Source organism: Neomonachus schauinslandi, chromosome 10 (assembly GCF_002201575.2).
Source record: "Neomonachus schauinslandi chromosome 10, ASM220157v2, whole genome shotgun sequence".
Classification (NCBI taxonomy): Eukaryota; Metazoa; Chordata; class Mammalia; order Carnivora; family Phocidae; genus Neomonachus; species Neomonachus schauinslandi.
Genome location: NC_058412.1, coordinates 4,629,964 through 4,700,981, shown reverse-complemented (window position 1 = coordinate 4,700,981; position 71,018 = coordinate 4,629,964). Strand labels below are relative to the sequence as shown.

The following is a 71,018-nucleotide window of genomic DNA, read 5'->3' as shown; positions in this document are numbered from 1 at the left end:
ATACAGGAAAAAAGCTTTCTTTCTTTTTTTTTTTTAAAGATTTTATTTATTTATTTGAGAGAGAGAGAATGAGAGAGAGCACATGAGAGTGGGGAGGGTCAGAGGGAGAAGCAGACTCCCTGCTGAGCAGGGAGCCCGACACGGGACTCGATCCTGGGACTCCAGGATCATGACCCGAGCCGAAAGCAGTTGCTTAACCAACTGAGCCACCCAGGCGCCCAGGAAAAAAGCTTTCTAATTCATTTTTCCCTTAAAATATAAAACAAAATAAAATGGAAAATGCATGATAACCCATCCTTTTAAAAAAAATTAATTAGTTAATTAATTTTTAAATTTTATTTATATATTTATTTTACCCATTTATGTTAACCCTGTTTGAGATGGGACCCAAAAACATTTCAGTTGAATCATAGTGACTTAAAATCTGAAGTATAAGTATCTTTTCTGAGGAAAAAAAAATTACAAAAACCAAACTTTCAAAACCACCAAGTCTGGAAACTGGATGAAGTGGTATTTCGGTATGGCTGCTTAATGGACTCAGGCAACATTTACTGCCACCTAGTGACCAACACTGGCATGGCGGCTGGATTAAAATTTTTCTATGCTTGGGCAAAAAAACTTTCCATGATTTTGTTTTCTGAAACAATGATATGAAATTATTGTTTTCCAGGCAATGAGATACCGTCTAAATTACATAAACAAGCTGCATGTGATATTTCCACAAGGAGGGGGACTTTGTTCTCTGACCCAGTTTCGGTGACATTTTCCCAAAGAAGCTGTGAAAGGAAGGCACAGGATCTTCTCCTATTGACCCAGATTATATCCTTAGATCAAGTGATTCAGAATTAGTTGAGATATATTATATTGTGCCATGGCTTCCTTTATGTAAAATCCAGGTACATTCTAGATATTTCCACACATTCTTTCCCACACACTAGCCCACTGCTTTTTCCTAACACATGAGGCCGATCTAGTAAGGTGTCATTTCTTTTTTTTAAGATTTTTTTTTTTTTAATTCATTTGAAAGCGAGAGAAAGAGAGAGAGACAGAGAGACAGAGAGAGCACAAGCAGGGGGAGCAGCAGAGGGAGGGGGAGAAGCAAACTCCCTGCTGAGCAGGGAGCCCGATATGGGGCTCGATCCCAGGACCTGGAGATCATGACCTGAGCTGAAGGCTTAACCATCTGAGCCATATGGTGTCATCTCTCAGAGATGTGGGGACAACTGTGTTCAAATGAATTCATGCATTGTTGCTAGGCAGACTCAGGTGGCAGGAGTAACAGGTTCATAGGCAACCCAAACACCGACCCCGTGTCAACTTTGGCACAAGATGTAAAGGGTTTGTTGGTTTTGCTGAGACTCTTGGAAGAAGAAGGAGAGCAGCAGAGATAGCTCACGTTCATGGAGTAGTCAACATGGGCCAGGGGTCGCGCAGAGCGCAGGCAGACGAACGATCTCCTTCTAGGTACTTACTGAAAACTGATGAGATGATCATTTCCTACTCTTTGAAACATCTGCTGACTATTTCTAGACTTCTGGGTAAAAAGTCCAAGACTTCAGTGGTAGAAAGACAGAAAGGAAAGAGCGTTGCAACAAGCAGAATAATTGGGGGAGAGCGTTTGTAATTGCTCTGGGTATGAAAATTGGCATCTCAATATTTAGCAGAAAATAACCCTGAGTCTATCAAATGAAAGGACTGGAAAAAATAACATCAAAATTGGGGAACATAGGAGTCACAGAAAACACTGCTCAAAGAACTAAATCCTAAATAAGCGAATTAACTAAAGTTAATGGTTTTGCATTATCATGGATTTCAATTACCCAAGTGATTTGTGTGTTCAGTTACCACAGATAATCGGAGAGCCTGTGCAACAGAAAATCACATCTGGGGTCACTGCAAAATGCCTACAGGAAGCGCCACTGCCGGAAGTTGCCACACCTTGAGTCTGAGCAAGAGTCCCCAGGGGTGGGTTGAAGCTTGCTGCGCTTTCGGCTCTACCAGTCCAGCTTCAGATCTGCCTTGCTCCATACATATTTTCCTCCTCGCTTCAGAAACATCTTTTCATCAAATCCACTGAATTTGATAGCTTCTTCTACCCCGACATCCAGGATCGACTTGGAAGGGTCCTTCCGCCCATTCCTACAATTCAAGAAGCGCATCTAGGAAATTCAAGACAGAAAGGGGATAATTTTACATAATTTATCCCGTGAAACTCAATTTTGAGGATTAATCCAGACTGATTTTTGATAGTGCAGTCAGTTCAACAAATATTTATTGAAGGCTGTGGGCCAGACACCATACTGAGGATGCTGACCTCCTTGAAGACCCTTTCTCTATTCAAGTAGCTCACCTTAACTAACATAAACACATTAGACCAATTAAGTGCACGACAGACCGAATTATACACATGCTGCAGCAGGTGCATGTCCCTCCATGGGGGAGGGGTGACGTTCAGAAATTGTAAGCTGGAGAGAACAGCGTTATAAAAGCACAGATGCATGGAGCAGGGTGGTGTCTTTGGGAAATTGCAGATAGATGATATTGTGGAGTGAAAACGGTTCATGCATAAATATATAGGCATAAACTTAATAAAAACTTCTTTTGAGAAAGGGAGAAAGAGGGATAAGGAAGGAAGTACAAAGGCAGGCAGGCACCAGGTCAAGAAGGGTCGAATATGCCCTGTCAAGGGTCCCAGTTTTCACCCTAAACTAAACACCTTATAGGCAGGAATGAGGTCTTCACACTTCTTCTGAGCTATGTCACTAAGTATCTTGTAGGAATACTTGTTGAATCAAAATGTTAAATTACCAAAAGCAAATTTTGCTTCCACTATGTTTGTGGCAACTGTGTGGAGACCAGAGAGTTTGTGGAGGAATCCCCAGCCAATCATGATACTCCAAAAATAAAAAATGGGGTGCGGAAGGGGGGCTTAGTCAATCAAGCATCCAACTCTTGATTTCGGTTCAGGTCATGATCTCAGGGTCATGAGATTAAGCCCCGCTTAAGATTCTCTCTCTCCCTCTTCCATTGACCCTCCCCCTCAGCCTCCCTCCTTGCACACACACACTCTCTCTCTAAAAATAAAAAATTAAAAAGACAAAAATAAAAATAAATTCTGACTTTTCATTTCTAACTCGAGCCCACATGCTGAACATTAGTGCTTTCCCCTTACGCTCCATAAAGGAAGCTCATGTTGAGAAACAATGAAATGGTTGTGAAGCATCATTGATTAATTTAAAAATAGGAAAATACCAAAAGTCAAAATAAATATTTCTCAAAACACCAAATTCCATGTATACATTAAAGCCATTGTTCTTGTTGGAGCTCATTTCTTTGTTTTATTAAAAAAGATTTTATTTATTTATTTGAGAGAGAGAGAGAGAGCATGCACGCACACACAGAGGGAGAGGGAGAGGGAGAAGCAGGCTCCACCGCTGAGCAGGGAGCCTGCCGTGGGGCCCAACACCCAGGACTCCAAGATCATGACCTGAGCTGAAGGCGGGCGCTTAACAGACGGAGCCACCCAGGCGCTCCTGGAGCTCATTTCTTAGAAACAGGTCTTCGAATGGACTTGTTCGTCCTATACTAGAACTATTGGCAAAGATTTACGAATCTAGCCCCCTTCCCCCAAAAAAAGACAAAGGAAAGAAAAAAGTGATTTGTTTTTCAAATCTGAGAAGGGGTAGGTTTTCTTTTTTCTTCGTAAGGCAGAGGTGTAACAATGCTATCAGCGGTTTGGAGAGAGGAGCTGTAACCAACCGCTTCTCACCAAAGCCAAGACTTATCAGTCAGAGACGAGCTGGCAGCATCCGAGGTGTTAAAGGTAATGTGAAGTGGGAGAGGACCTCCCTCCAAAGCACCCTGGGATCCCACTGCCGGGGAACTCCCAGCCCAAGACGGCACGACAGAGGACTCTGCTTTCTTTGCAATGTCAGATTCAAGGGGATATCCACAGATCCATCGCCGGGGGTTGGTGCAAATACAGGGCCCAGGTTCAAGCAAAGTCCTGCCCACGTGCTTAGCTCGGAACCCACCCAGTGCGGGAAAGGCTCTATAATATGAACGCTAATTGGTGACGATAAAAACATGAAATGCTGGGTCAGAAGATAAATTGGGACCGGTTATGCTCATTATAGCTCAACTCTGGCATTGCGGCTTAATTAATTTTTTCTAATTTTTAAAATTCTTCTTATTTTAAAAGTTTTCAAATTTTATAATTCATTACAAATACTTACATACTCATCCAGAATAAGGTAGGAATCTTTCATCTGCAAAAGAGAAATTAAATACAAATGTAGTTTCAAGTGTATTTTTCAGTACGCGCGCTCAAGGGTCTGTCTCACAGCGTTGGTATATTTGTGCTTTATTACTTCGGGATTCTACGCTTCTTATATCCCTTGAGTGGCTTTGGGTATGTCCCTTTCAAGGCGATCGATCCGCTGGCGCCCCCATCCCCACCTAACATACATCTGCAGGGGCATCTGTCTGTGTCTGTTCAGATTCTGGAAGCTGCCAGCAGGCCGGGTTCTCTGCCCCACTCTGACAGCTTCCCTGACAATGAAATCCCCAGGCTAATTTCCCCATTTGCTCAAGCTGTGGGAGACCCTTGTTCTGTATTCAATATTCCCAATGGCTGTTCCTACCCTACACAGAATTTCCCCCTTTTTCAATGTGTAAAGCCTTAATGCTATTCCCTAGGAGCTTACCTGAAGATTTTAATGTGACTTTCATTCCTTGTAACTAGCTATACCTTCTATAGGTATATGGGAGGTGTACCTATCCTCCTATAGGAAGCTGTCCCCGCTCAAGGCTGTGTCCTTGGAACAGCTCCCATTGTGGGAACAATGGGTAGACGCATGGTCCAAGGGCAGGGGAGGGAGAAGGGCCTCTGAAGCTCCTTCAGAGGTCCCACAGCTGGAAGGTGACTGCACCCCTCCCATCCTGCCCGCTGAACCCTCTAAAGGAACAGTGTGTGGACCCCTCTGGGCTAGAACTCCCTGTTTGGAGTCAGTCTCAAGGTGTGATGATGAACCAAGCAATGTTTGCTTCATACAACCTTCTGGTTAGACTCGGGCACCAAACAGGACACCTCTTTGTGGCGGTCTAAGAATCCTTCAAATTCCTCATCACTGATAACGAATTGCTGCGCTTCCCTCAGAGCATCCTCTCCAGAATTCTCCCCCTCAATCAGGAGACACTGGAAGACCTGGAAGATAAGGACGGTGTTTGCTTTGCAAAGAGCCTCCCACCATTTTTACCCCAAACTTCATTCCCCTAGACCCAGCGTCATCTCTTCTAAGCAAAGAAGACTGCTCTGACTCAGGAACAGTCTAGAAAGACATTGCTCTGGGGCCCTCAAAGTGGGGAAGTGCCAACCATCCAAAAATACAAAACTGGTCTAGTGTTTGTTTGATCCAGTCTGATAATCTAATTTTGCAGAACACCAAGTAACAGGTGTTCATTGCAGGGAATATGGACTACACAAAAGCATCAAGAAAATAAATCATTTGTGATCCCCAAACCAAGAAACAAGTATTTTCAAAATGTTGTTTCTGCTGACTTCAATATATCCTTATTAAGGCCTCTCGACTATGTAGTTTATTTTGCAGTTAATATACCAGGACAGTTTCCCAAAGCCAATAAGAGTCTTCCAACATTCTTTTAAGTAAATAATTGTGTATGTGTGAATGTATTATTCCCTCATAAGGAATACCATCATCTGAGAAGGAAAAACCCTGTCCCAGGGACCCGCTCAAGGTGGTACGAGATGGCAGCTGATCAAACACACAGCCAGCACAGAGCCCGGGTCTGTGGGGTTTTCAAGGAAGGGGGTGATTATACATAGTGTTTAATTAACATTTTTGTCAGCTTAGAATTAATTGTAAAATTCCCTAACCCTTGCCTTCTTTGCTCACTCTATTCTCAGCCCCTTCCTCTGTGCTCCCCAGTCCCTGCAGACCCTGGTCACACAGTGGTTTTACTATTTGCTTTCATGACTGTCTTGCTCAGTAGGCTGTGAGCTTCTAGGGAGGGGACACCCCTCATCTTTGTCCCCACAGCACCCAAGCCCAGTCCAGGCACAGGGTGGCGAGAGAGGACTAGCAGGGAGGTCAGAGGAGGTATCCACACGGGTTGGAAGCCCAGGCTGACTTGAATATCAGGTGGGTGAAGACACACGTGGGCTTTTCTCCCGGTGACTTTGGTTCCAGAATCTACCAGCTTGAAAGGAGCATGAGAAGCAGAATGGGAGGAGGGTGGTGGGATTGTTTGGGCAAGGTTAGGTGGGGCCAGCTCTGTTGTGGCTACAGCAAGCCTCCAGGTGACAACCAAGCCCTCTGTTTAGGAATACTATGAGGGCCCTTCCCGCCAATGCGTGTTCAGTGCTGGTGTACTGTTGACGGGCCCGGGAGCCCCGGCCCTCCCATGGAGGACGCGGCCTGGGCCGCCCAGGCACCTGACCCGAGGGCACTGATTTTCATCGGTTTGCAGTCTGCAGACACCCGTGATCTGAGGCGAAAACTGCTCTCCAAACAGGCAGTAGCTAATCTGCTCCCTCCAGAAAACCCAGGATTTTGAACAGGCAGTTCTGGAGTGAATCAGCAAGTGGGAGCCACAGTAGGAGTTATAAGACTGGAGAAGAAAGCTCTGAGATCAAGAAGCTACGAGGAGCTCCTCGCAAACCAAAGCCAGGAGGAAAAACGTATATACATATAGAGAGAAGCTGAAAAGAGAATAGGGAGGAAAACAGTAACAGCAGAAGAAGTGGGACAGAGATGGGGGATCAGGGAAGAGGAGAGTGATGGGCAGGTGGTTCTAGAAGGGAAGTCTAAGAACCTGGAGCCTAGCCTCTGGCCCTCGTCCATCCCCCCTCCTGGACCACAGCCTCTGTTCCTCTCAGCACTCCTCTTTCTTTAGCTTCTCTCCAGTTCTTCTCGGTAGGGCTTGCAGGTCCAGGAAGCTGCTTATTTTAAAAACAGTTCCCTGAGTTGATTCTGAAGAACAGCCAGGGGTAGGAAACTTTAATGAAACTTTAATTTACTGTTATTTGTAAGTGTCTGTACATTGTGGGTGCTATAAATATACCTTGAGTTTGAACTTCAGACTTTTTAGTAGCTGATAGAGGGGTTAGTCCTAAAGCACAGATCTTGGCGAATTCACTTCGCCACAACTTGGGGATAGTGTTATTTAATATCTTCTTTTTTCTTTTTTTAAGATTTTATTTATTTATTTCAGAGAGAGAGAAAGAGTGGCGGAGGGAGAAGCAGACTCCCGCTGAGCAGGGAGCCCGATGTGGGGCTCGATCCCAGGACCCTGGGATCATGACCTGAGCCGAAGGCAGACGCTTAACCGACTCAGCCACCCAGGCGACCCTGCCCCAATATCTTCTAATAATTCAATGAAAAATGTATTAATAGAATTTATGAAGGACATTTATCCATTTATGAATAAGCCAAGAGTTTTAAGAAGAAATCTAGTCTTATTAGATATATATACATATATTTATTTTTTTAAAGATGTTATCATATTTAATAAATACATACAGATTAGGTTTTCTAGGTTTTCATATTCTTCAGAACACCTCCAAGCACTGACTGTATCTTTTTTTTTTTTAATTCTATTTTTAAGTAATCTCCACACCCAACATGGGACTCGAACTCACAACCCCAATAATCAAGAATCTCATGTTCCACCGACTGACCCAGCCAGGTACCCCCTGACTATATATTTTGACCTTTATCCTCCCAACATTCCAGAAGGGAATCAGTTCCAGTTTTTAGAGGGGAGATTGAGACAAAGGGAGTGTAAGTAGTTTAAAGTTTAAGAGAGCTGGAAGAAGGACCAAGGACCCGGTCTCCCGGCTGGCTCGGTCAATCCAGAGTCCTCTCTCACTTGAACATTTCGGGTTTCAGTCACAAGTTTTTTGCCCGAACATTTTCTGAATTAACTCAGCAAAAGGGACACGGTACTTACTTTCCAGCGGACAGGGTTCAGGGCTTGAATCTGTTCCCTCATATCCTCGTCCACATTGAATCGATTGATGACAGAATTTATTTTGAAGGCCACTCTATAATCTCGACACCACGCCCTCAGTTTCTGAAGATTTTCCACGTGGTTCTTCTTTCCTTGACCACGGCCGATGAGGACATTGACTTGCTCATCAAAGCTATCACAGGAGATGGCAAGGATGTCCAGATACTCACCTGAGGGAAAGTGAGCACCTTTAAGCCTTTCCATTCAAGGACCAAAGCTTTTAGGCCATTTATATCTCTTTATGATAAAACACATCTTGCTTGTATCTAAGTTTTAATGTTTAAAAAGACTTTTCCTCATACCTGCAACACTCACAGAAATGTGAATTATACTTGGTATTTGTTTAAATAATCTTGAAAAACAATAAATATACACATCATGAGGTGATGGAGATACTCCCATTTGACCAACCTAAAATGGCACTTGTATGTGTCTGAGTGTTTATTGGCACATTTAAATGAGGTCCTTCATTAATTGCTACATCTGAATTATATCCCCTCCTCCTGCTCTCAGACTGTCTTGTAGGAGCCCTTGTGAAGAGAGAGTTAGCACAGCAGATCTGTTTGCTGAGTCCTCACCAGTCTCTAGAAGAACATGGAACTATGATGGAGTTTTGGCCAATCCCTGCATGTATGGCCACCAGAATGTTCTCTATGTTTCCCATTGATGATGTGTCTATGTCTGGAGCAATGCGGCATGTTTAATCAGCTCGTCAAGAGCTTTTGGGATTGGTGAACAAGGTTCACGGTGTACCTGGTTTTGTTGTCGGGAGTCCTGAGTTGCAGCTGCCATGGAAGGGTACCCAGCAGTATGAGCCTAAGTGACCAGCACTCTATAAAAGCCTCGGACCCTAAGACTCACATGAGCATTCCTAGGCAAAAACATTCCAGACATGTCCCTATGGTTCACTGTGCACGTGAGAAAGCACATCTTGTACGTCCTGGAAGGGAAGGACTCAGAAGCCCGTGTCTGACCTCTCTGGACCCCTGTGACGCCCATTCCCTACTGGTTCTGCACCGCATCCTTTGCTCTGATGAACCTTAGCCATGAGTCTAATTGGCTACTGAGTCTTGTGAGCACTCCTAGAAAACCGCCAAACTTAGAGAGATGGCAGTTGATCCAAACGGCTCTCTTGGTCCACTCAAGCTCACTGACTCACCCTTGGTCCTTTAAACTGGAGGTGGAAGACTGGAGGCTTACACACCACATGGTTACACATAAACACTGCTGTTGTTTTTCCCTCATGACATCTAACGATATTTCAAATTATTTGCAAATATTTAATTGGGAGATTGAAGATAGAACGTAGATTTCAGAATATGACAACACTAAGCCTACACTCCCACAGAGGATAAATGTCAATGGAAGCTCATGACTCACTGGCTGTCCGTCTGTCCACTATGAACAGAGCATGGTGCTTCTTATTCTTCATGGCCTCCCACTTGCTTATTATCTCCCTACTGAAGGGACTGAAGTGGGTTTTTCTTCTGCACCTCCAAATTCACTCATTCACATGGCCTCTCCCATGCCAGCATGTGAGCTTCTGACCCTGGATGCAGTGATGCCGCAGGACCTGTTCTTCATACCACACTGGGCATGAGAGCCAGGGTTGGAGGGAGAGCGCGGCTTGGGGACACTGCCAACAAGCCTGACCGATTCTCCCCTGCTCACACCGTTCCCTAAGCCTTTCTTGCCTTTCTGAATCTGGTTCCCAGAGTTTACTTGGAAGCTTCTGACCCCATTTCACTTAGTGACTCCCTTCACAGACGTTTTGGTTCTCACACGTCATCTTGTAGTCTTCCCTGGTTTACCTTTCCCAGAGACTTCTGAATTTGTCTTCTTGCTTCACTTTCATCAGATGGGCTGCCCCGCCCTCATCCACAGTCTCCCCTCCCCACTCCCATCTCTCCGTCATCTTGGGAGGGGTCAGAGACTTCCTGTGAGCAGCCTCAGTAGAGAGTAAATGCAACCCCTCTTTCAGTGATGTCAAGGCTCCAATAGCTCATACAAATTAGAACAGAAAACTGTGCTCTAAGAGTTATCACTGTCTCCTAAAAGGACAGTAGTAATAACAGCTAATATTTTCCACTGCTCCCTAAGTTCTGGGTACTGCTCCAGGGATATCTATCGCATCTATGGAAACTCAGCTGTAAGGGAACTCCACGGTCTTAGGATCCATGGTTCGCCATCCTGGCCGCAGAATAGAATCCCTTGGAGCCCCCCAAGTTGGTTCTGATATAATTAGCCTGGGATTCAGTCCCCACACAGATACTTTATTTAACTTTCTTCAGCAGCCAAATATGTAGCCAAAGGTGGGAAAGATTGTTTTAGTCCAATTGCTTCATTTATGAGACTAATAAAGTGATAGTTCCTTTAATATTTAAAAATTAAACATTAGTAGCAAGCCATAAGGTAGGGGTTGTGGAACTGTGTCAATGTTCCTTGCTAGCAGCTAAGCTAAAGCCATAGGGCTCAGCACCTGCTGAATTGGGACGCATAACATAGTTGTGCTAACATTTTGTTACCTGTCTTGCCAACAAGTTAGTCAACAAGTATAGGGCTCTAAGTATAGAGCCCCGCAGAAGGAAGCCTCCTAACTGCATGCATGGCTTGCAAAGGGATTTGAGTTTGGTGTCTCCTCCCTGCCCCACACCCTGCTCCCCGTGCCCCCTGCTCCCCCAGCATGCCTGGCCTAAGGCCCCGGATGCCCGGAACCAACAATCATAGCAGTGGCAACTGCAGCGTGATGCCAGGAAGCTCACCGTAGTTCTGGAACCAGCGCTCCCGGATCAGGCTCCCGTTGCTCACGATGCTCACGCTGGGCAGCCGCAGCTCCTCTTTACAGAACTGCACCAGCTTGCCCAGGTACTCGCCCCGGTCATGAATAAACGGCTCTCCGCCTGAAAAGTTTATCTTCTCCATCCCTGTGAGAGGTAGAACATGGATCTTTCCTTCTGTTCTTTTTTTATCCCACTGCACAAACACCCCTTATTGTTTTAATGACAAAAGTAATGTTTTCTCAAAGTAACAAAAAATGAAATGAAAGCTGCCCATTATCCCCAGCCCCCACCCCCCCACCCATGGCTCCCCATGCTCCCCACAGGGTTTGGCAGGGGGGAACAAACCATGTCCATAACCCAGGGCCTAACCTTCTCCCCTGCTTTAAAATAGATGCACTTTAGGGGCGCCTGGGTGGCTCAGTTGGTTAAGCGTCTGCCTTTGGCTCAGGTCATGATCTCAGGGTCCTGGGATCGAGCATCGGGCTCCCTGATCAGCGGGGAGCCTGCTTCTCTCTCTATCCCTTGCCCCTGCTTGGGCTCCCTTTCTCTCTAATAAATAAATAAAATCTTTTAAAAAATAAGAAAATAAAATAGATGCACTTCAATGTAGGGAATCAGTTACATGGATGGATGAGACAACACAGAGATGTGCAGGAACCCCCCTCTGCCCCATCCAGAATGTTCTTGCTTGGGGACTCTCAGCCTGAGACACCTCGGCACGCTGCGCTGAGGGGGACCCCGCCCTCTCCCACATGCTGGATGCCTCTTGGCCTGGAATTCTTGCCCTTTGGAAAAGCCCTTAGCAGTTTCCTGAAAAAATGCAAAATATGAATCAAGATGAGAACTTACATGTTTCCAAATGCATCCCTAAACATTAGTTTGGCCAGGTATAGTACTCTGGGTGAAGTCACTTTGCCCTCAGTATTTTAAGGGCATTATTTGCTGTCTTCGAGGTTTTAATATTATTGTTCAGAAGCCTGATAACACCTTGATTTATAATCCCTTTTAAGTGCATGGCTTTTTCCCTTCTAGAAGCTTTCTTTCCAATGTCCCCAAATTTCAAGGTGATGTGCCTTAGCAGAATCTGTCTCTATTCATTGTTCTGGCCACTTGACAGGTCCTCGGTCCAAAAATACAGCTCCTTCTGGTATGGGAAGTTTCTCATACTCTTTGAGAACTCCTACCTCTTCTCCAACGTGCTTGTTTCTCTGGAGGTCCTATCACTGGTCTGCTGGTGCTCCGGCTTGTAACCACCAGACCTTCCTGCTGTGTCTCCTGCGTCCCATTTTTCCAAGACCTTGTCTTTTAGTCTTTCTATTACAATTCTAATTTTAGAAATCCCAGTTTCCGTTCCCCAGACTCTCCCATATCCTCTTTACTTACCATCGCATTGCTATTTCTCATACGTAAATTTTCTCTCATCTCTCTGGGATTATCAGTTACAGATGTTCTGAAGTTTTCCTATATTCTCTTTGCTTATTTGTTTTGGCGTCTGCCTTCTATTTCGGTGTTTCTATTCATCCTTTCTTATTTGAGTGACGCATAAAAGAGCGGAAGGGAATTTCTGTGATTGAGGAAGAAACCCCTCGATGGAGGGTTTTGCTATAGAGTGACAGAGAGAGAAACTGACTTATTCACTGGATTTTGCCCCACATGCTGGGAGCCTTGGTCTTTTCTCTGGGCCATTCTGTTCTGCTGGAGAAGACTCTTAATCTCCTGCTATGCCATACCCCCTGGCTGCCTGCACCCCAGAACGTGGGCTCTCACACCCAGCAGGCAGACTCTCACTCCCCGGTCTTCAGTATGGTGCTTTTCTTCTCCCTGCTCCCCCCGGGGTGGCTGAGCACAGCCTGGTGGTCCAGATTCTTCTGAAAATATGCCCTCTGCCATCTGCAGGACTTGGGGAGGGCTCTCCTCGTGGTGGGGGCAGCAGCGGATCTGCCTTCGGCCTGTTGTCTCGCTCCTGCCTCACCCCCTCCTTCTTGATCAGTGCTGTACTTCTGCATGATCAGAAGGTTCTCGTCTCTGAAATGCTCTGCATTCCACGGGCAGTCTGGTGAACCTCTGGCAGCCACCGCCCTGCCGACCCGTGCTGAAGGGGTCCAAGTGCCATCAGTCAATTCCAACAACTCCATGTTGATTTCTTTGTGGGTTTGTTACCCTGCTTTCAATGATTCTACTGGAATTTTAGTGGAGCGAATGAAAGATTGGAGGGAATGGGGAAATTAACTCGAAGGTCCACAAGAGTGTGAAATTTGGAATTTATACAGTGATATTATCATAGTGGGATTCATTTTTAATTCAGTTCAGTTCAACTCAGTTGAGCAAGTCTTTATTAGATGCTCTGTACTAGTGGCCACATCAGAGTGGGTCATTTCCAGAATGAACGCGGGATCAGTAGGCAACTGGCTCTGCTAAGTGAAGTTTGAAACCCCTGCTTCACTGGACGTTGAGGATGCGGAGGGCACAGGCACCAGACAGCATGCTCAGATTAGAGACAGAAGCCAGAGCATGGCAAGAAAAGGACCCAGGGTGCCAAGCCGCAGAAACACAAGCCCATGTGAGATCCAAGGAGGAAGCCTGGGACCCGTGAGAGCAGCAAACAGATTTGGTCACAGGAGCGAAATAATTAGAAGCACTGACCAGACTAGCAGAGAGGCCTGGGGGAACTTACTAAGGGCCAAACAGCACATCATGCCATAAAATTCCCCGAGAATGTTATTTGTTAACATCCGTTCAACAAACTTTGTACCTACTAAGTAACGAATACTGTGCTTAGAAATTTAATTTGTGCAAATTCACTGTAGCATAGCTTTTAAAATGCTGTCCTGACTCAGTTTCGAGGTCCTGGCTGACGGCTGGTCAGGTCCTCTTCTTGAGCAACCAAGGATGTCAGCACCCCAGGCACCTCATCTACGAGGCTCTCTCTCGGGGCCACTGTCCTCCGCCCTCTGCCTCCCAGGGTCAGGTCTTGGACAACCGGGACAGCCCTTGTGACCACAGCTTGCTGAGATTGTTCAAACTAGCCCGTGCTAAGCTGACTTTGCCTCCCTATGTGTTCCTTCCTCGAAAACCACGCCGATGGGTCACGTTCACAGTCCCCTCCCTTCCTCACCCAGGACTTCCCGTGTGGCGACTGGCGCCCTGACCAAGGAACTGTGAGTAACAAATTACACATCTCTTTCCAATTTTTCTCTCTTGATCTGCATCTGGCCTCCCCATACCTCACCCAAGGTAACATGGTTCAGGCAAGCATTTCATCCTGAAACTCATTCAGCAAGGAAGGAATTACTATCCTGGTTTTTGGCTGCAGGAACTGAAGCTCAGGAAGGTTCAGTGATTTATTCAAGATTGTAAGACTAGGGGAAAAAAATGGAGCTAGGATGGATGCCGAAGCTCCACAGCCTTCTATCTTTGTCAGTGGGGTTGCCCTTCATCCCAGCTCACCCAGAACAGCCCTGTTTTATAGCAGACCAAATGACATCTGCTATTCTTTTCAACACTGGCTTTCTCACTCAGATGTGTCTATGACCGGACAGGGATCAATTCCATCATCTCACTACTGAAATCCAACATGCTGGGAGCCTGCCTGTGTGACTGATGGTGATCATCATTCAGTAGAAACATCATTATCACCGAAAGTGTGGTGGAATAGGGTCAGATGAGCTGGAGAAGGTGATACGGTGTATGGGCCTGCAGCCCTTGATGGGTTTGAGGGGAAGGTATAGAGGGGGTGCAAGGCATAGAGCATCGAAGGAACAGGATGTAGGTGCGTAGTAAAGATCTTAGACAAGCAACAATTACTTCACAATGATGTTAACTTACAAGGAGCAATCGTATTACAGCACGGATCAATATCTGATGCTCACAGTGGCTAAATCCTATTCCGTCTTCTTCGTGTAAAAGCAAGAGAAGTAAATAATATATTGTAGAAGCATCGTCTGCCTGAGTAGTACGTTTTAAATATAATTCACATTTAACTTTACATTTTTAATCATCACCGAAATAGATTTTCCTCTATTAGCCAGAAATCTCACTTACGGGGCATATGACTTATGTTATACCTCGATCATTTTAATTGACTTTATTTACTTAAACCTGAGAAATCATTATATTAGTGATAAATGTATTAATTATAACCATTATAGTTTATTCTCTATTTAAAAACACCTGAGCATTCACTTATTTGTGCCATGTCGTAACTTTTTGAGGTTGTATAGGCATTATCTGTTTTTTTTTTTTAAGATTTTATTTATTTATTTGAGATAGAGCAAGAGTGAGAGAGAGAGAGAGAGAGAGAGAGAAAGCGTGCACAAGCAGGGGGAGTGGCAGGCAGGGGGAGAAGCAGTCTCCCTGCTGAGCAGGGAGCCCAACGTAGGGCTTGATCCCAGGGTCCTGAGATCGTGACCTGAGCCCAAGGCGACGCTCAACCCACTGAGCCACTCAGGCGACCGGTATAGGTGTTATCTTGATTATCTACATTTTAAGGATTGTTAAACTGCTATTCAGAAAAGTTAAATGTCTTGATAAGTCTCACAAGTTTTAGGGCAAGAGCTCAAACCCTGGCCTTGTGAGTCAAGAGTCTAAGTTCTTTCCACGACACCAGACTTCCCTTCATTCATTTGTTCATCTATTAATCCATCTCTCCAAAAACATTTACCAAATCTAGAATTTACATTCTAGATATCCTGCTAGGCACAAAGATACATAGAATGCTAAAATTCCACCTTGGAACTCAAACTTTTTGGGGACCCAGATGTTAAAAACAAAAAAACAAAACATAATGGTATAATTTAAAAAGTGCTCTAATAGGGGGCGCCTGGGTGGCTCAGTCAGTTGAGCGTCTGCCTTCAGCTCAGGTCATCATCCCAGGGTCCTGGGATTGAGCCCCATGTTGGGCTCCCTGCTCTGTGGGGAGTCTGCTTCTCCCTCTCCCCCTCCCTCCCCACTCGTGCTTTCTCTCTCTCTCTCTCTCAAATAAATAAATACAATCTTTAAAAAAAAAGGTGTTATAATACATATTTGTAACAGGCGCCAAGGGATCACACATGAGGGAGAGAGGACATTCCAGAAGGAGAAGACAGCATGATCACAGGCTTGACTTATGCAGGTGTTGGGGGAGAATGGGTGTAATATGATGTGCCTATAGCATTGGGCACTTGAAGCATTGGGGTGGAGGAACTTGATGTCCCAGTGGGGGTAGCAGAGACAATTATATGAATTGCAGCAATCCAGGTGAGAAATGGGGAGACCCTGAGCTAGAGCCCACTGGGAACAGTGAGGTGGGTCTATACTTGGAGGAACAGCTGTGGATGATGGAACAAATGTAATGGAGAACAAGATAAGTCAGACCCAATGCAGTGCAAATGGTATAATTTCATTATATAAAGTACGAAATCAGGCAAAAAGTATTGTCTGTTAGAAGACAAACTCATGGTTACCCTGGCAGGGGCAGGGCAGTGGCTGGAAGAGAGATACTTCTGGATGCTGTGATGTTCTCTTTCAAGATCTCAGTGCTGTTTATGTGGATGTGATTACTTTGTGAAATTTGTCTAGCTAAACCCTCAGGATGTGTGCAACTTTGGGCATGCATGTTATACTTCTGTAAAAAAAAAAAAAAGCTTAAGCAAATTGAGAAAAAGTCGGTCAGGTTGCTGTTACTAGTTTAGCTGGAGCTAAACAGCATGATTCAAAGTAAAAGACTCAAACATTGCAGTTCTTTTTTTTTTTTTTTAAGATGTATTTATTTTAGACAGAGAGAGGGAGGGACAGAGTGAGAGAGAGAATCTCAAGCAGACTCCCCCCACTGAGCGTGGAGCCTGACGTGGGGCTTGATCTCATAACCCTGAGATCATGACCTGGGCTACAACCAAGAGTCAGACGCTTAACCGACTGAGCCCCCCAGGTGCCCTTCAAATATTGTAGTTCTTAAGTCAAAGTTTTTGTTTGTTTTCAACTTTCCTCATTAACAATTTCTGGAAAGCCCCAATCTATCAGTGCTTTGGACAAATTCAGAAAATAGCACAACTTCCCAACCTGTCTCCTGGCACAAGCTGGGTGCACTGGGAGCCCGGCAGGTGCACAGACTTCTGCTCACTTGGAGGCTACAGGAGGGATGGGTCTGCCTCCCTGCTGTCTGCGCCAGCCAACTCTGGTTCCGAAGGCCTAGGCATCCACCCAAATTCACCCTAATACTCCGTCGCAAGAGGGGCTGGGGAGCATCTCAAATTCTGCAGGAGCTCTCCCACCTGTGCCCGCCCCCAGCCAGTGGCTGCACGCTGATTCCCTCCCAGGGGGGGACTCACCGGCTTCCTGCAGCAGCCGCAGCCCTCGCTTGGCCTCGGCCAGGGGCAGCACAAACGATGTCTTGGCCGTGTGGAAGCAGAAGCCACACTTATAGTTGCACTGGCGGATGAAGTGGTAGTTGACGCTGGTGGGCGTGGTGGGCTGGTCCGGGCCCTCCTCCTCCTCCCCTCTGCCCTCCTGCAGTTCACCCTGGCCCAGCTGCAGCGGCCAGGTGCTCTTGCCCCTTGCCAGCCAGAGAGCTGGCCTGAGCCAGAAGAACCAGGGGACCACGCTGCCCCATAGAGAGCTCAGAGGCTTCCTGAAGGCGCTCAGCAGCTTTCCAGCAAAAGCGATGGGCACGAGCATCCACATGGTGGCCAGGTGCCCTGAAGCTGCACTGAAGCTCGGGACTCAGTTTATATATGTGCTGGGGCAGGTTATCACAAGGGCAGGATGAACACATCTCTGACTCACTCTCCACTGAGCTCAAGTTTCGATTTTCCTGTTCATGAAAATGAAAGTTGGAACAGGGCCAAGACCCAAGGCTCAGGATCAGGGCTGGGCATCTGCCTCTCTCTGCCTCACCTTTTTTTAATTTTTTTATTCTTATGTTAATCCCCATACATGACATCATTAGTTTTAGATGTAGTGTTCCATGATTCATTGTTTGTGCATAACACCCAGTGCTCCATGCAGAATGTGCCCTCCTCAATACCCACCCCCCTCCCCTCTAGAACCCTGTTTGTTTTTCAGAGTCCATCGTCTCTCATGGTTCGTCTACCCCTCCGATTTCCCCCGCTTCATTCTTCCCCTCCCGCTACCTTCTTCTTCTTCTTCTTCTTCTTTTTTTTTCTTAACATATATTTCTCTGCCTCACCTTTCACCTATCTCCTGGGTCAACAGTAGCCTTCTAATTGGACACAGATCAAGACCTTGCTCTCTGTCTGTATCTCCATCTAGAGCAGCAACTTGGAGAGAGATACAGGCACCTCTTCAGATGTATTACTCACACATGATACAGCATGCAGGGGCTCTCCCCTGGCACCTTACCCGAGGGGGGCCGCCCTGACAGTTCGTTATGGAAGTCAAGGAATGCAAAGCATGACTGACCTGTGCAGGCTGAGGACAGAACCCATTCGCTTTGGGGCCCCTTCCAGATCACAGTCAGAATGCACAGGCACATAATAACATTTACACTTAATCTGCCTTTAGTTATTCATCTTATGTATTTTCATAGTGTTGAAATGTAGACATTTATGTTTTCCTGCATATCTATTTATTTAGTTTATTTTTTAATAATCTCTATACCCAGCATAAGGCTCAAACTCATGACCCTGAGATCAAGAGTCGCTCCCTCCTCCGACTGAGTCAGCCAGGTGCCCCATTTCTATTTTATTTTATTTTATTTTTTTAAGATTTTTTATTTGACAGAGAGAGAGCACAAGTAGGCAGAGGGGCAGGCAGAGGGAGAGGGAGAAGCAGACTCCCCGCGGAGCAGGGAGCCCGATGCGGGGCTCGATCCCAGGACCCTGAGATCATGACCTGAGCAGAAGGCAGATGCGTAACCGACTGAGCCACCCAGGTGCCCCTCTATTTTATTTTTAAAAGACCATGGGAAGGGGCACCTGGGTGGCTCAGTCAGTTAAGTGTCTGCTTTTGGCTCAGGTCCTGATCCCAAGGTCCTGGGATAGAGCCCCGCATTGGGCTCCCTGCTTGGCGGGGAGTCTGCCTCTCCTTCTCCATCTGCCTCTCCCCCAGCTCATGCTCTCTCTTGTTCTCTCTCTCAAATAAATAAAAGACCACAGGAAAATCAGATGCTTTTCTAAGATGGATCTTTTTTTTTTTTAAGATTTTGTTTATTTGACACAGAGAGAGACACAGCGAGAGAGGGAACACAAACAGGGGGAGTGGGCGAGGGAGAAGCAGGCTTCCCGTGGAGCAGGGAGCCCAATGTGGGGCTCTATCCCAGGACCCTGGGATCATGACCTGAGCAGAAAGCAGACGTAACAACTGAGCCACCCAGGCGCCCCCCTAAGATGGTTCTTAATTGTCAAGAGTTACAGTGGCTTCTTCCTTATTTTTACCGTTTCTTAGAAAGCACTGTCAAATTTTGTGCTGAACTTTTTTTCCTTCAGCTGTCTTTAATCAGAGTTGTGTTTGAACAGGTAGTCTTAAGTTCTCCTGAGACCTGTGGAAAGTTGCAACAGTCCTAGTGGGGAAGCTTCTGAAGCCGTGAACCCAGCTCATCCTTTACTATGTGATTTTGGTAACTTATATTATTTCTCTGGGTCTCCATTGCCTCGTCTGTAAATCCAGCTGTCTTGTGGGATTTTTTGGGAAGACTGAAAATTCTAATGCATGTGAATCACATAAATTGGGACAGTGTATGGAAGACTCTAAGTGTCCAGTTAGGGTTAGCTATTGTTTTTCTAGTAGTGTTATGTTCTGAATGGAAACAAAGATGATTTTCATTTTACTTAGAAAGGAAACTGAAAGCAAATTCACCAAAATAGCAAGGCTACATGTAATGATTTCCAATTATGCACTGGTGGATAGAATCCAAGTGCTTGAAATCATCTTAGCCAAAAACATTTCGAAATAACACCATGGTACGATAATCAAGAAACACTTTTTTTTTTTCTTTGCTAGATCACATGTATATGAAGAAACAAAAACCAAGTCAGTTTTCATTTCAAGTCAAAGCAGCATGGGACAGAGGAGAGCCAATGTAGGCTTTTCAAGCTAAATATTTTAAGATTTCAATCCTAGTTCAGCCAGGAATGTTTAATTTTGGGTAAACTTCTTTACCTGCCTGATCTTGTTAACACATCTGGGAAACATGGGTATTAATATCACACTCACAGAGGGCATTGTCAGAATTAAATGACCTAACGTATATTAAGTACAGAGAGGGCTGCTTGTATAATAAATTAGCAATAGCTAGCCCACAATCCAGCACTGGGTACCAGGCATTGCTCTGCACTTTGCATGTACTAACTTCTTTTATAGCTGGGGAAACTCACGTCACACAGGGAGTAAGTGTCTGAACTGGGATTTAAACACCTGCAACACTGCTCAATGATTGATCATTATTAGCACATTATTTTATTATTTGTTCCTAAGTCTGTTCTAATGGGACCAGTTTCTTTTATTCATTCATTCACTCATTCAGGCATTCTCTCTTTCCTTCCTTCTTCTTTGCTTCAACAACTGAGAGCCTCCTATTTTTTAGATAAAATATTAATATGAAAAAAATAGAAATAAATAAGTCAAAGTCTTTCCCAGCAAAGAACTCACAAAAGTCCTTGAACAGATGTTCTATTCCTTCCAACTTGTCGTTTCCCATTCATTTAAGAGTAAGTTTCAGGAGTGGTAAGACTTTCATAATCAAAGTCATGGCTTGCGCGGGCCCAGGGAGGGATTTCTTCTTCCAACTGCTCAAAACGGGGATAGGCTGGAGAAGGTACAAGGCAGCCCCCTTTAGGCTTTCTAATCGGGACTCGGCCATCTCTAAAGGCATCCAAATGCAACTGGAAAACAGCCAAATGTCATCACCATTTCTCTTTAGCCAGAGACTTTTTTCTCAAAACACCTGCACATCCTTAATGTACTCCATGCTCCCTGAAGTGGGCCATTTCCTGCAGGAATGTCCCAGCAGTGCCTGCAACCCATTAGCAGATGGTAGAATCGGTTCAGTGATTTGCAATCATCATAACATTTCTGTGGTAAATCTACTGATACATACTGTACATCAGTACCATATATCAACTACTATACATACATTGAAAGGTGCACAGTTCATAAATGCACGGCACAATGAATTCTTGGCAGAATGAACACACATATGTAATGAGCATCTTTATCAAGAAATAGAATTTTACCAAGAAGTCTCCAAGACCTTCCCCCAGGCCCTAAACCCTACCTCCACTCCAAAGATAACCCTGTCCTAAAAACCATACTCTAGGTTACAATAGCATGTCCTCTTTCTGCTGGGCTTCTCTCACTCATTGTTGTGTTTGCAGACTTATCCACTTTGCCGTGTTTAGCAGTAGATTGTTAATTTTCATAGCTCCCATTTATTGATTTCATTGTTTAAATATACCACAATACATTTAATTATTTTATTATGATGAGCATTTGGAATATTTTGCTATTACACCATGCATTTTCTTGTACATATCTTTTCGTCGACATGTATGTATGCATTTATGTTGGGTATATACCCAGGATTGGAATCACTGGTTCATATGGTGTATGCGTGTTCCCCTTGAGCATATACCTCCAAAGAGTTTTCCAAAGTACTTGAACCAATTTACACTCCCACTAGAATACTATACATGTGAAAACAACTCTGCACACTAAATGCCCCAAAGTGAGATTGCTCACAGAGAGTAAGAATGATCCTGTACTCAGAGAGCTAAAAACATCTTAATCCGATTGCTCCTTGTCTATTAGCTCATACTTCAACCACATATCTATAATAGTTCCTGTTTGTCCAAAAGTTGTATTCCTTCCAGAATTAAACGTACACGCATGCTAAATCCAAACTGCTTCAATTACAAAGTTTGTTTGCCCTCAGTTCATCTAATGTTTTTCATCTTTATCTCTTTTCTAAATGTTTGAGTTTTCCCCATTGGATTTTTGTTTTCAGTATGCTCAGTTTTTTATGAAGATTTTCTTTATTTGTCAGAGAGAGAGAGAGCGCACAAGCAGGGGGAGCTGCAGTCAGAGGGAGAAGCAGACTCCCTGCTGAGCAAGGACCCCCCCCCCCCATGCGGGACTTGATTCCAGGGCCAGGCGATCATGACCTGAGCTGATGCGGGACTCGATCCCAGGACCCTAATGGCCTGAGCCGAAGGCAGACGCTGAACCGACTGAGCCACCCACACGTTCCTGCTTGACAATCATTTTCCAAAGTATCAGCTGTTGAGTGAAAACAAAACATCTGAATAATTGTGTGAAAGCTGCTATACCAAGGTGCGGGCTTCGGGCTGACACAGCATGCCAGGACCAGCGAATTGGACCCGAAGGCAGGCCTTTATTTGGCGCCCCTGCAAATCTGGCGATACGTCCTAGTTTGCGAGTCAGCAAAAGAGGGGGGTAATTCCAAGAAGAGGGAAAAGCGCTCCCTGTTCAGGCCTTCAAAGCAGCCCATAGGACTTGGGTCAGAGTGAGGGCGATACAGCGGGTCAGGTGGAGGCTTCAGGTCGAGGAAGGGGCCAAGGGGTCTGCAAGTCCCGCCCGGGTCAGGAGTCTGCGCCGCACTGAAGAGCCAGAGAGGGAGGGAGGGCGGGGGACAGGGAGAGAACGAAGCTAAAAGGCAGAGCTCGGCGCGCGCTGTCTCCGGGACACACTCCCATACACACGCGCGCGCGCGCACACCCGGGACGTAAACAACAGAGGAGGAACCAGCGCCGGGCCGAGAGCACCCTCCGGGTGGCAGCCGGGACCGCGCGCGCCACCCGCGGCCGCCCCCTCCCCGCCGCCGCCGCCGCCGTTCGTGGGCGCGGACCGCGAGCGGGCAGAGGGGACCGAGCCGCAGAGGGCGCACCCAGCCCCGCCCCGCCCCGCCCGCCGGTCGCTTAACTTTCGTTTCCCCGGTGGCGGCCCGAGAGCGGCGGGGGCGGGACCGGACGAGCCCATGGCCTCCGCCCTCCGCCCGCGCTCCCCACTGCTGCTCGGGCGCCTCCCGGGGCCGCGACGCGGGGCCTGCGCTCCGGCCATGGCACCGCCGCGCCGCTTCGCGCTGGAGCTGCCGGGCTGCACGCTGGCTCACTTCGCCGTCGGCGCCGACGCCCCCGGCGCGCTCCCCGACCCCCGCGCGGCCGCGCTCCTGGGCCCGCCCGGCCGCAGCTACTCGCTGTGCGTGCCGCTGGCGCCGGGCGGGGACTGCGCGGCCCGGGTGCGGGCGGCGCGCCTGCACCAGCGCCTGCTGCACCAGCTGCGCCGCGACCCCCTCCAGCGGTGCGAGCTGAGCCCGCTGCTGTGCTACGGCCCCGGCGGCGGGGCGGGCGGCGTGCAGCACGGCTTCCTGCTCCACGACCCCAGCGACAGCCCCGACACCCGGCGCGCGTTGTTCTCCCTGCTCGGCGAGTCCCCGGAGGGCCCGCGTCTGGGCGAGTTCGTGGGCGACGCGCGCCGTCAGGTGTGGCAGCACCTGTGGGAGCTGCGGGACGGCGCGGGGTGGCGGCAGGTGGGCCCCCGCGAGCGCGTCGTGTCCGCCCCGGAGCCCGCCCTGCACCCGGTGGTGCCCGACCTGCCCAGCTCTGGGGTCTTCCCGCACCGGGAGGCCGCCCGCGCCGTTCTGGAGGCGGTAAGAGTTCTGCCCCTTCCCGGCACTCGGGTGGGCCCCCCAGACAGGGAGTGGACAGGGCGCGCGCTCTCCGGGGCTGGCCTCTCCAGCCTGGCCTCTGCTGCCCAGGGAACTGATTGACGCCGTCGACAAACCAGGCCGCCTGAGTGCCAGACTCTGGTTTAGACACTGCGGCTTTTTTCTCCATTCTTGGCCGCCAGGAACTTCCCATCCGAGGCGGGAACTGATGTCCCAAGGCCACGCTCGCCAGGCCTGCTCTGAATGCGTGCAGAAGGCGCCTCGGGAGGGAAGAGGCCGCCGGGTGCGGGGAGGATCATGCCATCTGGGAGGCCGGGGCATGATTTTGGGGAGAAAAGGGCATGAGTTTGGGGTTTAAGAACCTTGTTCTAAAACCGTGGCTGCCTGCTTACTGGCTGCCGGTCCAGGTCGCACGACCCCTCTGTTCTCCCTTTGGTCTGTGAAACACTTGCTTAGCCTTGGTCAGGACAAGCAGAGCTCTGGCACACAGCAGGTGCTCAGGAAAGGAGAGCGAAGATTCTTTCCCAGCGCAGCCTGGGCGGGGCCTGGGATGTCCAGACTCGGCTTTCTGAGGCTGCACTGTGGAATTTAGTGCACTTTGCAAGCTTTTGGGATTGTATTACGAAGCGGTTTAAAAGGGCAGGACCAATCGCTTGGGTTTAAATCCCAACGCGGCATTTATTACCTGTGTCACTTTCAGTTTCTTATTCTCCCCCCCCCCCCGCCCCCCGCCTCAGTTTCCTTAGTTCGTAGCGGGGAATAATAATGCTGCCACCCTCACCGAGTTACCGTGAAGGCTGGCCATGTTAATCCTCGAAAGCACTTAGAAGATGAAGCACACGCATGTACAAACGTGCGGGCCTCGCTGCAGAGAGGCCGCGGTAAGCAGTGCGGGAAAGCGGAGGTGAGAACTCAGAACGGCCCGGGACGCCCGCGCAACTCACCCGGGACCGCGGCGCGCGGTTCTCTTCTCCGCCCCCTAGCGGTTAGGAAGGGACGGTGCTGGCTGCTCCCGGGAGCTGCGGCCGCAGCTGGCACACCACGTGCTACAGTTTCCGGTCGCTGGGTCACCCTAATCCGCACTTGCGGTCTTGCCTGTCCTTCCTCCTCTGGGGTAGCTGGTCAGCGTGGGTTGCAGACTGAGTGAGCTCAGCCGCTATCGCCTTTTTTGAGGCACAGCTATTCAGTAAAAAATGAAGGAATTCAGCCCTTCCCAGGTTCAAAATGCTGTGAATTTGGCACGGCGTCAAACACAACTTACGCCTTCTTAGCATTGGGCAATCTTGCTCTCAGCAGTTAGAGACCGCAGAAGCCCCGCTGCTTCACTGCTCACGCGCAGACATTGTTTCGCAGTGTATACCCTTCATTCCTGAAGCCCAGGCAGTGCTTGACCTGGTTGACCAGTGCCCGGAGCAGGCCCAGAGAGGAAAGTTCCCGGTCATTGCCATCGAAGGACTGGATGCCACAGGTAATGCTACCTTTGAGTTATAGGCAATGCGATTAATTGATCCCTTGCGGGAACAGACAGGTCTTTAATAAGTCAAACTCGATACAGAGTTCAATTCATAAGCTTCATGTCGGTCTCCAGTGCGTGCCGGGCCCGGAGCTAGGCAGGCCTGGGAGACAGACGAATAAGACCTCCGGCGGGAGGCCAGGGGAGGCTGGGCCTCAGGTGCTCTGGTGACCGCGAGAAGGCACTGAATGCGGCCTCGGTGTGGGGAACGGGGCCGTGGTCGGGGACAGCTCTGGAAGGGCTGACCCCGGGACTGTTTTCGGAACAGATCAGAGAAGTACCGGTGAGGAGGGCAAAAGCGGTCCTCCCCGACAGAAGAAAGAGCGCGGGGGCGCCTGGGTGGCTCAGATGGTTAAGCGTCTGCCTTCGGCTCAGGTCATGATCCCAGGATCCTGGGATCGAGTCCCGCATCGGGCTCCCTGCTCCTTGGGAGCCTGCTTCTCCCTCTGCCTCTCTCTCTCGCTCTGTCTCTCATGAATAAAAAAAAAAAAAATCTTTAAAAAAAAAAAAAAAAAGAAGAAAGAGTGCGGGCGAAAGTGAAGGGACTTGAGCCAGACCGGGGTATCCGGGAACCACAGGCCGCTCAGAGGGCCCTTCTGGAGCAAAATTAGGAAGAACTAGGAAGCGGAGGGGAAAAAGCCTTGGAGCTGCCAAACAGATACCAAAACACAACGGACAACTCACACTTAGCCCCAAACACAAAAAGCAGGAGAAGCAAGGCGCCAAGGCCAGCAGGATCCAGCCAAGGCCGAGGTCCGGCTTGGGGCAGACGTCACGTGGTTCAGCGTGAGGCGGGGCTCCCTCCGCAGGAGGTGCGGAGTGTTTTGAGGAACCAGGTGGAGGTTTTCCCAGGCCCGGAGGTCTACGCCAGAGTTTATCATTAATTTGTAAACAAGAGCACCATTTTGGTTTTCTTCAAAGTGTTGTGATACCACATAGAGGAAACCCCGGTTCCTAAAGGTCTGCGTTTTTGTTTTTTTTTTTTTAATCAAGAATCATAGTAGGCAATGAACTGCTTTGATTTACAGGTGGATAGAGTGTCTTTGCTCTTTCTGGGCTAATATGAGCATTTGGGAGCCGTTTGGTGGCTGTGGTCATGAAGCGCTATGTTTGTGTCTTTTCTGCAGGCAAAACCACTGTGACCCGGTCAGTTTCGGACTCACTCAAGGCTGTGCTCTTAAAGTCGCCCCCCGCTTGCATCAGCCAGTGGAGGAAAATCTTTGATGATGAACCAACTATCATTAGAAGAGCTTTTTACTCTTTGGGCAATTATATTGTGGCTTCTGAAATAGCTAAAGAATCTACCAAATCTCCTGTGATTGTAGACAGGTAGGTGTAAAGATGCTGTGAATTTGGCATTTTCTCCCTAAGTGTGTGCACGTACCTATATATTGCAAGTATACACCTGTGTTTATTAAGTCAAGCGGAATTATGATAATAATAGGAATAATGTCTATGATTTGTTAACTACCCACACCACAGGCTGGCATTTTGCTAAGAGCATACATACATTTTACTGTATCTGAACAATTACATTGTAGGTGGATACTAAATGTTATCCCCAATTTACTGATGAGAAGCCTAGGTCTTACAAGGGTTAAGTAACTTGCCACTGACTAAGCTAGAAATAGCATATTGGGGATATTGACAAAGCCTCTGCTTTAGAAATCGATGCTTTCAGTAGTTCATTTGTTCGTCAGCTTATTTATAAAACATTTATTGGGCATCTACTGTGTGCCAAAGACTATTCTCAATTTAGGGGATTCAACGGTAAATGAGCTAGACGATGATGCTCTGCTTTCATGGAGCAAACATACTGTTGCAGGAGAACAGTCAAGTGCATAAAGACATATGGTAATATGAGAGCATGATAAATACTCTGAAGAGGATAAATCAAGGTGGATATGGCTGAGGATGGCCTCTCTAAGGAGGTAATGTTGATCTGAGTTCTGAATGCCCCAAAAGAGATGGGAATGAAAACTATGGAGTAGCAGCATTATGGAGAGAGGGGTCAGCAAAGCCTACAGACAGAAAGAAGGTAGCATATTCAAGGACTAGAAACAGGCCAGTGTGATGAGCACATAATGGACGAGGGGCTGCTTTCTGGATGAATGGACAGAGAGAGGCGGGGGATAGAACAGCAGGGCCCATGGGCCAAGATAGTGCGGATTTTATTCTGAGTGCAGAGGGGAGCCATTGGAAGGTTTCAGATAATGGAGTGACATAAACTGCTTTAGATTTTTAAAATTCCATACCTAAGAAGTAGCTTAAAATACCACAAGAATGATTGAAGTGTATGGCAAGCAAGTCATCCTCGGCTTAAAATCACCCAACTCGGTGATACGGAAATCACAATCACGGTGAAATCCCATTTTGCTCTCATCAGGTAGGTGAGAACCAATGAAAATGTGCTGAGACTCAGAGCTGGAGATCACGGGGGTGGCTAGAAGCCCTACAAGGCACTGGTGGGGGTGGACACGGGGCTCAGAGAGCGATCTGAAAGGGACAGCAAAGTGAACACTGCTTTCACCTCCTGAAGAAATGCAAAAGTTTCTTTTTTAAAATTTATTTCTTTTTTAAAAATTTATTTTTATTTTTTACTTAAATTCTGTTAATTAGCACATAGTGTATTATTAGTTTCCAAAGTAGGGTTCGGTGATTCATCAGTCTTTTTTTTGAAGATTTTATTTATTTATTTGAGAGAGAGAGAGTGAGAGAGAGCACAGCACGAGCCAGGTGAGGAGAGAGAGAGAAGCAGACTCCCCACTGAGCAGGGAGCCCAATGTGGGGCTCGATCCTGGGACTCCTGGATCATGACCTGAGCTGAAGCCAGACGCTCAACCAACTGAGCCACCCAGGCGCCCCTCATCAGTCTTATATAATACCCAGTGCTCATTACATCACATACCGTCCCCAATGTCCATCACCCAGCCACCCCATCCCCCCACCCCCCTCCTTCAGCTGTGTTCATAATACTGAAAAATTTGAAAAACTGAAAGCCCATCAGTAGAAGAAAGGTCACATAAATACTAGCATATTTGTGAAATGGAGCACCATTCAGCAATATAAATCAGTACACTGCATCAGTGTGCATAAAATGCAAAACCCTCATTTTGACTGAGAACATCACGTTTCAGATAGGTGTTCAGTAGAATACAAGCCAAATAATAACAAACTGTAGAGTACGGAGGGGAGAAAGGATATTGAACAAATTTAACAGTGCTAAGGAGAGAGAAATGCAGTTGATACACAGTACAAAAGGTTGAAAACCCCAATTGAATTATTGTTTAATGTTCAGTGAATGTGTCTTGCTCTCTGCAATTTTCCTTATTTTTGGAAAGATAAGCAATTGTATTGAAGTATGACAAGTATGCAGGAAAAAGCACTAATCATAAATGTAAATCTCAAGGAATTTCAAGTAGTGAACACACCCAAGTCTGGATGCCTGCACCCACATCCAGACTTAGAACATTACCACACCCCATAAAGCCAGGTCATTCTCCTTCCCAGTCCCTGCCCATTCTCCCCCCACCCCCTCCCCGTAGTGAACACTGCCCGACCTCCATCACCGTGGAATTGTCTGATCTATTCATGACGCCCTGTACATGCAGCTGTGCCTTAGGACTACCAGCATCTGACTTCCTTCTTGCCACATAGGAGACTCGCCTAGCTGCTATGAACGTACATATTTTTTTTTAATAGAGAGTGCGGGGCGGGGCGGGGAGGGGTGGGGTGGGGAGGGGAAGAGGGGGAGGGAGAGAATCTTAAGCAGACTCCGTGCTGAGCTCAGAACCCGACTCCAGGCTTGATCTCATGACCCTGAGATCATGACCTGAGCTGAAGCCAAGAATTGGATGCTCCACTGACTGAGCCAGCCAGGCGCCCCTATGAATATTTTGTACATAACTTGGGTGCGGTTCCATATGCAGTTTTGGTGCATAGATTCCCAGGAGTGGAACCGTAGGGATGTGGGGTTCACATGTGTTCAGCTTTAGCAGGTATTGCAAAAAGTGTTCTGAAGTGGTTGGAACCACTCACCATGACCGCCCCGCCCCGCAGCGGTGTTTGAGAATTTCCTGTGGCTGGTGTCCTTGTCAACATCTAGCATTGCCTGCCTTTTTTTGAGGGTCTCCACTGGTTCCTGGTGGCCAAGCTGATAGTTACAAGCTAGTTTGCCATATCTGGAAATTTCTACCCCTTTCTTGAAATATCTTTCTCTGTACAATTTTCTGTGTCTCTGAAATATTCCATGAAAAGGCGGTTCAGAGCGTGTGTAGGGAATAAAGTGGGAAGTGGTGGGTTGCCAGGCAAGATGAACACAGTAAAAATAAGTTAGAAGGCCAGGGCCGTCCTCTAAGCTATGACACCAGCAGGCAGTTTTAACGCTGGGGATGGCAAGATCATTATTTCAGGGTTGCAAGTTATAGGGGATCCTGGGGAAGGGTAAGAAATTGCATTCCTTTTTTGGGACTTCTTCACCTGTGGGATGTTTTTACCCTATTATTAATGTGTCTGAATCTACCTACCATATCTGAGATCTTTGTTTTTATACAGTGTCCTTTTTCAAGGAGACAGACTAAACTTCTAATATGGGGTGACTCCCTGGGGCACATGATTTCTTCAGATGTCCCTGGAGTTGCACTGGTTTCTGCGTGTAGACAGACACCTATCCTCTCTGCTTCCAGTTTCCTAATGTGTTCAATGGAGATACTCCATATCCCTTCCCTGACTACCACTAAAACCTGTGGTGAATATCCAACGGGTTGATACACGGGGAAGTGCTTTGCAATAGCAAATTGCTATTAAGATATAAAGCATTATTATATAAGCTATGTACAATGTGTCGGCAAATTGCATTTGATTTGAACTGATGTGGCTTGCCTGATGGCAGGAATGGAAAATTCTAAATGGTGGAGAGTCTGAAATTGATGGCCAGCGGGTATGATTATTTAAAATGAGCGGCAGCGTTGTTAGTGAGAGAGCCCCAGCTATAGAAAGCAGGGCTCTCATTCTTCCCTTGCTTTTTCTTCTTTGTGTCTGTGAATTGTCAGCAATTTCGTTCTTTAGAGAGATACTGTATCACCTTGTCAAATGAGAAGAAAAGAGCGGTTATTTGTTGTCTGGGTGGGTTTTGTTCATGTGTAAAGATTTTAATGAAATCCATTTTAGACTACACCATCATCTAGCTGAACAAATGAGGGCGACAGAGTCATTTTTGATGGTGACTGTGGTTAAGGTTGGCAACTTAATCACCCTCATTACCTTTAAAAATCTATTCTTGCTGATGGTTTTTCCACAAAAAGAAGGCTTTTAAAATGAAGATGATATCAGCCTCTGTATTCATAGCTGAGTATTTAATTCACTGAACATGGGACATGTGCAAAATGCAGAGCAAATTGTAGTTTGGCTGCCAAGAAAAAGAACGCCTGGACCCTGCATGGATTTATTCAGCTTGGGAGACTAGACTCATCTCACAGAGAAGGGGAAGTGCACGTTTGTAGGTGGTGAATCAGGGACGTGATAGAGAGGAGGCTCCTGGGTGGGACTCCAGGAGCTAGCTGCTGTGGAGGCTGGGGGTTTGCAGCACACACCTCTGGAGGTGGACAGGGCTTGGAAGGGTGGATGGTATTGGAATTGACGATCTCCCAAATTAATTTTTTTGGTCCTTTTCAGTATTGTCTGTATTACCATCATTTGCAAATGCAGCTTTAGTTACAACCAGTGTCCAGTAAGAATAGTATTGTCTTATAATGACAGGGTGATACAGTTTTTAAAGGACTTGTCTCTTTTTATTTTTTATTTATTTTTTTAAAAACATTATTTATTTATTTGACAGAGAGCTAGTAAGAGCAGGAACACAAGCAGGGGGAGTGGGAGAGGGAGAAGCAGGCTTCCTGCCGAGCAGGGAGCCCGATGCAGGGCTCGATCCCAGGAACGCAGGATCATGACCTGAGCCGAAGGCAGATGCTTAGCGACTGAGCCACCCAGGCGCCCCAGGACTTGTCTCTTTTTACAGCAACTATGGAAGGAAACAAAAGTTGCACGCTTTTCATCTTCCAGATGGGGAAGATGAGGCTATATTGGCTTAAATGAGTTACCTGTGTCCACAGAACCAGTAGTGGGCAGGGGATAAATCAATACGCAGCTCAGAAAGCACTGTGAATTTATTTTGTAGATCCCAGTACATCCTTTTCACTGTGAAAAGAAGTTCAAATATAAAATGGTCAAGAATTTAGGATTTTATTTATTATTTCTTTTAAAAGATTTAGTTATTTTAGAGAGAGAGAAAGCGTGTGTGCGTGAAAGCGGGGGGAAGGGTCAGAGAGAGAGGGAGAGAATCCCAAGCAGACTCCACACTGAGTGCAGAGCCCCATGTGGGGCTCGATCTCACAACCTCGAGATCATGACCTGAGCTGAAACCAAGAGTTGGATGTTTAACCAACTGTGCCACCCAGGCACCCCCAGAATTTAGGATTTTAAAACACTGAAGGCAGTAAATTGAAATACAGACCAGGGTGGGGCTATAGGTACTTCTCTACATTGGGATGTTTATAATAATTTTCATAAATATCTGTTGTACGTGATAGTCCTTTGATACTGTATTTGAAGTTTTGCATTTAGTCGCTTAAGATTGGAATATGACATGAACAGGGCAAGATTATAATAAGGTATGCCAGTCAATAAACTGATTCCAATTCATTCATTTGCACACCCAAAGAACATTTACTGCATACTGACTGTGAGCCAGACACTGGTTTCAGGTTTGGGAATGCAGAGGTGACTAAAAAAGGAATTTTCTAAGGGAGGAGTGGAAAGAGGTCATACTTATAGACAAATTGGTTTTCTTTACCATGAGAAGCTCTTCAGTAGAGTCGACCGTGAAAGACATTGAGGGCCCAGAGGAGGGAACCATGAGCTCTGCTTGGGGTCTCATCTGAGCAGGGCTCTGCAGGTAGAGTAGGAGTTTTGCTCGCTGAGAAGCTCACTCCAGGTGGAGGAAAGAGCATGAAGACAGGCTCCTGTGATTCAGCGTGCCGGGGCGCACACCCTGAATGCTGTTCTGTGTCTTAGCTAGGCTGGACGTTTCCGGCAGGCCGTGGAAAGCCATGGGGCATTTTGAAATAGATTGTCTTTTATTGTTGTGATTTTCTCTTCCTCCCCCTGCCAACATTTAAAATGAACCAGTCAATAGGGCCCTGCTTCACTCAGGGAGGATTTCACAGGGTAGTGGAGGTTGTATTTGTGTTCATTTCCCTCCCTGACAGGTGTTGACACACAGTGAGAGGCTGGGCGCTGGGCGGGACAAAGGCCGCCTCGCCAGGGTCCCCAGAACATGGATTTCATCCGCAGATTTTTATGTGGCCGAGACACAGGATCAGATGCCAGGGGACTACCAAGCACATCTCTCCTCCCGGTCGCCTCCCTTTCACGGAAGGCAATGTGGGCCAGGCCAGAGAGACGCAACAGTGTCACCTCATGACAGTGTGGTGTCAGCTGAGTCTGTGTCGCTCTCTGAAGAGCCCACTGCATTCTCATTGTGGTTGCTGACTTCCGTTTATTTTTTACATTTTATAAATACTTTAAAAACAAGATTTAGGGGCGCCTGGGTGGCTCAGTCGGTGAAGCTTTGACCTTCGGCTCAGGTCATGATCCCAGGGTCCTGAGATCGAGTCCTGCATTGGGCTCCCTGATCGGTGCAGAGCCTGCTTCTCCTTCTCCCTCTGCCCCTCCCCCCAAACTGGTGTTTTCTCTCACTCACTCTGCTCTCTCTCAAATAAAAAAAAAATCTTAAAAAAACAAGATTTAGTTTTATTTATTTGATGTATGCAATGCTAAGGAAACTTGAGCGGAGCCATCCCTGGTTTCAGCTTTTTCCCCCACCTGATTTTCGGGTGCACCCTGACCTTGGCCTCTGTGGATGCAGAACTCACTCCTGGTCCCCTTCTCAGGTACTGGCACAGCACGGCCACCTACGCCATAGCCACCGAGGTGACCGGGGGGCTCCAGCACCTGCCCCCGGCCCATCATCCTATATACCAGTGGCCTAGGGACCTGCTTAAGCCCGACCTGGTCCTGCTGCTCACAGTGAGTCCCGAGGAGCGGATGCGTCGGATTGAGCGCCGGGGCATGGAGAGGACCAGAGAGGAAGCTGAACTGGAAGCCAACAGCATATTCCGTCAAAAGTAGGTGTCCTGGTGTGCATGGCAGGGGTTCCTGGCCATGGTGGTGAGCTGGGATCAGCTCTGACTTTACGAACGTGGAGAAAAGGACATCATTCCCATCTTTCAGACCCACGATACAATATCCTCCAAGGGGGTTCAGCTCCTTCTGACGGTATTGTTCCCCCAGGGCTTTGGCATTGTGACGGTAAAGCCCCAGGCTATCTGACGGGGCCTCAGACCTTCCTTCTAGTCCTGGCTGTGCCGGGAACAGTGTGAACCTGGCTAAGACCATGCACGTTCCTGGGTCTTGGCTCCCCAGTCATAATCTAATGGGCACCGAGTGCTGATGAGCTCGCGGTGACTTTTTCTTAGTAGGTGCTTCCCGTGTGTCAGGCATTTGGGTTCTGATGCTCTCTGATCCTGGCAAGTGAACATGAGCCATACTTTACAGTTTACAAAACGGGGGCTCAAAGGACTAAGTGATTTGTCTAGGTTGGCCCGGGTACTCTTTAGTAAAACTGGGATTAAAATCACAGTGTTTTCTGATTTTAAAGGCAGTGCTTTCGTTTCTTTTCTTTTTTTTTTTTATTCTTATGTTAATCCCCATACATTACATCATTAGTTTTAGATGAAGTGTTCCATGATTCATTGTTTGTGCATAACACCCAGTGCTCCATGCAGAACGTGCCCTCCTCAATACCCATCACCAGGCTAACCCATCCCCCACCCCCCTCCCCTCTAGAACCCTCAGTTTGTTTTTCAGAGTCCATCGTCTCTCATGGTTCGTCTCCCCTCCGATTTCCCCCCTTCATTCTTCCCCTCCTGCTATCTTCTTCTTCTTCTTCTTTTTTTTATTCTTATGTTAATCCCCATACATTACATCATTAGTTTTAGATGAAGTGTTCCATGATTCATTGTTTGTGCATAACACCCCGTGCTCCATGCAGAATGTGCCCTCCTCAATACCCACCACCAGGCTAACCCATCCTCCCACCCCCCTCCCCTCTAGAACCCTCAGTTTGTTTTTCAGAGTCCATCGTCTCTCATGGTTCGTCTACCCCTCCGATTTCCCCCGCTTCATTCTTCCCCTCCCACTACCTTCTTCTTCTTCTTTTTTTTTTTTCTGGGATTCAACAGTCTTGCACAATTCACAGCGCTTACCAGAGCACATACCCTCCCCAGTGTCCATCACCCAGTCACCCCATCCCTCCCACCCCACCCCCCACTCCAGCAACCCTCAGTTGGTTTCCTGCAATTAAGAATTCCTCATATCAGTGAGATCATATGATACATGTCTTTCTCAGTGCTTTCGTTTTCATTAGAAATCTATGAAACACTAGCGGGAGAGTCTGGGCTGTCTTCTTGCTTGATGGCTGAGCATGAGTCAGCTCTGTAGGACAGGTTCAAAAAGCCAAAGCAGGGTAGTTTAGATAAATAAACAACGATAGCAGTGCTATCATAACACAATCCTGTTACAAATAATTGAATAACAACTCTGCTGTGCTCAGAGAAACCACATCAGACCATTTACTTGCACTAATTCAATTAGACCTCGTGACAAACTCACCAGGAAGACATGATGTCAGTCCTCATTTTACAGATGAGAAGACGGAGGTAGAGGGGAAAGAAATTTGTTAGCTTCACTCAGCTAGGAAGTGGTAAACAGCATGTGTTGTAACCACCTGCCACCATACTTCCGTCAGGCCGCCCGCACACTGATTCAGAGGTATCAAGGCTAGGTCACCCCAAAGGGAGATGTGGAAACCCAGTGCAATTTTAGAAGACTCAGCCATGAAAACAGTGCGTATGCTGAGGACCTCTGGCTTGTCTGAGATCCTTCAGGGCACAGACTGTGGAGACATTTCGCGGTTGTCCCATTAGTTAATCTCTTTGAGCCTCTGCTACTTTTTCTACAAAATGGGGATGACGTGGTTCCCTTCCTGAGGTCACCCTGAATATGAAACCAGAAGAATCATGCAGAACGCTGATGCTTGGTAGGTAATAGGTATCAATAAAGGCTAGCTATTAAGCCTTATTATGAATTTATGATTTATTAAAAAAATGTATCAAATGTCTCCCATGGACAAAGCTAGTGGCTGAGGGGAACAGTGAGATAAGCCAGATGGGGCCCTTGCTGTAAGCTATGTCCATTATGGTAGGAAAATAGCATTTGCATGGAGAGCCGTGTTAAAAAATAAGCCAACTCTTTTCATTCTGTCTGTCCCCAGGGTAGAAGTGTCCTATCAGCGGATGGAGAACCCTTGTTGCCATGTAGTTGATGCCAGCCCCTCAAGAGAAAAAGTCCTCCAGATGGTCTTAAGTGTAATCCAGAATAATTGTAATTAATTGTAATTACTGCAAAATGTAATTATACATTTTGCTAGATTTGATGTTGTTTGATGCATCTAGGCCCACGACTGGTTACCTGGTTTCCCCAGATTACTGTTGCATAAACATAGTATGTCCTAGAAAACTGGAGACCAGACATTTCGATTTTACTTAACCATTGTCCTCCCTTTTGACCAATGGACCCATCCAAGTTGAGACTGTCATGTTCCAGCCAGAGATCAGTGGTTGCTTTCTTCAAGTATAACAAATGTTTTCTTGGTATGTATTTTTAACTACGTCCCTACCAAATCCCTCCAAGTTTTTCTCATCCAGAAAGCATGAGGTATACAGAAGTAACCAGGAAGATCTCCCAAATCAATGGAAGCTCCTCAGCCTCTCCCATGCCTACACCTGGGCCACTGATGAGATCTCCATGTGGTAGACTTGCCTTCTTCCCAAAATGGCTGCACTTTGCTGGGGACTTGGCCCTGATCCTAGGGCCAAGTACTCTTGAAGAAAGGGTCCACGTGTCCTGGCTGTCTGAGGATACTCCCACAGAGCCATCTTTGGGTAGAGGACACTTACCCAGAAGACCTAGACTGTGCCCTACCACCTCTGAGATGGTCCTCGTGGTTAGCACTTCAGAGTCAAATACAGAGACTGCCAACCCCAGGTGCTCGAAATACAAATACACCAACCTTCTTTGAATTATGTTCTGCTTATTTATATTTCTTTCTTTTCCCCTGACAACACGGTTTTGGATATAATGAGTGTTTTGGACTGAGCTAGATGCATTAAACTTAGCCAATCGAGCAATATATTTATATTGATATTTACATCATGTTTCTCCTCAGTGTGGGGCTCTGCTTTACTAATTAAAATTGGAGCCAAGAAGCTAAATGCAATGCTTGTTGTGTATTTTCATTACACAGATTTAATTTATCTTACTAAATAAGCACAGTGGATCCTGGAATGGGATTTCTTAGGAAATTATCTTGCACTTAAATGTCTTATGCTTACACATGAAATCAGCTTTGAGATCTGTTTGCCTAGGGGGAAAAAAAAAGCTGAGGAAAGAGGAAATCTAATAACTATGTGGCTTTGGGTAAGTCACTAAACATCAATAGTTCATGTAACTTGATCTAAAAAGTGATAATAATTCTTTATTTGTCCTAAGGAGTTTGCTGAACCAGGTGATTACCTAAAATTCCTTCCAGTTCTAAGCTGGGTGAAGTTTGTAAATTAGACATCCCCCCCAAATAATTACATATAAGGCCTTATCAGGTTTATCATATAGAATCTTAAATTATAATAGGTTAGTATTAATAACTGCATCGTACTGTTTTTCAAAGGAATTATAGGTAATTTTTACATAATGTATTTACATGTATAAATATGTACTTGGTTTCAGTTGAAAATATTTTTAAAGCCAATAAATAGCATTAGGTTTCTGAAAGATGTGATATCTAATCATGTTATTGGTGTTATTTAAACAGTTTGAAAAGCTTATGTCGGCAGTCTAGAAAAGCAAACATTTTATGCTTTCTCTCTGTACCTTGCAAATGAATAAAGTTGCTGTGATTTTCTAATTTATGATGTTGTCACAGCGTATGTTGGTTGTTCAGAGGTGCTGGTCCAGTGGGGCTTTTGTATTGATGGGGGTTTTTGGTCAAGGAAGTGGGAAGGTGTGAGCTCGCCGGCCAAGGGGAATCTGTAGTCAAAGTGCTTTCAGAGGAAGGGAGGGCATTTTTGTTTTGTTTTAGAAAAATGGTTTCAGGAAAGTGGAATCCTTTCTTCATTGCAGATATTAAAAAGAAGAAATAATTCTTTGTACTCTTGGGTCTTTTTTTATTCAATGATAGGTATATGATTTTTAAGCATGAGATAAGACCATGCCTCCTGCCCAGCAGCTGATGACAAGGAATCATTTGTTTGGCTCCGTTTCATGACAAGTTCATTCTCCTTTCTGTTCTGTGACAGACCTTTCGTGGTCCCAAATATTTATGCTCCCTTTCTTCTACAGTAATAGAATGTTTGACATGACACGTGGCTGCCAAGAACCGTGAGTATATTTCTAGAGCTTCCTTCCAGCGGTCTGTGAGCAGAGGGGCTTACGGGGTGTCCCTTCCCCCTTTGACCCTTCACACGGCCTGGTGTTCGGCTGTGATAGTGAGCCTTCTCAGGACCAAGAGAAGAGGGTGGTGCTCTCGGGATGGAGAAGCAATAGGGTGAATGAAGGCTGCCCTTACTTATGAAAACGTAGATGGGGCCTAGGCGCGGATGCGTGCGGTACCCGGACGACGCGTCGGCCTGGGGAGGGGCTGTGGGGCAGATGCAGGACACGTGCGCAGCTCACCGTCCGCCTCCTCCGCAGCCTGCCCCCCCCAGTGGCACCTGCCTGCGTTCTCAAGAGTGGAAACTCCTTTTCTGCTGACCCTTCTCTCTGTGAAATCTCTCTCTTCTCAGAGCAATTGTGTAGGATCTTTTTTTATTAAAAAAAAATTTTTTTTAAGCAATCTCTACACCCAACGTGGAGCTTGAATCACAACTCCAAGATCAAGAGCTGCACACTCTACCAATGGAGCCAGCCAGGGCCCCCAGTTATGTAGCATCTTTAAAGTGTTTAGGCCCTGGGATCTTTCTGGAATGTGTACCAAGGAAATAATCAGTGATGCACATATAAATGTTATATATGCATAATATACTTCAAGTAATCGGGGCATATTTATGTACCTGTATAATGTACATTTATGTATAATATGTATTTGTTAAATACATTAGGGTAAATCCTTTTAATGGAATCCTGAGCAGAATGCAGAGCACCTAAGAATGTGTAAGGCATCAAAAATACCTTGCTTTCAGTGAGAGCCAGTGATTTAAATTTCAGCAAAAAGCGAAGAGATAGCTAGGATTATCTTACAACACTTCGTTAGGTTGGCAGCTCCGGAATGGGAACTCTGCACATTAGAGCAGAATATGATTGCAGGTGTTTTGGGGTGTTTTTGGCCTTAGGCTTTCTTCATATTCAAGCTGTTGTTTTTCTTTGAACCTAGGAGCCAGGCACTAAGCTCTGCTTCATGTTGGCAAATATATCCACCAGCAAGTCCATTTGAACCTTCGGGCTTCAGTAAATATAGCTTTGTTCATATACTTAGGTATTTTCCTTGTATGAGCAAGGAGAGGAGAAATGGATGCTGGCCTTTTCCCCCCCTGGAAGGTATTAATTTTTTCTTCACTTTAAAAGCTTCATGAAATCCATTCAGCCTATAGCTGTAATCTACAACTAGGAGAAAATGTTTTCCCTTTATGTTGCCTATCAATAATTTGGTCTTTCTCATGAGCACCATAACTGGTCAGTAGAGGAAAAATATTTAGTCCTATCAGATTTCAACTTAATATAACGTGATCTTTTAACGGTCCTTCTAGGTAATGCACACTCTTGGAGAGAAAACGCTCAGTGGATCAGATTCTCCTATCTTCCAAGCCTCACCCTGGCACCGCTCCAAGATTGCATCTGGGTCCTGGAGCCAAGAGTGCCATTTAGGCAACCATGGGGATGAGGGGAGAGGGGTCTGTGGTCACATTATCCTCTAACTGGGTGTTTCTTGTAGTCCTTTATGATGAACTTGGCCTCTGTGGGGTCTCACAGGTGTTTGGATCTCCTGAGTCTGTCTTCCATGCAGCTCCAGCCACAGTCGGCCTCATGGCCAGCTTCAGTTCTGGATCCTCCTCTCTGGACTCTCAGGGCATATGTCAAGGCCCCCTTTGCTCAATCATTCTGCACAGCCTGGTTTATTTGGGCATGACCTTATTTCACGTTGGTTCAGAGAAGTCCGAGGTCCCGAATGGAGAGACAGATGCTCTCGATGTCCCCTCACTGAACTGATATTCTCAGTTCTAGGGCAAAGCCTGGAGGTGGGAAATTGGGGTGTATGGGCCTCAGCACCTCCCCTTTTATTTTTCCCCTTAGGGAGCAAGTAAGTTCTGAGTTTCACAGTGATGTGATTTGGTGTGCATGTGTCCATCCATTTTTGCTGGGCTCTTGGTGGGTCCTTGCAGTCTAGAAACTCATGTCCTTGAGTTTGGGGAAATTTTCTTGAATTATTTCCATGACAAATTCTGTTCCTCACTCTGTTCTTTTTTTCTACATAGTTTATTATTTAGATGTTGGACATTTGGACCGATTTTCTAATTTCCTTATCTTTTCTGTCACATATTATCTTTCCTATACCTTTCCTACATTTTATAAATATTTTCGCAACTTTGTGTTTAAAATCTATTAAGACTTCCATTTCTGCTGTGAAGTCTCTAAATTCTAAAAGCTTTCTCTCTCCCTTTCTTTACCCCTCCCTTGCTCTCTTCCTTTCTTCTTCTTGTTACCTAATATTCTTTTCTTAAAAAATAATTTCTTTTTTCTTGGATGCTTGGTCTTTACTTATCTTTCCAAGGCTGTCAATGATGGCTTTGTCCAAAGTCCTTCATTTCCTCTAAGGTGGAGTTCTGTTTATTTGCACCTTCCTGGTAAGATGCTTTCTTCAGGTTCTGGTAATGCTTGGTGGCGGCTCATGACAGGTGTGTAAAATGGAAAACTTTGAGTGTAGCTTTGGATCTCATGGAGTGAAGCTCTCACCTTCTATAGACACCCACTGGCCTCTGTATCTATTTTCCCAGTACCCTGTTCACTCTTTAATGTGCAGATCTTATTACAACTCTTCCTTGCAGAAGATCTCTCTCCCAGGACTGAGCAGGGTTGAGGTTGAAGTGGCTAGCACCATGAAGTCAGCCAGCACAGCAATATTTGATTTTACTTAAAACTTTTCAGCACAGTGATTTTTAGACAATCGAATGTGAGAGCCTTTGAAGTCACAGTCTGTCCCCACCACCCTCTCTTCCTCTTCTTAAGGAGAGTAAGGAGCGCCTATCAGGAGGTGGAGATGGTACCAGATGGAGAGACAGACAGACAGACACAAACACACACAAACATACACACACACGCACACACATACACACGTCATCAGCATCATCGCCATACCTTCTGTGGCTGGTGTAGATGTTTTAGACAAACCCGGGTATGGTTTACCCTGCCTGGGGGTGTCGAGAATGGTTTCAGAGAGATGGAAACAGAAGAACCTCACATAAAATAGCTGTAAATACACGTTAAACTGGGTTGACATGCATATTTCTTGCCAAACCCTGTGCCTTGTTGTTGAGCGATGGGTCACTTGTCCTATTCAGTCAAATGCTTTGACCCACTAATTTTCATAAGTGAACTGATTCTAAGATTCTTGTGGGCACAAATTAAATACAAAATATCTAAGTTGGACCTGAGTATTTCATGTGAAGACTGTGCATTGGTCTGAATCGACGTTGCAAGTTTTTTATTGTTAATCTTGAATTTTTTTAAACAAAGTAAAACATTTAAGACATTTGGACGGAAAACCTGCAACACATTGCGTTTGGCTTGATGCCTGCTTGCGACTTTGTCATGCTAGCCCTTTTTCTCTATTTTGCCTGATGCAGACTTCAATCAATTCCGTTCAGAGCAAATATATCACGATTCCACTAGAGGGAGGAAAAGAGCCAATTTTAAACATTTCCAAGGGAGCTGTTCTTGTGCCCAGATAATCACTTCCCTCATTACACACAAACTGTGCTTGGAAAAACAACAGTGGTTTCTTTCATTTTTATTTAAATGTATGCTCTAATGGGAGAACAAAGGACAAAACATGGAACATTTCTAGGTCAAAGTAGCACGTCTTTAAAAGTGGCTAATTTCTTGCTTCAAGAATTCTAAATACAGCCCCGGGGTCAGAAAAATATTCAAAGAAAGACCTTAGTGATCAGAGAACTCAAATCTCTTTCTTTAATAGTCCTGGAAAATGAGGCCAGGAGGAAGACTTGTGCTGCTCAGGGTCATAGGATTTGTTAGCGGCAGATGCAAGGGTAGAAGAAAGTTTTCGGATTCTTTTTCTAGTGCTCTTTGTAACGCAGTAGATGGTGTCAGCAAATCTGATGCGGTAACTCTCATACACACCTCCGTAGACATATTTGTGTACGTACATATGCAAGTATATATTTTCTTCCCTGTGAGGTTTATGATTTGAGATTTGGCTTTAAGGAACATTCTGGGGCTTTTATGTGTCCTTGTTTATTGGCTTTTAAAACCTCCCCGCCCATGGGAGGGATGGGGTGACTGGGTGATAGACACTGGGGAGGGTATGTGCTCTGGTAAGCGCTGTGAATTGTGCAAGACTGTTGAATCTCAGATCTGTACCTCTGAAACAAATAATGCAATATATGTTAAGAAAAAAAAAAAGAAGAAGAAGAAGAAGGTAGTGGGAGGGGAAGAATGAAGGGGGGGAAATCGGAGGAGTAGATGAACCATGAGAGACGATGGACTCTGAAAAACAAACTGAGGGTTCTAGAGGGGAGGGGGGTGGGTATTGAGGAGGGCACATTCTGCATGGAGCACTGGGTGTTATGCACAAACAATGAATCATGGAACACTTCATCTAAAACTAATGATGTAATGTATGGTGATTAACATAACAATAAAAAATTTAAGAAAAATTTCATGATAAATTTTAAAAAAACAAAAAAAACCTCCCCACCCGAGCCCCTTCCTTATATAACTTGAGATGCAAATGGCACTGCTTATGTTGGGAATGGCTAATGGATTCCACAAGGTCCAAGCTCTTGTAATTATTGACCAATCACCAAAATACCATGGTTTAGAAAACACATCGTAAACTTTCCTGTGAAGTCTCCAAGATTTTTATTAACATGCGTGACATTAGTGGTCATGCTTATTCTGCCATAATAGAGGGCGTGTCCCATTTCTCTGAAATAATAAGGCATTTGGGGGAACTATCAAATTTCACTTTTGGCTGAACCTGGTCTATAAGCTCTTCCAAATGTAACGCATTTTGTGTTCCTCCTTGGGGTAGGAAAGATTATTTTCTGAGTTTTAATTGAAAAAAAAAAAACCACCCAAATATTCTATTCTGCTGTTAAAAAAAGAAAAGCGACCCACAAACGTGGACTTGTTTGAAGGCATAAAATAATATTTCTTTCAACATATTCTGTAGTCAGAACTTTTGTTAAGGAGTGTTCCCCAAGCTGCCGAATATTCTGACTCGGGGCTCTGGTCTCTTTCTACCTGGAGAAAACTTGCATAAAAGATGAGTTTAGGATTCAGTAGAAAATATGGAGATACGTTTCTAAGAATGGTGGTCATTCTTTTAATAAACAATTATTGTCTTCCTTTTCTGTGTGCATAAGTAAAAAGTGATGAATGAAAGAACCGGCTGCGAACAGGTGTAGGGATCAGTCCCAACCTAGTGGCTATGTGACCTTGCCTAAGTTACCAGAAGTTCAGTCTGGAAGGGGACCGAGAGCTGCCCACTTCTCCAGTTTAGAGTCCTAAATCCCTTATAATTTTTAACAGGATCAACATAGGGCATGTTGCTTTTATATCACTTTGTTACTGTTCCAGGAACTTGGGGAAGCACGCTGTGGGTATGTAAGTTGCTACCAAATGCCTTGGTTCCCACAAAACCTTTAGGTGAATTAGTCTTTTATTTTAAAAAATTCCCTTGGAATTCCCCAGGGGAGTCTAATGTGACATAGTGTGACTGAGGTGTGACCACTTCTTAGTGCTGCTTTCGCTACCAGCCCCTGGAGCCCGCATTCTCCCCGGAGCTGCCGCAAGGACTTCTTCACTGGTATTTCTGCCCACACGCCACCGCCCCCTATAGTCTACTCTTCACACAGCACCCAACCTAATCCTTCCAAGCCACCTTGTACTTCACACTCGGGGCTTCATTTAGGTCTTCTTTCAAGTCTCTGTTTAGCATTACTCCTAAGAAAGGCCTTCCCCAACGCCCGGTCCAAAATACCATTCCTTTCTCTTCCCCTTAGCTCTGACTCATTACTTCCTGTCTCTACCCGTGTCTCTGTCCACATCTACATCTGTCATATCCATCCATAACTATATCTGTAACTGCATACCCATCCCGTAACTATATATCCATGCCCAGAACTATATCTACAACATTTATATCCATACCCATAACTATGTCTTTATCCATTTGCATTTCTGTAACTCTATCTATATTATATGTGTGTTTATTTGTACTTCTGTGCTAAAATATACACTCCATGAAGGCAGAGGCTTGGCTTTGCTCATTGCTGTAATCCCAGTGTATTTGTCAGATGGATGAATGGATCTCCTGCCTGTCAGACTCAGGCTGGGATTTGGGTTGTGGCTTTTATTAGCTCTGTGGACAAGCGACTTAACTCTAGTGTGACTTCATTTTCTCATTTCTCCACCGAAGACATCATCATGTTCCTCAGATATCTGACGTGAGAGATAAATCAGATGCCACGATGAAAAGGAGTGATCAGTCCTTGCCTAGAAAATGCACCTTGTTAAGGTTAGTTTCCTTCCTCCTCCTTCTCTCTTGCTGAGCACCTCCGACACTCTCAGATCTCTGGGATCAAAGGGAAGCACAGCTCTTCATATTCATGGCTGACTTATTTTGGGAGTTGGCAAACTGAGACTTCCCTGCTCTGGAAAATGATCAACCTACACTTTGTTTTCCACAGGAGGATTGCCACAACGCAGAGCAAATTTATCCAAGAATTTAAGCATTGTGATGGTAAATATATTTTTCTCAAAGTGAAGAAGATTGCTAGTTTATTATTTAATTTTGCTAATCAACAAAAATTAAGAGTTAAGAGCTACGCCTTTATCATCTAGGTAACAAGAGTTTAAGCATTTTCCCTATCATCCAACACAAGAGACAGCCCATCGCATTTTATAAATGAAAAACTTTCAAGAAGTCCTCTTTCCATCTGTAGTTAAAAACCAAACACTTTTCCAATGGATAATGTTTCTCTCTTAGAAACAGGAATCACTGTACTCAATGAAAAGATTAGCACCAAGCATCTGCTAAGAGTTTCACACACATTATTGTATGTATTGTTCACATTAAAACCACGGATCAACTACTACTGTTGTCTTCCATATGCTGCAAAGGCATCAGCCAGCCCAAGGTCCCAGGGCTAGTTAACAGGAAAGCCTAGAATCATCCCTTGTTTGTCTGACCCCGGAGCCAGTGAAGGTCCTTATCCATTGTGCCAGGATGCCACGAGTGATGGCAGAGTCCGTCTCAATGACGTTCTAAATAAATAAAACTAAAAAGCAAATACCTGGGTCAGTAGAGCTTTGCATTTGTGTGGCCCTTCATTATTTACAGATGGTTCTTTATAAGCCATCTCGGCACCTCCCATTTTATATCCCTTTATAGCTGAAGCAGGAGACGTTACAGACTTCCCTGATCGTCCCCAGTTCATAAGGAGTAGAGACTGGAACTCCACATTGGGATTGTAGATCCTTGCTCTTTCCACCGTCCTCCTTGGCCTTTCTAGGAGGAGAATTTTGGTTCCACAATTAGAGACTTACTTCTGCAGGTACAGAGTATCTGCTAGGCGCCGTTGACTCTAGAAGTTGTTGCAAGCACACGGCTTTGGACAAACAGGGACACAATCCCTCCTCTGTGGAGGAGAGAGACAGAATGAAGAAGGAAATACGGAAGGAATCAGTGCCAACATTAAAGTGTGTGAGGGGGACAGGGAGCCCCAGGCTGGGGAAAGGGTTGAGATTTTAGATTGGGTTTTGTGTGAAGTGTCCTCTGCTGAAGAGCTATTTGAGCACCTGCAGGGAGTGAGGAAGCCGGCGTATGGTTATCGGGAGGACGGGGACTGGGAAGAGACAGTTGCTTATGCAAAGCCCCTGAGGTGATTAACGATTCCTGATGTGTCCAGGGGATCAGAAAGAGGCGGGGGGGGGGGGGGGGGGGGGGCTGTGTCAGCCAGGGAGCAGGTGAGTGCACAGCTCATGAGGTGTTCCATGTGGGCAAGGGGGTTCAAGGCCTGGTAAGTTCAACAAATCTGAGGCTTTGGTGCTCGCTGGCAGGCACGTGGAGGTAACCGGGGAGATGCTGTCCTTGCAGTAGCAGGAAATCAAAGGTGATTCAGGCACACATTGTTTCCCAGCTTCAAAAATGTCTCCTTTAAAGAGTCCATTCTATATCGTGAAGGCGAGCTGCATTTGCTGAGGTCGGTGAAACTCAGCCAAACGAACATCAATCAGTTCCATGCATTTGAAGAAGAGGCCTCATGGGTGTGTTGGGACATGGCCAGCCTGAAGGTGTTCCTGGTGTGAACCCCTGGCCCCCCTTCCCTTGGAAGACCAGCACCAAGCCTGCTGTTGGCTTAAGGTAGTCTTTCCCCAGCCATGAAAATCTTCCTGGCAGTTATCACACACATTCGTCGTGTTTCCCAGAAGACCTCAGGTTCTCTGGGTCCATTTATATGAATTATGTAGAGTGCAGTCAAATGTCCCAAAGTCATACAAGCTGTTTTAATTAATAGGATTCGTAAGTGCTCACTGGAAGTCAGCACTATAGAATCCACTCTTTTCTTCCTGACATTTATGTAGCACTCTTTAACATCTGAAATATATTGTCTCCTTTTATTGTCCCAACAAGACTGTAAAGTAGCAGAGGAAAGATGTCCCTTCCTTCCCTCCCTCTCTCCTTCCTCCCTCCTTCCTCCCTCCTCTCCTTCTTTCCCTTTCTCTCTCCCTTTTTTCCTTACTGTTTTCTTTCTTCTTTCATGAGGAAATAGAAAGTCAAGTTGTATTTAATATGATGGAAAGTGCTGGAATTCTAGAGACCTAGGTAGCTTTTTCTGTGAGGTTTGGTCTGACCCCTCAAGAAAGGGACATCAGCGCCAGATCAGGCTGTGGGAGGTGGGATGGTGGGGGAGGTTTTTGAGTCTGCAGGTGCTCTGTGGGGCCCTGTTTGCCCCCAGGGACATGCTGCTGGTGGGTGGAGCTTCTGGCGACCAGGGTCCAGGGCCGGGAGGATCATTAACTAGCTGAACAAATTCGGGAAAATCATCTGACCGGTCCATTGTACCATTCTCTTCTCTGTGAGGGAGGGAGTTAGATTTTGCTTATAGGAGCGTATTCCTGCAGCTCTTATTTCCTGCTAGGTGTGGCTCTGAGCACCTTAGAAATATTAACTCGTTTAATTTTCCAGACAACCCTGTGAGGCAGGTCACACTGTTACCCGCATTTTGCTGATCAGTAAAATAAGACCCTGGGAGGCTCAGTAGCTCGAGGCCACAGGCTGGTGCCCAGCCGGCCGGCAGGAATTCCCTACCCAGCAGTCTGGCTCCTTAGCTTGGCTTTTAAATTCTACGCTCTGCCTCTCGGTACAGGAATGTAAGTTCCCCCCTCCCTCCCGTCTGATGAGTATGATTTTATGAGGTGAGGTTTCAGCCAGCATGGAAAACTCCTGTTCTAACCCTTTAAATCAAACTGCACACGCCTCTCTCTCATTCTGCCTTCACTTCGGGCAGACTTCCCGCCAGAAACGTCCACCGCGCTGGTCAGCCTGGGGAGGGCTCAGGGATTTGTTTCTAAACTCCTGGAGATCCGCAGGTGCTCCTGTGGGCGAGGTGGCTGGCCAGCAGGTGCCCCGAACCGAGTCACGAGCCCCCAGCGGTCTCAGGATCACAGGTGAGCAGGTTAAGAAGCAGCCACAAGGGCCCCTCCCCACCTGCTCACCCGTCTGCCCACTCCCCTCCCCTGGAAGCTGGAACCTTCTCCCGGGAAGAGGCGGGGGCCTGTGTGGATGAGCCCAGAGCCCACACTGGGGCTGCTCAGGCTCTGGCCCTCCCCTCCCCTCCAATTCCCCTCTGAGGGGCACACAGGACACTGTGGGCCCTTCTCTGGAGCCAGTTCTTGGGGTTCTGAGGCTCTTTTTCCTTTTTTCAGGCAGAAATACCTCTGATTCCTTTAACCGTTGCTGCTGATCCGCATTTCCCTGTGCCACTGGCCTTCTGCACCCCGAGTGAAGTGCGCTAAATGGCACCCTCCCCTTCTCTCTTAAACTCTGTCTCTGGTCAGCTCAGGTCCGTGGGGCCCATGGCCCCTCCCTCCTGGGGCTCCCCAGAGGCCGGGATGCTTCCCCCTCTTAGGGCTTTCCCGTGCTGTCCCCACGTCCCTGATGTGAGATGGGAGATGACCTGTGTTTGTCTGTCACCCCGGTTCTCTGGCAGTCTCCCCAGCGTCTGACTGGACACTAGCCTCCTGTTGGTGACCACACTCGGCCAACCGCTCCATCCTCTTCCTTCTCTGAAAGTGGCTTCACTCCCTAAGAACTCCCACCCGACCTCTTTTCTTTTTTCATGCATTAAATAACTAATCATAGGGGCACCTGGGTGGCTCAGTCGTTAAGCGTCTGCCTTCGGCTCAGGTCACGATCCCGGGGTCCTGGGATCGAGCCCGGCATCGGGCTCCCTGCTCAGCGGGAAGCCTGCTTCTCCCTCTCCCACTCCCCCTGCTTGTGTTCCCTCTCTCACTGTGTCTCTCTGTCAAATAAATAAATAAAATCTTTAAAAAAAAATCTCTAAATAACTAATCATAGATCTATATTTTGTTTTCTGTTTGTTAAGCCACATGGTAGCCTTATGCATATGTTTTATACCTTGTTTTTCACTTAAAATACATCTTGGAATTTTCATAGGAGAACACTGGTATCGACTGAATTCTTTTTCACATCTGTATAGTGTTTCATTGTATATGGCAATCCTAAATTATTTAACAGATTCTTTTAAAAAATGTTTTACTTTTGGGGCGCCTGGGTGGCTCAGTCGTTAAGCGTCTGCCTTCGGCTCAGGTCATGATCCCAGGGTCCTGGGATCGAGCCCCACATCGGGCTCCCTGCTCAGCGGGAAGCCTGCTTCTCCCTCTCCCACTCCCCCCGCTTGTGTTCCCGCTCTCGCTCTCTCTGTCAAATAAATAAATAAAATCTTTAAAAAAAAAGTTTTACTTTTTGAATTCCAGTATAATTAGCATACAGTGTTGTATTAGCCTCAGCTGTACAATACAGTGGTCGACCAATTCTATACATTACTCAGTGCTCATCACGACAGGTGCCTCCTCCATCCCCATCGCCAAGTTCACCCATCCCCCACCCGCCTCCCTTCTGGTGACCATCAGCGGGTTCTCTGTGGTTAAGAGTCTGTTTTCTCGTTTGTCTCTTTTTTTTTCTTTGTATTTGACAGATTCTTGATTGACTGACAGTTGTCTCCAGCTCTTAGCTATAAAGTCAAGGCAGCAAATGCACACCATTGTGTATGCATATGTGTATATATATGTGTGTGGGTGTATGTGTATACTTAAATGTATTTATGTATTTCTGTGAGTATATCTATAGAATAAATGTATAACAAAGTAGCCACTGAGTCAAATAATATATTCATTTTATCCATTTTTAATTTGTTCAGAACTGATCTATTTGGCATTCAAAAATTTGTACCATTTTAGTCACACCAACAGTGTATAATATTCCCCCATTTTAATTTTTTGCAAGTTGTAGAGGTAAACAATCTTATCACATTGTTTTAACTTGTATTTTTTTTAAAAAAGATTTTATTTATTTATTTGACAGAGAGAGAGAGAGAGAAAGCCCAAGTGGGGGTGGGGGCAGGGGGAGAGGGAGAGGGAGAAGCAGATTCCCCTCTGAGCAGAGAGCCCGACGCGGGGCTCGATCCCAGGACCCTGAGATCATGACCTGAGCTGAAGGCAGACGCTTAACGACTGAGCCACCCAGGCGCCCTTAATTTGTATTTTTAAAGTAAAAATGAAGTCTTAAAAATCATCTTATGTTTCTAAGTCTTTTGCCTTGCTTTCTCTGTGGGTTCACTTACCTTGCCGAAACATTCTGTTGGGCCTCCGTCTTTTTACAATGTTGCTTTGTGAGATTTCTTTATATATTTAGTCATTAGTCCTATGTCGTATGTGTTGTACAGTTTGGTTTTATGCTATTTTTTGTGAAGAGGTATTCCATTTTTTATGTATTGAAATCTTTTCCTTAACAGCTTCTTTCTTTTTTTGTAAAGACATATTTTAAAGCAGTTTCTGGTTCACAGCGAAATTGAGAGGAAGGTACAGAGATTTCCATGTGCCCCTGTCCCCATGCATGCACGCCTTGCCCACTGTCAACATTCCCAGCCAGGGTGGGACATTCGTCACAGTCAATGAAACTCCAGTGTCACATCATCATTACCCGAAGTCCGTAACTTGCATTAGGGCTCACTCCCGGCATTGTGCATTCTGTGTCAAATATATAATGACACGTATCCACCACTATAGTATCATACACAACAGTTTGACTGTCCTAAAAATCCTCTGTGCTCTGTCTATTCACCTCTAACCCCCCGATCTGAAGCCCTGGCAACTTCTGATCTGTTTACTGTCTCCATTATGTTACCTTTTCCAGAATGTCATAGAGCTGGAATCATCCTGTTTGTAGCCTTTTCAGATTGCCCTCTTTTGCTCAGTAATAAGCATTTGAGTTTCCTTCATGTCTTTTCATGGCTTGTAATTGCTTTTTAGTGCTCAATCATATTCCATTGTCTGGATGGGCCACTATTTTTTTTTTTTTTAAATCTACTCACTCACTCGGTTGCCTCCAAGTTTTGGCAATTATGAATAAAGCTGCTACAAACATCGCTGTGTTTCTTTCTTGTTTAGTTTTGAAAGGATTTCTTTTTTTTTTTTTTAAATCATATTCTTTTTTTTTTAGATTTTTTTTAAAGATTTTATTTATTTATTTGAGACAGAGAGAATGAGATACAGAGAGCATGAGATGGAGGAGGGTCAGAGGGAGAAGCAGACTCCCCGCTGAGCAGGGAGCCTGATGCGGGACTCGATCCTGGGACTCCAGGATCATGACCTGAGCCAAAGGCAGTCGCTTAACCAACTGAGCCACCCAGGCGCCCTTGAAAGGATTTCTTAACTTCAGGGTAAATTAAAAAAATTTTTTCTGTGTCCTAATTTTCTTCTGGTTTGTGATTATCTTACTTTTATTTTTTAATCCATTTGAAATTATTTTGGTGTTGGAATATGTATTATTTTTCTCTTCACCTATCTCGTGAATTATTCTGATAGTAAGAGCTACATTTTGCACTTCTTTGAAATCTCCCTAAGACGTACTCAAGTGTTCGCCATATACATGGCACTAAATACTCTGTTTATTACGGCAGTGATACATATTTGCTTTAATGAGTCTTAGCGGTACCACTGTCGTATAGGAAATGTTAACGTAGTGAGAGGGGCTGCCGTTGATCGAACAGTTACTATGTGCTGGGTAGAGTCTCTGCAAGTTTTACCCATTTTAAGTCCAACAAGGTATGTGTGTATAATTGTCTCTATTTTGCACACAAGAGAATGAATGATCTCCAAATCATGCATTTTTCAAGTGGCAGAGCTTGGACTTGAATCCGTGTTATTATTGTATCTTCTAAACAGCAAGGTTTTCCAACATCTGTTGCTGTTGGTAACGGTGGAGAGAGGAGGTGAATGATGTATGCATCTGTGAAATCACCTCCTTCTGGTCCACTAACTGGAATTTATAGTCCTACAGATTCAGTCTTTACATCAAATATTTTATTGAATTGGATTTAAACCTCTCCACTGTCTGCGGAGCCCGATGAGGTAAGGCTTCGTAGAGGCTACGTGTTGGCCTTCTGTCCCAGTGCAGTGGGTAGGAGCACTTTACAGTGATAATTTCCTCCTAATTGGTTGTAACTAATGCACCGCCATTCTGGAATTTGTCACTTACTGAAATGTACCTTAGCAAATGGACCATGTTCTCCATCTAAATGTAAATTTACACACACTAAAAAGCAGCTTGGTGGAGAGGCAAGCGAGGTTAAGGAGAGGAAGGTGACCCGAAGGACATGCCCGAGTGGGCAGCAGGTGACCTAGTGAGAAAATCACCGTGTGCTGAATCTCATCTGGGTGAGGGAGGATGGCTGAAAGAGCAGGGACCCAGCCTGCTGTGGAGAAGCTGTCCTCTGCCAAACGTCAGTGTGCGTCTCCTGGGCTAGCCTGCCTTCCTCATGGGTCTGTTTTCTCATAAGTGGAATCAAGAGGCTTGGTTAGCTCTGTGGCTTCATCCGCAGCTTTTTGGGGGTGGCTGGGGAGCATCATAAAGGACAGGAACCAGAAGGGGTCTGAGTCCTCTGCTCCCCCGCCCGGCCCACAGCTCTCTGCGTTGCCTGTTTGACATCTGTGGTTTCCACGGTGAGCAGTATGCAAGCGACGGCCGTGAGGATCCCCCGGGGCACCTCCAGCGATGACATTCTGAGACCGCACCCCTTCTCCCCGTCTCTGATGGAGGCCCGTGGGACCAACACGGTGCGCACTGCATACCATGGTTTTCCGGGCCCTCCTTGCCAGCCAGGAGCCAGACAGAAGTGCAGGGCGAGGCATCAGTAATGAGAAGCGACCTGGGTTCGTGTTGGCACAGCCCAGGAGCAAGTAAGCAAATGCTCCAGGGGCAGCCGGCCCATCCTCTGTGACAGGAGCTCATGGAGCAGAGGGTGTGCACAGGGCATCTGTGCCCTCGTGTGGGGCTTCCAGGGCCGGCAGGGGCTGAGGACATGTGCGGCGCCCGCCTGCCCCAGCCGGCTCACGTGGGGCAGCGCCAACTGCAGCCGGGGCAACTTTCCCGGCTCGGGGGGCATCCAATCTCAGGGAGGGGGGCCGAGAGCCTCCGCGGGGGGGGCACAGATGACATCTCGATGCATTGAGGGGACATGAAACTTTCACACAAAGAGGCACCGTTCACTTTCTTTTTTTGTCAAAAACCCAAAGGATCAATGGATTCATCTCTCTCTTTCTGTGTCTCTCTCAGTCTCCCTATCTCTGTCTGTCTGTCTCTCTCATCTATATTCTACTGAGCTGTAATTTGCCAGTACTCCAGGGGTCTGAAGGTTTCCACGGCAATTGCAGTAAAATTGCATAAGAAGTGTGGATGTTCGTGTGAATTCAAACTGCCCTGGGGCCAGGCTGAAACCCACAGCTGGCAAGAGCTGGGCTTTGCAGGAGAAGCACAAATGGGAGAGAGAGCGAGAGCGAGAGCGAGAGAGAGAGATGAATTCAGAAAGATCTGCAAGGAATCTCATTTCTGCCTTTTTTGAGCTGGTGGGAAATTAGCAAATTACTTAACCTGTCTGAACGTCAATTGTCAGATCAGTTAGGAGGGCATTTAGATTAACTTTAGATTCCTAAAGCTAATAATATCTGCCTCCCAAGTTTGTTTTGAGAATTATTAGAAAGTGCTGGCCTAACCTAACCTGTCTGAGGCGTGCTCAGTAGATGGGAGCTGTGTGATGTTGCCCAGGCTCTGGTGGGTTTGCACCCTGTGTGGGCACAGCAACCAGGACGTCACACTGTGTCCTGTCCCCTCTGTGTGAACGGAGCCCACCGCTCACGCAATGTGTGGCGTCAGCATGTCATTTCCCTGGGCTTGTGAAAAGGTCAAAGAGTACAAATTTGGAGAAAACATTAAAAGAACTATTTAAGTCTCAAAGGGCAGTTTTCTACTTTCAAACTCTTATGTTTTCTGACTGCTTTTTTCACCAAATTTCCAGACTTTTCAGGAAACATTTCCAAATCGAGCAGGAGTGAGAAGCAGGTGTTGGCCACCCCAGGGGGTCAGCTCTGGCCGCATCCTTCATTTCTCGCCTGCTTTGGGGGCACACCGCTTCCGGCCTGGTCCGGCATTTCCTTTTCTGGAAAGTCAGCCTATTAAACTTAATGCTTCTGAAGTCCATTAGACCTCTGGAAAGTTCTCTCCCTCTGTCCCTCTCCATCCTGAGACCATCCCTCTCCATCCTGAGACAAACCTGAGTTTGTGCACTAAAATTCAGAGACCTGGTCTGAGGCGTCTCAAGTGATGATGGAGACATTGAAGGAGATATTTGAAGCTGAAAGGGTGTTTTCCAGGCCCGCTATCAGGCTTTCCACACCAGTTTGTATTTTCTGTGTTGCAAATTCTACACTTTGAATTTTCCCGTCCTCTTTCTCTGGGCACCAGGACCCAGCCTAGGTGAGAAAGCGCGGTGGCTGACAGTGTGGGTTCTAGAGTTAACTACGAAGACAAATGATCTGAGTGTTTCTGATAAATTTTCAGTTTCACCTATCCTATTTTTAGTATCTAAACTCTGTATTCTCTGAATGCCCTCCCTTTTATGAAATTAAAAAAAAATTAATTGTGGCAAAATATGCATAACATAAAATTTACTATTGTAGTCATTTCTCAATGTCTAGTTCAGTCGTGGTAAGTATATTCACATCGTTGTGCAACCAAGGCAATCTCCAAAGGTCTTTTCAACTTGCAAAACTGAAACTCTGTCCCCATTCCTTCCCTAACTCCCCAATCCTCTCTCTCCTAGCCACTGGAAATTGCTTTCTTTTTTTTTAAGATTTTATTTATTTATTTAGAGAGAGAGCATGAATGTGAGAGCAAGGGGAGGGCAGAGGGAGAGGGACAGAGAGAATCCTGAAGCCGACTCCCTGCTGAGCATGGAGCCCAACACGGGACTTGATCCCGTGACCCTGAGATCATGACCTGAGTTGAAATCAACAGTCAGACGCTTAACTGACTGAGCCCCCCAGGCGCCCCTAGAAATTGCTTTCTCCTTTCTGTATTTGACCCAGACACCTCATCTAAGTGGGATCATGCACTATTTGTCCTTTGTGACTGGATTATTTCACTTAGACAATGTCCTCAAGGGCCATCCATGCTATAGCATACATCAGAATGTCCTTCCTTTTTAAGGCTGAGTAGTATTCCATTGTGTGTATAGATGGGGTTTTGTTGATCCATTCATCCCTTGATGGTCACTTGGGTTGCTTCTAGCTTTCGGCTGTCGTGAGCAATACTGCTGTAAACAGAGATGTACACTCCCCCTTTTGTTATCACCTTCTATTCTTATTTCATGGAGGCAATATCTGCAATATCTTTTTATCACAGGCAATTAGTAGTTTTTCTACTTGTTTTTGGTTTTCTCTTGGTTTTCATTCTCTTTTTGTTAACGTTCCTTTCTTTCCCTCTTCCCATTTTTCCTTCCTCAGGGGGTTGAATGGTGGCCCTAAAATAAATATGTCCACGTCCTGACCCTTGGACCCTGTTACTTGATGTGGAAAGAGGGTCTATGCGGATGTTATTTAGTTAGGGATCTCAAGACGAGGTCATCCTGGATTACCTGTGTGGCCCTAAATCCAGTGATAACGTCCTTAGAAGCTACATGGAGAGATGAGCTGAAGCCCAGGTGAGGACGGAGGCAGAGACTGAGTGAGGCAGCCGAAAACCAGGGAGCTCCTGGGGCTCCAGGAGCTGGAGTCAAGGAACGGATCCTCCCCTACTGCCTTCGGAGTGAGTATGCTCTTGACTTGGGACTCTGGCCTCCAAAACAAAGAGAAAACGAATCTCTGTTGTTTTAAGTTACCTAATTGGTGGTACTTGGTTATAATAGCCCTAGGAATCAACTATTCTTCCTTCCTTCTTTCCTCCCTCCTACCTTTCCTTCTACCCCCCCTCTCTCCAGCCCTCCCTTCTTTCCTCTCTTTCCTGGTACAGGCTTTTGTCTAGTGGGTGGTGCTCATTGCATGTCGAATAATATGTAAGTGTTAAACAAAACAAGCAGATGGGCAACCCTCCGGATGTCTGTGAGTGTGAGTGCTGGGTGTGTGTAATTGTGTGTGTGCATGTGCGTGTGTGTGTGTGTATGGAGTGGTGTTCTTAGGTGTTGTTGACACTGATTGGGCAGGAAACCTGCTGTTTCATTCATAGAAGGGTTTCCCAGAGTCAAGGAACCGGGTGGTAGGGAGCCTCCTTTTTCTGGGGGCACGCTTTCATTTAATTCCCTGATTTTGTGAGTAGCACCCTCTCCTCCATGTGGCTGTGTAACCGAACCAATGTAAGTTGGCTCCATGGTGAGTCACAGATAGAAACCATACCAGGTGAGTTGTTGCACAAAAGAAACTTTATTTTCAGCAAATAAGGAGATCCCTGGGAATAACTTCCAAAGCCGTGACTCCCCAAGCAAGGGTGAATGGGTTCCTTTTATTTAGGGTTAGGATGAATATTGTGATGGGGAAGCTTGCCATCATATATAGAGGTGGGCAGAAGGTCCTGCATGAACCTTAAGGAAACATGCCTGTACATACATTGTATGTTCTATAAATGAGGCTTGTGTTCCTTGTTAGACAGAGATTTTAGTCTTATAATGAGGTAAAGGCAACGCTCGGTCACTCGGTGGCCCATCCTCACAGGCGTGAGTCAAGGGTTAAGCCCCGACTAGTCTGGGTGGTCTGGGCTGGCCTGAGCTCTTTGTTAGGCCATTGTTATCGCTTGAGGGGTGGTTTCAGTTTCCATCATGGATGTTAGGCCCATTGGGTCTTTTTGGCCTGTGAGATAAGCTGGAAAGAAGAGCTTAAGTAAAATATGGGACAAAAGCCGGTGGGTACAAGCGGGTGAGCAGTAGAGGTCATGCCTTGGGGTCCAGCTGGGGACAGCTGGTGTCGTGGATCCAGGGTCTTTTGGGCCCACATGTCCAGAGCTGATCCCCAGTCTTTTGTGAGGCTGGGGCCCGGCAGCTCCCTAATTGCTTCTTCTATAAATTTCCACCACCCAGCCTGCTTCTAGCGCCTCCACCCTGCCTCTCTACTTCCAGTGTCCCCTGGGACTACCTGCCCACCCGACCTTGCCTGGCCCAAGTCCTGCCTTTGTGGGTTCAGCATTCCTGGGGCTCCGGTGTCTCAGGTCTGCTGAGTCAGGGTCACTGTCAATGCTCCCCAGCTCTGCACTCCCCTGACCTCTCTTCCCCGTGTCTTCCCTCCCACCCTCCTTGCCCTTTGAGTCTTTACCTTTTACTTTTATCTCTTTACTGTCATTTTAAGGGGATTTTAGGAGGGAAAGATATTTAATCTGCCTGTGTAAACAAAAACCCTGAGCTCTTTCGATAAAAGCTAAGTTGAATAATTTGGACTGAACACAAGGGAGTAGCTCAAATAGAAGTTGAATTTGGTGTAGGAAAGATGACTGTAAAGGAGAGGGAAAGTGGCCAAAATAAAAATCATCCTGCATTATGATTGTTCCACAAGCATTTTTGAATTCTAAATCCACTTGGAAGAAAGAGGAACAGGGAACTGGAAACAATACCATGCAGAAACAATTGGCTCACACTCCAAGAAAACTGGTAAGTCCTATGGAAGGATATACCTTTAAGAAAGAACCCGAAATGGCTCCTGCACACCTGGCTGCACGCCTCCCACTCGCCAAATGCACCTGTCTCCTGGGGCTCATCTCTTCCCAACTCTTGACTTGAAGGTGGACCATGTCCACCACAGGGATTGGCAAATTGGACAAATGAGGGGGCACCCTCCTCCCCAGCCAGTTGTTAAACCTTTCCCCACACATCCCTGCTTGTGGTGTGTGCAGACACACACACCCCTCTCTACAGGTGATGAGTTAAAGCTGGTGTGTATGGTCTTCCTGATGATGGCCCTTTAACCAGCATGGGCTTTCCGTGGCATGAGACCCTTGCCCTCGCAGCTCTGGGGGTGTGCCTTCCTCTGTGTGCACCCCTCCTGCCCTGCCTTGCACTGACATGGCAGCTTTCTCTGTGTGCTTAGGACCGTCTCTTCTGGGGAGCTTTCCTGTCTCCTTCAGGCAGGGTTTGGGGTCTGTCCTCTGTGCCCCCAAGACAGGCTCTGCTGACCTGTCTCTGAGCCCCTGCACTTGAATAGTGGCTTTCCCAGGATCCTGAGCTCCCTACCTCCCTGTCCCCAGCAGGTAGCCCAAGCCTGCTTCTCAGAAGTGCTCAGGGTCTGTCGAAGGAGTGGACGAGCCCACAGTAGGCCCAAAGGTCTCGCGTGGTAACGAAGAGGAGCGGCCCAGCCACACCGTTGGTGGGGAGCACCGGGGATCTGGCCTGCTCTTCCCCTGGGAGATGCCCACTTGGGTCCCCACCTCTGGTGACTGCCCGATACCAGCTGTTCCCCAGCTCTGTGGTCCTGAGCAGTCGGCATGGGTTTCCTGACCCATGACCGTCTGTCCAGTGCCCTGGATTTGTGCCGCCCATATGCTGAGCCCCATGATGGGGTAACAGATGAAAAGAGACAGGCTTTGCCTCAAGTTGCTCATAGTCTAGCTCGAAAACAGGCACAAATGCATCAGAAGTACTGCAAGTAGGAGCGATCTGCAGTAGGAGAAGAGGATGCTCCTGGGTAAGTCGGGAAATTTTTCACAGAAGTTAGGACACACGCACAGAAAAAGAACACCCCTCATTTTTTTTTTTGTACAAGAAGGTGGGAAGAAGTAGAAAGACAGTCCAGGAAATGGATACAGTGTGGGTGGTCATGAGAGTGCATGGGTGGAGGTAAGTGAGTTCAAGAAGGTCCACCCTGCGTTTTTTCCTCTTTTCTGCACTCACCCATGCCGAGAGAAGTAATCATGCATGTGCATATTGCTGATAGCTCCTGGTGCATCCCCATACTTGCTCTGCATCTGGGGCTGGGAACCGGCCCTTTGGCAGTAGGGGAAGGCCATGTCCTGATCCAGGCAGGAGGACGGGGAGGCATGGGGTCTGTGTGGGGGTCCCAGACACCCAGTGTAAGCAATCGTGGCTGGACCAGGCAAGCACAGCGATCGCCAGCAAGCCTCCTCTTCCTGCTCTCCAGCGGGGCGTGCGGAGAACCTTGCCCAGAAATGCCAGCAGAAGGATGAGGCTCAGAGAGTGACTCAGAGAGCAGGAGGACCCGTGGGGAATGATGTGACCAGCGGCCTTCCTGGTCCTCTGCCGTCAACTCCCAGACTTGGGGAAATCACCCATAAGCGGCAGTGGTGACAGGACGACTCGCTGGAGGCCCTTTGGGCTCTGAGCAGCTGAGAAAATGAAGGGACATGAAGCTGTTACCCGGATAGACTGCATGAAAATCTCATTAATTCAGAGCACAAGGGACCAGACAAAATGGATTTTGAATTAATTAGGTTTGTAGTATGTGAACGTATTGCTGAGGAATATAGGGCGTCTCGTTGCTAAGAAATCCCCATTCATTACATCCCCCGATGTGGCGTCTTAGGTAAATGGATAGTGACAAGGAGGTGTCCCATATTTGGGGACAAATGACAGGCGGCTGGACGCCTGGTGGTCCGCCCTTTCTGCTGTCTTGATAACATTTATTTGATCTTGCCTGTTGCCTCAGCTTCCAGCACCATCTGGGCGGTTCTCAAGTCCTGCCCTTAAATCATTTTCTTTATTTTCCCTTTGAATCCTGACCAATCTAATGGTTAACCAGATAGCGCATGGTGTGTTTTTCATTTGTTGATTCTTAAAGATCCAATATTCTTCTTTTTTTCCATTCCAAGATCTTCTATCCTTTCTTCACAAGTGGCTTGTGTTCATCAGAGGGAGTGTGACTTCCTCCTTTTTTTTTCGTTTTCTTTTTAGGGATCTTCTTCTTTTTTTTTTTTTTTTTTTTTTTTTTTATTTATTTAAAAACAGCGGGAGAGGGAACACAAGCAGGGGGAGTGGGAGAAGGAGAAGCAGACTTCCCACTGAGCAGGGAGCCCGATGCGGGGCTCGATCCCAGGACCCTGGGATCGTGACCTGAGCTGAAGGCAGACGCTTAACGACTGAGCCATCCAGGCACCCCTTTTTAGGGATCTTCTAAGTCCCATCTCCTATTCAACTCCTACAGGGGTTGTGGCAGGTTCCTGGGACATGGCTGCCTCCCCTCGGCTCCTGGCCGCAGCTGCACGCTCTCCCCAGTGCCCAGCGTGTGCACAGGGGGATTTATGAGCAATTATCATGTCCGTGCTCAGTAACCTTTTATTTGTCTGTTAGAGTCAGCTGAACCCAGGGCTTCGAGAAGATGAGGCTGTAATGAAAGAGTGGTCCTGCCAGGTGGGGAGTCATGGAACCCGGAGAGGGCAGTGGGTGTGATAAAGAGCGTGGGAGGGAGTCCACAGTGGGGCCCTTCTCTGCCTCCTGCTGGGCTCCCTCCCTGTCCTCCCTCTCGAGCTCCTTCTCTTGCCACCGTCCACGCCCCCCAGGGCCCAGGGAGGCCTACACTGCTGCTCTGGTCTGGGGGCGGCCCTCCCCGCACTCTGGCCTGGTCCACCGTCCCACGTCCGGTCTGCTCTGCCCCTGCAGGGACGAACCCAGAGAGCTGCGGGGTGGGCCTCCGTCACCCAAGCTGCCGTCCCCAGGATGAGGAGCCCACGAGGCAGGGCAGCCCATCCTCTGGGCACGCCTGCCCCTGGGGCCTTCTCCACTGACCAACTCTCCACGTGGGCCTCACTCGCTTTGGTGCTCATGGGTTTCTCCTTTTCAGACTGTCTTTCTAGAATTAGAAGGAAGGAAGCAGAGGATGACCAAGTCAAAATCAAAGGAGGTTGAGCTTCCTTCTTCTTCTTGTTCTTTTTTTTTTTTAATTAATGAATGGGTTGGGAACATTTGAATAAGTATGTGGGAAGGTGCCTAATGACACCTTCCCTCGGGTTCGAAGAGGGAAGGTGTAAAGAAAGAGCTAGAGCAAAGCCCTGCAAGATGGTCAAGGGTTGGGGCCCCGAGTTCAGCCCGGTGGCCGGCGGGGCGGCGAGCTTAGGCTGGACGGGAAGGACGGCTGGATGGGTGCTGTGTTCCACCGAGTCAGGAGAGAAGGAAGAGTCATCGAGCAGGGGGCGCCTGGGTGGCTCAGTTGGTTGAGCGACTGCCTTCGGCTCAGGTCATGATCCTGGAGTCCCGGGATCGAGTTCCGCATCGGGCTCCCTGCTCGGCGGGGAGTCTGCTTCTCCCTCTGACCCTCCTCCCTCTCATGCTCTCTGTCTCTCATTCTCTCTGTCTCAAATAAATAAATAAAATCTTTAAAAAAAAAAAAAGAGTCATCGAGCAGAGAAAATTTGTGTCAGGGCTCATCTTTCTTTATCTTATTTTAAAATCAAGGCTGATTTATCATTTTATCAATTTCTCCTGCACCCTCTCTCAAACACTTAACTCAAAATTAGATTTGTGATTGATTATTTCCTTGCCATGGGTGAGTGACTCCCACCACAGACCACCTGTCCTGCCATAGAATGCCCTCTCATTGTTCTACCCAGGCCTAGAGAGGGAAGGGTTTTTCCTCTAGATCTTCACCGGGTACTGCATGGCCCAGTGGACTCAGAAAGGGGAAAACAGACTGGCATTTTAGCCTGAAGGAAGTGGGATTTTTATTGTTGTTGTTAAAGAATATTGTATATTTAAAAGTAAATTCCTCATGCTTTTTTCACAGCCTAGAAATAATGTGTTCTGAAAGTAGAGACAGAAATCTATTAAGCTTTCTGACAGATACGGATTAAATGTGTACTGTTGGAGGCCCCCATGGCCTCCTGGAGACTGCAGGACAAGGATTGTAGCTGGATGGTGTCATTAGGCACCTGTCTCTGCACATCGTGCCTCAGTTTCCCTCAGAGATGCACAGTTCTATGGGGATGCGAATGGACAATCCTATACTGGGTCGTCTTAGGTCTCCTTTTAGCAATAATAAAGTGTGAATACTGGTTCAAATTTAGTCTGAGAACAAGCCATCCCTAAGTTTTTCTGAACCCACAAATGATGGATGGAATCGGGCACTCTTTCTGTGGCAATGAAACATCATGTGCTCTTCTTCACCAACCCTCCTCTTCCTCCTCCTCCTCACAAGTGTTCCTGGAAAAATTTTCAGCAACATTGGTTTGTGCCTACAACCACAACTCCCCAGCGTGTCCCACATATTGCTAAGGCAAGCCAGCTCCAGTGCTAGAGAACATCAAAGGAGGAGACGGAGGGAATGAGATGGAAGGTGAAAAGAAAGAGCCACCCATGAGGGGTCACCTGCTTACCTCACGCCATCCATATCTGTCCACGGAGCTGTTCGAAGGAGGGGTCTGCTGCCTCAGGATCCAATACCCATCAAAAGAAGCCCAGTGTTTGTGCCCCACAAGCCACTGGCTGGAGGGTATGCGAGAAAGCTGCTGGAATCTAGGCAAAGGCAAAAGAACGACCACTTCCCCAACCCAGTGTTGCTTCTGCTCAATGGGACCTCTCTCGGTTCTGTGTCCAGACTCACAAAGTTCCTAGTAAAGATCTTTCACTGGCTCTAACTCTGACCACAATGGGGAGCTGTACCATCCCTCTCAGCCACCTTATCTTTACTCCCAGTCCCAAGATCCGCCAAAACTCCTCCCTCTTCTCCCCATTATCAGACAAAAGCTGCCATCTGCATCCAGCGGTGTTGCCTTGTCTACACTGGCAGCACGGGAGGGGAGCGGCTATGGAGAACTCTAGTGTACAAAGTCAAAAAATGGAGAGTCCTCTGAGTTCCTTGAATATGAAAAAATTGTTTTCTGAACCATCAGAAAGCCCGGGAGGACAAGTTTACTTATGGAGCAATGGGGCAGAGTACTCGTAATCAGGAGTCTATCAAGAAGTCCTGGGTATTGCGCTGATGTAGCTGAAAACTCTGCCCTCGGGAGGGAACGGGTTAAGGAACAGTTGGAAAACAGGCTAAGTCTGGTCACGGAAGCTTTCAGACAATGTCAATGACACCACAACACACCAGATACTGTAGGAGGGGGCTGCATGTACATTCACAGTGATCCCCATAAAACCACATTATAGATACAGCTATCTTCTTATGGAGCTGATAAGGTTGCAGCTCCAAGAGGTGATTTGCCCAAACACACACAGACTGTAAAGGGTGTCAGCTGTCAACATAATTCTAACCCAGTTCAGAAGGATTATGAAGCTGTGGCTTGCGTCACACAGCCACGTGCCGGGGACAGGTCTAGTCATCCTGATCCCTTTCCTGGTCTAGGTCATCCCTTCCAAGGACCCTACAGCCTGTGTCCAGTAAGAACAAGATTCAGATATTTCAGCTCTTCTCACAACACGATGATTGATTCCTCTTCCTTTTCTCTTAACATTGGATCTCATCTTGAATCTTATTTCCAGATATTCCAGGCTTTGGGTTTGAGCTTTATCCTTTCCCCCAACTCTTTTTCCTGAGGACACATTTACCTTCCCAGATCTGATGCTCTACAGTCCCCTTGCATGAAGGGTCTGGGTTTACTCTGAGGCCTCTGGCTCCTCCTGATCCAGGTCTGGGTGCTGGGACCTACCTGTCACTGGACATCTTGACCTCCAGCCCCTCCTGCACTGTCCCCAGTGGAGGATCCTGCAGTCTCAAGAGGCAGATGGGTGCAAGGTGGGTTTCCTTTAAGAGGCACCTAGAGGAGAGACCCAGAGAAACCAGAGCCATGCTGGGAGGCACTGGGGCCATGCACCTGTCATGGAGTGAGAAGAGAGGAGGTCGGCCACATAAGTGCATTCCCAGGCAGCAATCAGAAGACCTTTGGAAATGGAAATGGAAAAGAGCCTGAGACATCTGGCCTTGCAGTTTCTGTCTTCATCTGCTGCCTGACCCATGTGTGTCCCAGTCAGAGGCTGTGTGATAACCTTGCCCTGCCCTTGTGGGCTTACTGCCCCAGCATAGCCTGTGATGTTATGAATGGCTCACGTCAAATCTGACCTCTTAGGTGCTGACTTCCAGCTTTTGTAATTTGCCTAGTAGGAGCAGAGAAGTCCAGCTATTTCAGAATATGCCAATAAAATTGCTCACAGATTGAAAGAACCCCCGGCCCTCTTGATTTACATCAGCACACTATGCTGTTCGTCAAATGTGTTTGGAGGTCCTCTTGAAATTTCCAGTTGTAAATAAGACAGGCCTATTTGCCTAGGGAGTACCTGCTTCCATACACCCATTTTGATAATTAATATAGTAAAATCAATACAGTGGCAACGAATGGCCTGCCAAGAATGAGGAACAGTGTGGCCTTTTGCATTCACCTTGACAAATGCTGGATCAGAGGACCTTAGATGAGTAGGTATAGGTATTTTGATGCCAATTTGTAAGTGGCTGATAGATTATTATTTTAAGAACAGTACAGGATTTTTATTGCTTTGTATTCACAGGATATTTGTAATTTCAGGGAATATGGTATCTGTGTAGTTGTAATTGCAGCACGTAGGAAGTTTAATAAAAATCAAGTTTTTTGAGCTTGTCTTCAGATGATTAGGAACAGGACCATTCCTTAGTCTAATTTTATGTTGAAACAACATAAACATCATAATATTTATTAACAAATTATGTATCAACAATGGAATTTTGCACACAGTTATGAATAAATACGTTCATCTCTAGATATGTCAATTTCCTGCACTCTTTTTTGACCTCATGTTATCTACTGCACATTTTTATAAACTGGGGCATCCATGCATGGGCCTCAGAGGGACTGTAAACCACTTGAATTTGTATATAAATTTTGGCAACAATGTCTGTATGCTGTTTTTTTTGTTTTTTTTTTTTAATCCTGGGGGTAAGATTGGAGTGTTTTATCAGTTTCTCAGAGGAGTCTATAGCCCCTAATTGCTTAAACTCCATTGTATCCAGAACTAAGTCCAAAGGTCTCAGTGGCTTATGTGACACTCCCCCCCCACACCATTGGCGTGCACTTTCACTTTGTATGATCTCTTGTTTCACGCTCGCTGCACATGGCTGTTGTGAGCAGTAAGGGAGGTCGGTGTAAAATAGTCACGGACTATTGGCGTGGCTCTGCCACTGTCGGCTGATATCTTGAAGCCTCTCCTTCTTATGGGTGCTGCTGACAGCTCAAAACAGCCCCATCCTGAGCAGGGTGCTTGTGACTCTTCTTTCTTGGTGTCTGGGGCCTTTAAAAGGGCGTTTCCTGTCCTCAAAAGCATAGAAGCCCGTGGAACCCAGCCAGTGCTGGCCCCCTGACCTCTGTCCTCACATTCTGATCCACAGTTCCTGCTCTGTGTCCTGATTTACAGACCCTTTCGTTCTGCCTCCCAGCTCCTGAGGGGCTTCTGCTGTGTGCTATTTTGATAACTCCTTTCGGACATACTCCTTGAGCTCCATCTTTGGCCTTCACTCCTTTTCTTTGATTTTTATCTCCAATCTTCTTGGTCTGGTCACAAGTTGCATCTCTATTGACAAATTGAAGTAATTACCTCTGAGATTTCTGGCCTGGATCCTTAATAATTCATGCAAAAATCTCAGTCTGTTACTGAGGATAATGCTTTTGCCATGTGGAAATGAGGTAGGAGTGCATTCTTTAAAAATATGAGCTCCAAAGAGCCAATCCCAAACCTTTTTCTCCTTGCAAGATTTGTGACAACAGAGGACCCCATTTATAACATTTGCGTATACTCCCCACCTCTCTTATCTGTTGGCATTCTCTGGTTGAATGAAATTCCCAGATGGACTTTACTTCTTCTTCCTTACCATCCCTCAAGTCAGACAGTGACAGCACAAATTGCATGTGAGCAGCGATTGGAAGGATCCTCATTCCATGTTATTTAGAAACAGAGAGAGTCTGAAAGGCTCACTGATTTAATTACAGGATGTAAAAGTGGGTGATGCACGGCATGCAACTGACAGCTGATGGGGAACTCCACTGGATAGCCTTGTCCTCATCTCTGAAATCCTGCTGACAAACCTCAGGGGAAATTTTGATAGGACAGTCGTCAACAGACACTGTTCCTTAACTGCCAAGGTAAATTACCAGGTAATTTTGGTGGAAATGTGTGTCAATATAATATGATCTCTTCTCCATATTTCCTTTATCTTCCTTTTTTTTCCTGGTATCTTTTAAGGCTGGCTGGCTGCTAGCAGGACAATGAGGGGAACAGAAAAGCTCCCTTGCTAAGGTATTTTCTGAGGACACAGTTTTCTCATTTGCAGTGAGTGGCACTTCTGAGCAGGTTGGTGATGGGGCCCACGCAGCCCAAATCTGCAGAATTGCCCTGTGTGGGGAGTGATGGTCACGGTGTAGGGGAAGTGTGCCCTGGGCTGCCAGAGATGTCACCAGTCATGCTCACGGCCACCCACTGTCCAGTGTGGTAGCTGACCTTTCAGAATGTCCGACTCAGGATGGAAACCTACGGTGACTTTATTCCTTATCTTTTATTTTGGCCCCTACTTGGGAGGTTCTGCCCAGTGGGCTGGGTTGTTGATTTCAGATTGCTGGAAAATTAAAGGATAAATCTTCATTCCACCCTGGAGAGCATGGCACCCCTCCTCCATCCACACCACTCCCTGCTCCCCCACTTCAGCCTCGTGCAGCACTCCGGGACCACACATGTGGGTCCCACCTGGGGCTGCCGGCCAGCGCTCTCCACCATGCTGGCCACCGTCAGCCACCTCGGCAGCCACGTGACCTAGTTCATGCCAGCTGGGGGACAGAGGCACATGGAAAACCTATGGATCAATGACTCCATGGGCAAGACTGGTCACTGATGAAGGGCCACCCATGTCACCACGTGGGAAGCCCCGGAATGATAGCAGAAGAGGGATTGTGACAATCACAAAGAGAGTGGTCCTCATCTCATCCTGCACTTCTTCATAAGACTTCAGGCATAGCTGGCCGATCACTTTGCTTCCTCCAAGTGCCTGCCTTCTGCCATCAGCTCAAACCTGAGCACATGACCTTTCCCCTGTCCTCATGCACCCCGGCTGCCTCCTGGGTCAGGTGGATCAAGTCCTCCGTCACCTGCTTGCATCTTCTTGCCCCCACCACGCTACCCTGATGACATCACTGACATCTCGTTTGTGTTGGCACTTTGGGTCCTCCACCCCCTTCTGCCCTCAGGTGATGGTATCATAGCTGATGCAGCTGACGTGTCCTCTTGATGCTTGGCTCTCCTTTTTGATGAGCCCCATTGTCCTTCTCATTCTTCAGGATGAGGCTGGATGCTTCCATCATTCAGAAGCTCACTTCACCTCTCAACCCACAGTGCTTAACAATAGCAACAACCACCATTACCATTTTTGGTCCTTCTAGTAAGGTTGTGACGTAGATATTATTATTATTATTTTAAGAAATTTATTTATTTATTTACTTGAGAGAGAGAAAGAGAGCAAGAAAGGGGCAGAGAGAGGAGAGAGAACTCCAAGCAGACTCCATGCCCAGTCGGGAGCCTGATATGGGGCATGATCTCACGACCCTGAAACCATGACCTGAGCTGAAATCAAGATGCTTAACTGACTAAGCCATTCAGGCACCCTGACATAGACATTATTCCCATTTTGTGGGTAAGAAAATTGAGGCTCAGTAAGGTTATGAGTTGCCTAAATTGGCAATTCAGTGGTAATGAACAATGACAAGCGTTAATCAGGTGCCTATCATGCACCATTCACGAGCTAAGCTCTTCATGTACACTACTTTATTTAATTCTTAAGACACCTCGTGCAATAGACATGGTTTTAGGCCACTTTGCAGAAGAAAGTATGGTCAAGAGAGAAGAAATGACCAGATGATGGGCAACAGAGCCAGTATCCGAACCTTAATGATTATAGTTCAGCTGCTCATCTAGCTTCATGGTCCAGTTTTTCAACATCATGCCCAAATTGCTTAGTCACTGGCAGCTGTGTCATTTTTTATTTTTTATTTTTTTATTTTTAAAAATATTTTTATTTATTTATTTGACAGAGAGAGAACACAAGCAAGGGGAGTGGGGGAGGGAGAAGCAGGCTTCCCGCCGAGCGGGGAACCCGACGCGGGGCTCGATCCCAGGACCCCGGGATCATGACCTGAGCCAAAGGCAGCCGCTTAACCGACTGAGCCACCCAGGCGCCCCGCTGTGTCATTTTTAAAAAAAGCATTCCAGGTATTGGGAAAGACTCCGCCTGCTTTCCAATCAGGCCCAAGGCTTGTTCTTACAAGCAGAAAAATGTATGTAGATATGCATCCTAGCAGGCAGAGGGAAATTGACAGCATGAATAGGAACATTGTAATGTGTGTTTTGTACAGGTGGATCTGGATCCAAAGTTGACTGGACCATAGTGAAAATAGAAATAAATAAAACAACAATTTGTCTCATTTTATTATATTTGCTTAATTACCTGAGTTGACGTACGAATGCCTCATTAAAAAAACAGCTCTACCTGATCACATTTTGAATCTTGCTTTCCTGGTTCAGCTTTTTTTGCCCCTAAGTAACTCTTAACATACTTCAGTGCTTTAGAAATAGCCTTATCCAAGCTAATGACATGAAAATAAGGAGTAATGTATACTCAATTGTACATAATAGGGTTGTAATTCCATGGAGAGATGCCTGAGTGCTTTGCTAATGTCATCAGAAATTCAACACGGAATTCCAGGCTCCAGTTAACGTGCGGGATGGTTTGATTGGTTTGCCTGGGAGGCAATCTGAGCTGACTCTCTAGCAGGATGCTGCTTTCAGTGGGGCCCCTCTAGGGAGCATGAGTAGTGGAGAAGCGGAGGCGACGGTGGCCAGGCAGTAAGGAAAAAGCAAAGGTCAAGGACATTCATAGTTTAACTCTTATAACTTGCAACATATTTTCTCATGCACGATTTCATGTAATTCTCACAAAACCCCACGGGTTCCAGGAGGAGCCCCTTAGGTCACGTGACCTACACCAATATTTCTTAGCTTGGGATCCAAAAATCCCTTGAAACTCCAAGTGTGAGGCTGGTACATGTGAGACCCTCCTGGCTCTGCCCTTAGGGGGCACATGATCTGGTTAAGTCACTTCATCTCCCTGGCTCAGGTCCCTCATCCTCAAAATTAGAATGCCAATATTACTTTTCTCACGGTGTTGTTCACATAGCTAAGTGAGTTAATAGGATGGCACACACGGTAATCACTATAGAAGTTGATTACCACTGGATACATTTTTTTTGGAGAGAAGGTCTCTTGCTTTCACCAGATTTTTGAAGTAGTATAAACACCTCTCACCCCAAAACAAACTATACTTGATCCAGAGGAGGAGCATGACATGTGATTAGCTGAGTCTCCGCACCCCACGAGGTGGCATGAGCTGCAGGGGTTCCAGCGTGGTGGTGCAGGATGGGGAGACAGGCTGGGCAGGTGCTGCTGGCCCTTTGCCTAGGGAAGAGCGAGGACGACATCCACAGAGGGCGTGCATGTGCCGGACACAGGCCGAGGTCTCTGAGTACCATGCGGCCCTCAGTCGTCGGTGCCATGGGCCCAGAGGGGGAGTCCTGTTGTTACCCTCACTTTACAGAGCAGGAGCAAAGCTCAGAAGCTCCATGGCCAAATCAGAGCCCTTCTGGTTCTTGGGGGCAGGCTGGTAACTTTGAGGTGGAGGCAGTGTTTGGGGCCTTGATGCGTCCTTAGGATCTAGGAGAATAGGGAGACGGGGTAAGAGCCACACCCCTGGGGGCTCTGCTGGGCGCATTCGTGAGCAGAGCCCAGATGGACCACAGATTGTTGCAAAGAGCTGGCAGTTACTTGGTCTGGCTCAGATGCAAAAGGGGTAGCATGGGGGCAGGTCCTCTTTCCCTTTGCCTCACCTCTGTATCTCCTGAAAACAGAACTCCTTCTATTAGGTCTTCAGGATTTTTTTTTTTTTAAGTTGTCTCCATGCCCAGTGTGGAGCCCAACATGGGGCTTGAACTCATGACCCTGAGATCAAGACCTGAGCTGAGATCAGGAGTCGGATGCTTAGCCGACTGAGCCACCCAGGTGCCCCACGTCTTTCAACTTCTGGTGGAGAAGGAGGCGAGGGGTTTGTGGGGTGGGGACAGAGGGAACAAGGAGACACCAGAAAGTGTCCTGCTGGTTCTTGAGTTCTCTTCTGGAAGGTTGGTCTGGACATGGTCACGGTTGCAGAGTCCCTGTCTGTGGCCCCCTGAGCTCTCACGGAAGGCCGGTGTGTCACTGTGGAAGAACGAGCCCTCTGGTTGGGATGTACAAACGGGCTGGGCAGTGCCAGCTAACGGAGACACCCATGGGTCTAAGGCGACATCCCGGCCCCCCAGCCCTGCACCCCGTGCTGTGGGCCCTCCCTCCTGCCTCTCTGGTGGCATGGGTCCTCAACCTTCTTCCTCTTCACTGTGCTTCTCACAGAATTCACTTTTCTGCTGAAAATTAACTTTCCAGCCCGACTGAACCCTAAGAACAAGCATGAGCAGGTGCCTTGGCGTCTTTGCCTTTGTCAAGTTCAAGTATTCTGTCTGATGTCTTCTTCATCGTCACCATCATTCTGGCCCTGATTGCCTCAACCAATGGTTGCATAAGCTTTTCCGTTAAAAGAGGTAATATTCAGAGGAAACAAGTTTAACCTCACTGCCTTAAATTTCTTCTCAAAAGGTGCATTGTTTGTTTTGTGCTTTATGCCACCATTTCAGTTGGTTCTTTTTGACATTTAGAGTTTAGCCCGTGAGCTTTCCTGGGGACCAGAGACGCCTCTTCTATTTTCTCTCTTGCCAGGTCATGTTCGCACAATCTCCCGGGAGGAAAGACCTTCTTCCTCCTCCTCTACTACTCTCCATTTTTTCCAGGGAGGGAGACAACTCCCTTGGGCAAAAACTTGGGGAAGTGGAGGGGCACACAGCATTGGGGGGCATTATGAAGGGGCAGAAGGAGCCCCGTCTGCAGCGGGGGGGCTCTGTGCTTTGCCACTCCAGCTGTGCAACTCTGCATATGTGGTTCGAGTTTTCCGTCCTTCTGTGTAAACTTAGGAAAATTCTGCGGCACTGAATCGAAGCCAGGATGGAAGGAGCTGCTGTATGTATGGCCCCACACAGAGAGCTTCACCCACATCCAGCCAGGCACCACCTCGACAGTTCTCTCCCCTTCCTTCTCACTGGGGCTCAGAAGCACCTTCTCCTCCTCACTGTCCTGCTCTCAGCAGCGTCCCTTTCTGTGTATCTGAGAAAGAATGACTGCACCCGTCATTTCCTTCAAATACAGAAACAGAAAATCAGTTCTTACGTTGGATACGCCGATTTCGTACATTTGTTGAATACAATTTGCCGATAACTTTCCCTTTGTTCGTTACTGTAACCATCCATTCAACAGGTGCGTTACACCTGGCTCCCAGCTTCCAGTTTTATCTGGCGACTTCTTTTGAGTCAGTGTGAGGACGGTCCCTTCACAGGGTGGTGCTGAGACCCAGGAACCCGAGCAGGTCACACAGCAGGTGCCGGCCCGGGGATTTGGGCCCCTCGTCCAGTGCTCTTCTGTCTCTAGCAGGTTTAAAGACAACTGTTAGTGACAGAGATCACATTGGTCAGGAAACCAGGGGAAACTAATGCCCCATAAAAGGCCTGTGTGCTTCCTAAAGTGTGTTCTTTTCATTAGAAGGATTTACAATGGGATTTTCATTCTAAAAAGTTGCCAGCTCCTGAATGATATTTGTGAAATGCTTCACCACATGTGGATTCCTTCCCAGAAGAAAAAGTACCATAAATAATTTTGTTTTGTTTTGCTTTGTTTTTTTAAATGGAGAGACATGAATCACACCCTCATGCGGTGTGCCAAATTAAGTGCTTAGGAAGCAGCACTTTTATTAAAATGTTATCAAATAATGCCACGGACTAACAAGGTCAAGACTAACTCTCTGCCCACAGTTCTCTGGAGAGGGAACGGGCATCATCTGGCTGGGTCATCGGCCAAGGAGGCTGATTTCAGGTGGTTTCTGAGCAGGACGTGCAAATGCCCGGGTGTAGACAGAGTGCATGCCTGGGGCGAGTGTAGACATTTAGCTCCTCGCTGGTACGTATCTGATGACCGATCAGGGTAGCCACGCCTGAACAACACATAAAGGAACCAAGGAATCATAG

General features: G+C 46.7%; 2 protein-coding genes across 2 annotated transcripts; one reads left to right on the top strand and one right to left on the bottom strand.

The window, feature by feature from the left end:
• Positions 1-1,122: 1,122 nt before the first annotated feature.
• RSAD2 (radical S-adenosyl methionine domain containing 2) lies at positions 1,123-17,482 on the bottom strand. The gene is made up of 6 exons (XM_021697547.1): positions 17,117-17,482; positions 10,794-10,955; positions 7,972-8,201; positions 5,057-5,206; positions 4,236-4,268; positions 1,123-2,159 (listed from the first exon to the last, which is right to left on the bottom strand). Exons 1-6 carry the CDS (start codon positions 17,466-17,468, stop codon positions 1,995-1,997), a joined length of 1,092 nt encoding a protein of 363 aa, XP_021553222.1. The 5' UTR covers positions 17,469-17,482; the 3' UTR covers positions 1,123-1,994.
• Positions 17,483-22,737: 5,255 nt separating this feature from the next.
• On the top strand, positions 22,738-37,006 carry CMPK2 (cytidine/uridine monophosphate kinase 2). The gene is made up of 5 exons (XM_021697682.1): positions 22,738-23,409; positions 24,781-24,895; positions 26,068-26,269; positions 32,890-33,123; positions 35,331-37,006. The coding sequence occupies exons 1-5, from the start codon at positions 22,738-22,740 to the stop codon at positions 35,446-35,448; spliced, it is 1,341 nt and encodes a 446-aa protein (XP_021553357.1). The 3' UTR covers positions 35,449-37,006.
• The last annotated feature ends 34,012 nt before the right edge of the window (positions 37,007-71,018 follow it).

Excerpts from the sequence above, each read along its gene's own strand:
- RSAD2 (XM_021697547.1), bottom strand. The coding sequence starts at position 17,468 with ATGTGGATGCTCGTGCCCATCGCTTTTGCTGGAAAGCTGCTGAGCGCC. Across the intron at positions 8,202-10,793 it reads GCGCTGGTTCCAGAACTACG|GTGAGTATCTGGACATCCTT; the intron begins GTGAGCTTCCTG and ends ACTTTCCCTCAG. Across the intron at positions 2,160-4,235 it reads ACCTTATTCTGGATGAGTAT|ATGCGCTTCTTGAATTGTAG; the intron begins GTAAGTATTTGT and ends TGAATTTCCTAG.
- CMPK2 (XM_021697682.1), top strand. The coding sequence starts at position 22,738 with ATGGCCTCCGCCCTCCGCCCGCGCTCCCCACTGCTGCTCGGGCGCCTC. Across the intron at positions 24,896-26,067 it reads CGAAGGACTGGATGCCACAG|GCAAAACCACTGTGACCCGG; the intron begins GTAATGCTACCT and ends TCTTTTCTGCAG. Across the intron at positions 26,270-32,889 it reads TCTCCTGTGATTGTAGACAG|GTACTGGCACAGCACGGCCA; the intron begins GTAGGTGTAAAG and ends TCCCCTTCTCAG.